Source organism: Rattus norvegicus, chromosome 13, assembly GCF_036323735.1.
Source record: "Rattus norvegicus strain BN/NHsdMcwi chromosome 13, GRCr8, whole genome shotgun sequence".
NCBI lineage: Eukaryota > Metazoa > Chordata > Mammalia > Rodentia > Muridae > Rattus > Rattus norvegicus.
This window is the reverse complement of record NC_086031.1, coordinates 97,160,861-97,232,089: the sequence shown is the minus strand read 5'-3', so window position 1 is coordinate 97,232,089 and position 71,229 is coordinate 97,160,861. Positions and strand designations below refer to the sequence as shown.

The window sequence follows — 71,229 nt, the reverse complement described above, 5'->3', positions numbered from 1 at the left end:
CCTTTGCCTGAGGACCACGGCCAAGAGAAAGGACTCTATAGCTCAGCCACTGGTTGTGTGAGGCAGGGTCTGAGGGTGGCTGTGCTGGTCCTGGGACATCTATGCAAAATCTACAGTTGCCATAGTAATTTGGGACTGAGTTTGTCTCTCGCCTGCTTTCCCAGGCTCGGGTGTGTTTTCCAGATGTCCCGTGACTGTGAGCTGCTGATCCTCTCTGCATTAGGCAGATGGCCTTCGCCCGAGGGCAGTGCAGAGGCCGCCAGGCTCCTGGCTCCTCGCCATCACCAGGGTTTGATTTTTGTTTGTTTGTTTGTTTGTTTGTTTGTTTGCTTGTTTTTTGGGTTTTGGTTTTTTGTTTTTTGGGTTTTTTTTTGTTTTTTTTTTTTTTTTTTTTTGATGAGCGATTAACACTTCACTCAGAAACTTCAGGGTGCCTGGTTTTAGTTGCTTTTTAAAAATTATTTTATTCAATTTACATCCCAATCACAGCCTCCTCCCTCCTCTCTTCCCAGCTCCACCATTACAAGTCCCACCACCATTGCCCACGTCTCTTTTCCTCAGAGAAGGGTACTACCCTACCCTGGGACATCTAGTCCCAGCAGGACTAGGCACATCCTCTCCCACTGAGAGCCAACCAAGCAGTCCAAGTAGGGGCAGGGGACCCAATGGCAGGGAACAGAGACCCAGAGAGCCCCTGCTCCACTTGTTAGGAGACCCTGCATGAATGCCGATCTGCACATTTGCTACAGCTGTGCAGGGGTCTAGGTCCGGTCCCTGCATGCTCCCTGGTTGGTGGCCCAGGCTCTGTGAGTTCCCATGGTCCCAGGTTGGTTGACACTGGGTCCCAGGGTCTTCTTGTGGTGTCCTTGACTTCTCTGGCTTGCTCACTTCTATCCTCCTCTTCCCTAAGACTCCCCAGGCTACACCTGATGTTTATCTGTGGGTCTCTGCATCTGCCAGGTGAAGCCTCTGAGGAGACAATTATGCTAGTCAGCTGCCAGCAATCAATAAAGAGCCCCTTGGTGTCTGAGTCTCCTTAGATGGATTCCAAGAAATGTCTAGACCCTCCACTTCTTGGTTAGATGGTTTCCTGTACATTCGGAAGAGGAGCTCTGCTCCCGTGGCTCTCCGGTTCTCCTGTGGGGATGTGGCTGGCTCTGCACTTCACACACACACATATCCACGGCCGCTGTCGTCATCCTCAGGACCTGTAGGACATTAGTTTATATTCCAGTATTGGCCACTGGCTTTTGTTGTGGTTTGTTGGTTTTTGCCACTTGTTCCAGGTGTGTCACTTGGGGGTGAAGAGAAGAGGGTCAGGAAGGGGAGAACAGTGGAGCAATACCCCAAAATCTCCCCCCTGGTCTCAGAGCATACTTGAATGCTCTGACCTTTTAAAGATGAGACTCGGGAAGGTAAAAATCAGCTGGGTAGAATCTAAACCAGGAGTCTCCCCTATCCAAGTCCCTGTGTGTGTGTGTGTGTGTATGTGTGTGTGTGTGTGTGTGAGAGAGAGAGAGAGAGAGAATGTGTGTATGTGTATGTGTGTGAGTGTGTGTTTGAGTGTATATATGTGTTTGAGTATTGTGTGAGTGTGTATGTGTGTGAGTGTGTGTGTATGTGTGTGAGTGTGTATGTGTGTGAGTGTGTGTGTATGTGTGAGTGTGTGAGTGTGTATGTGTGTATGTGTGTGAGTGTGTATTTGAGTGTATATATGTGTGTGAGTGTGTGTGTGTGCACGTGTATTGTGTGAGCGTGTTTGTGTGTGTATGCGTGTTCCCAGCTATCACTTATTCCTCTGTTCACTCATTTATCAAGCAGCCTTCAACCCAGTAGGGCAGAAACAGCATGAGATAGAAAATCTAAGAAACCCTCAGAGAACTGCACATGTGCAGAGAGGAACTGTGCTCAGGAAAAGGACTCTGAAGGAAGTCGACCATGTAAGGGAAGGTAGATTGTGACTCATGAAGAAGCAGAGGTGGATGTGGTGGTTTGTATGTGCTTGACCCAGGTTGTGACACTATTAGAAGGTGTGGCCCTGTTGGAGTAGGTGTGTCACTGGGAGTGTGGACTAAAAGACCCTCATCCTAGCTACCTGGAAGCCAGGATTCTGCTAGCAGCCTTCAATGAAGATGTAGAACTCTCAGCTCCTCCTACACCATTTCTGCCTAGATGCTGCCATGCTCTCACCATGATGATAACGGACTGAACCTCTGAACCTGTAAGCCAGCCCCAATTAAATGTCCCTATAAGAGTTGCCTTGGTCGTGGTGTCTGTTCACAGCAGTAACACCCTAACTAACACCGTGGACAGTTGGAGTGTAGGTACTAAAGGCAAGAGGGAGCAGTAGTAGAAGAGAGGGGGAGGAGGAGGAAGGGAAACAGTGGGATGAAGAGAAAGAAGAGGAGGGACAAGAGAGGAGGAGGAGGAGAAAGAAGAGGAGGAAGAACAGTGGGAGGGAGAGGAGTGAACTGAGAGCAGAGAGAGAGAGACACGAGAGTCCTGGACACCAACTGAGGAAGTGAGGGCCACTGGGTGGACCTGCCTGACCTCGGGCATCTGTGGAAGCCTACAAATCCTTAAGTTCAAAGTGCCTGGTTCTCCATCCCTGACAACTGCAATCTCAGAATCATCACAAGAGGTGGGTTTGAGTTTAGGATATTAGACTCTGGTGATCTCGGTCAGAGGCTGAGGCTCTGGAAGAGCTGGCCACAGCCTACCCATTCCTTCAGCTGGATTCCATCTTGTATTGTTGGGGACTTTAGTGCACACATGGGACCTTATGTCCTTATGCCATAGCTGGTCCCATCTTTCACTAGTCCTGTGTTCCAGCCTTCCCTTGGAAGAAAAAGACCTGACAGCACCCGTAGTTATCAAACAGGCAAATTTAGAGCTTTTTGATAGCAACAGGGTAGGGTTTGGGGAGTATCTGTTTCCACCAGATGTAGTCTAAACTCGAGGAGTAGGCCTGGGCTCTCCTCAGGGACATTCCCCCAATCCTGTGGATACCTTTGCTCCCTGGGAAGGACAGTAGCCAGAGGAAGGCTAAAACCTCAGCAGTCCCTGGTTTGTGAGGGAAAAGTTTGTAGGTCTCTTAGAGTAACATGACTGTAGCGCTCATTTATAACTGGAGTCCTTGCAGAGTTTCTCCAGTGGGGATCAAGATGGAGTCCCAGGCAGGGGACCACACCACTCATCAGATTCCTTAGCTTTAACTTCTGCATCAAATCTCTGGGCTCAACTCTGCTTCCCTGTTCTATTCTGCTAGGGCTGGGAAGCAGCATGGCTGCCCGTAATGGCACTCTTGACAGGGAAGGTGTCCCCACACAGCCTTCAGAAGGTCCTAACTTCTTCATGTCTATCTTTCAAGTATGTTTACACACAGCCCCATGTCTGTCCTTTTCCTTCCTTGGTGCTGGCAGTTCTGTCTTTGGAGGGCTGCGTGAAGACCAGCGCCCAGCAAGAACATCAGACAGAGTTTGGCTGGTGCCCCCCCCCCCCAGGGAACTGTCGTCAGGCTGTGGATGGAGAGAGGAAGAGGTGGGGGCAGGGAGGAGGAGAGGAAAGAGAGACCACAAGAGGAGAGAAGAAAAGAAGATGCAAGGTGTAGAAAGGTGGAAAGGAGAAGGAAGAAGAGAGAAGAGAAGGAAAAAAGAGGGAGAAAGGGAAAGAGATGGGGGAGGAGGGGTGGAAGGAGAGGGGTGCGGGGAGAGGAGAGGGTGAGGGAAAGTGAGAAGAGAGCACCAGGCTGAGGGAGGCCTCTATTAAGCCATGGAAATTGTGAGATTTACTTCAAGTCTTAAAAATCGAAATATTTTTCCTGGGTTCCCTCCTTGGGAACACTTATGTGTAGGATTAATTTATGGCTAAATCTCAAACCAAAACAGTTCATAAGGGCCAACACCCAATAAAGTCTCCATTTAGTTTCTGCTCATATTTCGTCCCCACCTGGCAGGTCAGAGTTTTAGGGCTCCGTGTGTGTTTTCCAATTACCCAGAAGGCCCGCCCCTCTCTGAGTCGCCCGCAACTGCCTTGGGTGTCTGTCCTGTCTACCATGGAGACACCAGACAAACGCTCATAGCCGTGTGCTCAGCTCTGGGCCCTGTTCCCTTGCGTGTTGCCTCTTTATTGACTTACAGCTGTTCTTAGTAGGTAAGGGCTTTGACTTGGACGCCATGAAGTCCCAGGGAATCCTGGGCAGCAATGCTGTGTGTGCCGTAACCCATGTAGAGCAGAGAGCCCAGGATAGCGCCACCCCCCGCCCCGCCCACACACACACAGATGGTCCCCACAGGAATCATGCAGAGCTCTTAGCTACTCTAACCACAGATGTCAGAACAGGACCTGAGAAATCACTGTATTTTATGGAGATGGAAGCCAAAAGAGAGATGAGTTTCCCAAGATACTCCTAGAAGACGGACGTTTATATGGCGGATGCTCCGCGCTGGCCAGGGCCAGAGAGCAGGCACTAGGAGCAGATGCAGGCTTGAGTGGGCACCCGACCCTGTATCCAGGAAGAGGGGACACCCATGGGAAATGCTGTGGACAGGTGGGTGGGGGAGGCGGGGCTTTGGTGTTCTACCCACCTTGGGTTGCCGAGGGTCTTTCTTGCTTCCTAGTATAGAGCGGGAGAAGGGACAGAGTTAAGAAGTGACCCCCTGGCCTTTGGTCCCATAGAGGTCTTATTTCCTTATGTGATCTCACTCTTATACTCCCAACTGCCTGTGCTGTCAACTCTGGGGACAGCTATCAATGACCCCCACATTCCAGATGTTGCTCCCAATAGCTGTCTCTTAGCTCTTCTTGCTCATACAGGGCCAGCCCTCTCCACAGAACATGTATCTTACTACAACCCTCCCGTGGCAACCAGCTCCCTTCTCCCCGCTTATCCCGCTGAACCTGGAGGAGGAGCCTTGTAGGCAAAGGGACTTTGGGTGGCACTTGGGTGCCCTCCCCCCAAGCCTTTCCCTCTGTTCCTCACTGCTTGGCGTTCTGTCAGTCTTCAGATTGATTGATTGGGGATAGGAGGAGGCAAAGAGAAGCAAGGGGAGGGGGGAAGCGAGGGGGGCATTCTCCTCCACTGGACTCCAGTGTCACATACCACAGCCTCCTCACTACTCATTAATATGCTTCCCCCCCCACCCCCGCAGTTGACTGGCAGGAAGCTGTGTCTCCTCTGTGCTTCCCCACTGCCCCCGACTGTGCTGGGGTTGCCGTCCATGCGTTAGGACATCTGTCATGGTTCCTCACCCTTATGGTGTTCTGCTCCCCTCACCAGCTCAGTCTACCCCCTCGGGGCTCCTCCTTTGCAGACCCCCTTGCTTCCTTGCTCTGTTTGACTCGCCTGACAGTCAGCTCTGGTCAAATCAAAGTGCTTTTCGTGAGGTAGTTCTACACAGAAGGAAGCCATGCAGCGCAATCAATTCTCCTTTCAGTCAACGCCCAGCTCAGGACATCCAGCCAGGTCAGTCCCCAAGGCAGCACCACCTGGCCCTCCAATGTGAGGAAGGCAAGGATCACCGCTGCTCTGAATTCCTGGGGGACACTTTACAGGTAGTGAGGATGTCGGGTGGGTGGGGCATGGGAATGTGGATGGAGTGAGGTTTGAGGATGGGAGCGATGTCAGTCAGCAGTTGTCCTCTCAAGACAGCACTGTGCCTTTCAGGGGGCGGAGGCTTTCTATCACCTGTGTCTGCCTAGGCACACTTGGAACTCACTGGGCTGTTTTATCTAGAATATTTACTTTCCAGTGATTTGGATGTCTATCTTGACTTAATCCTTGAAATCTAATAAGCAAGCAGTATTGTTTGGGGATATATGACTTTAGGCAATTTGATACTGGAATTAAAAAACATCTGTTTTTTGATTTATGACCGGATGAGTTATGATCTGTTCTTTTTTATTTATTCTACATCTAGTGGAATAAATTAAACATTTCACACTCTCAGTTGTGGAGTTATGTAATGACCTTCAGCATGCTCAGTTACTATTCCAAGGGTTCTGTTCGTTGGCCGTTGTTCATGTGTTTCAGTATTTTTTTTTCTTTTTGGTTTGTTTTTTTGAGGCAGGATTTCCCTCCCTACTCACGATATATCCCAGGCTCATCTGGAATTTACAATCCTCCTGCCTCAGCTCTCTGAGTGCTTGGACTATAGAATTGCAACTACCACATCCAGTCTGTGGTTCCTGAGGTTTGTATCACCCTTATTTTGATGTTATTTTTAATTTAAAATGGGATTCTTTCTTCCCAGTTCCTCTTCCTCCTCCTCCTCCCTTCCTCCTCCTCCTGCTGCTGCTGTTCCTCCTCCTCCTTTTTCTTCCCCCCTTTTTATTTTTTGAGACAGGATCTCTCTTCAGTCCTGACTGTCCTGGAACTCACTGTGTAGACCAAGTTGGCCTCGAACATGCAGAGATCCGCCTGCCTCTGCCTCTAGAGTTCTGAGATTAAAGGTATGCACCACCATACTCAGCTGGGGGAATATCTTCTAGTTACTTTTTTAGAAACTTTATTTTTCTCAGTGAAGAGTTTTGTAAGTCTTTGTTTCTCTGGCAATGTTGTAATTTTGCTCAACAATAGAATTTTTACTAGGCATCTTCCCAGGAAAATTGAAATTCTGTCCAATCTTAGTGACAAGGACCCAGTGTTGAGTTTGCGGTTTCTTTGTAATAAACTTCTTTTTACTGTTTTATTTTCCTCTCAGCAGTTTCTCCAGGATTTCTACCACCCTTTCCTCCTCTTCCTCCTCTTCTTCTTCCTCCTCTTCTTCCTCCTCCCCCTTCCTCCTCTTCTTCCTCTTCCTCCTCCTTCTTCTCCTCCTCCTCTCTCTCACTCTCTTCCTCCTCTTCATCTTCCCCTTTCCTTTTCCCCCCTCCTCCTTACCTTCTGTATCCCAGGCTGTCCTGGAACTTGCCATGTAGCCAAGGACGACCTTGAAATTCTGATCCCAACTTGGGAGTGCTTGGATTGCAAGGCTGCACCTCACTAGATAGTCAATGGTTTGGCACTCTTGGTTGCCTGGTCGCCCTCTCTGTGAAAGCTGGGAGGACACCCCTTCCAAGTTTGCTCTCCTTCAAAACATTCTTGGTATGTTCTTGTGTTTCCATAAATAATTTAAAGTCATCTTCTCAAAGTTAAAAACAAGGCTTGATTTTGATACTGGTCACCCTGGCTCTGCAGAGGTGGGGGCACTAACGTCTAAGTGCATTAAGTCGTTAACACAGTATAATTTCTACTGATTAAATCATAAACACAGTATAATTTCTATCATATTTGCCTCTTTAATTTGTTTTAGTAATATTTTGAAGATTTTTTTTTTTGCAAAGGCCTTACACATCTTACATTAGACTTATTTACAGGTGTTTTGGATGTTGTTATAAATGACCTTAAAAATATTTCCCCTTTCCAACCAGTTGTTGCTAATATATAAAGACACAGTTCAGCTCCCTATGCTCTGCCCCATGTGGCCCTGACCTCAGCTTAAGGATGGTGATAAGTGTAGAGATCCGTGGTTGTCCAGGATGCTAGGCAGTAAGTGATGGTGGAGGGCTCGGCCCTATAAGGCTCGGGGATCGTTGTGGAAGAGGAAGCAGAAGGAATTAAGAACTGGAAGACACAGAGAAGGGCTATGGAATGCTGGCCTCTAGACACTACACAGCCATTATAGGCATGGAGTCACTGGGCCTGTCAACAGTCAGTTACGGATGTGGGAGGAACTCATGGCATCCTGCCCTTGCTGCTGAACTATTATCTCCTGACAGATTCTGGAAGGACTGGGAGCCAATGTCCTCGGTTACTACCCACAGGGGAACCAGTAAGGTTCCTTTGGCTATCTCCAAACCCATAGTCACAGGGGATAGCCCTGGCTAAACTCAAGCAATCCCAAAACCAAAAGGCGTAACGGTGGGGCTCACAGGGTTGGGAGGGACAAAAGACAGTGTGGGGGTGGTGGTGAGAGTAATTAGAGTATATTATACGCATACATGAACTTGTAAAAGAACAAATGTAATTGATAAAAAAATAATCTATTTTATATTGGCTTACTCCCCGATAACGTTGTTAAATCAAATGGCTAAATCTAATACTTTGTGGGTATCGTCGACTTTCTGGATATATAGCTGTGCCATTTGCTAGTAGAAATGGCTTTCCCTTGGCTCTCCCTCTCTCTGCATACTGGAGTGTTAACTAGAAATGGTGCTGGTGGGTGTCCTTGTTGGAGTCTCAATAGTAATGGCTAGAAAGCACTTTGACAGTAAGAACACGTCTCTCACACAACATAGGACAATCTGACCCCATGCAACCTGGCGCCGACCCTGTGTGGAAGCAGTGACTGAATCATATCATTGGGTCCCTGCCAAGAATTACATCAACATCTTGGACAGAGCTGGGACCTCTGTCTTTCAGCAACGGAGGAAGGAGAGATATTTATTGTTACTACTTTTATAGATGGGGAAACCTGGTCCCAGCATTAAATCAATACATAATACAAACGTCCTTCCTGGTGACAACTTTGGCCATTCCTCTGAGCGCGGCCCTCCTGGGAGCATAAACAGGACTGTGCTTGGATTCCAGTCTCTCCAGAGAATGGGACTCCAGTGTTGAACAGCATCTGGTTTTCTGCACCAGAAGTCATCTCTGTGGTGCTGATCATAGAGTCTTCTCTTCTCAACACCAGGAGGAGCATGGTTCCCACAGGGTTCTCTGCTTGTAGGAAGGGACCATCAGTCTTTGCCCTGAGTCCTTGGTAACTATCACATCCATGGAGAGGGTGGATGTAGCTGGTCCTTGGCTGACCTCCATGGACCAATTGTTTTGAAACATAATGGTACCTCGGCTTTGTTTCTGTGCTGACTTAACAGATCACTTATGGAACTTAATGAAAAGCTACCTCGGCTTCCTTTGCATCTCCAAGCCATTCCCACCAGCCTCAGTCTCAGAGGTGAGGAGTGGGTTTGTTCTAGCAAACCTGATCTGAGTCAGAGAAACCTGTCAGAAGATGAATTTTATGTCAGCTGTCTCCTTTTGCTCTAAATAGAGTGCGAGTCTGACTGTCATCCATCTTGTTTTCTGGCACTTTCCCCAATATCTCTCACCACGTGCAAGCTTCAGATTTCTAAACCCTACTTTTAATGATGGTTCTTAAATGCTCTAACCTCACTTCTAGCCCACAACCCACCAGAGGTAGTGAAAAAGAAAAGTAGGATACGGGGGAAGTGAACCTGTTTAGAAATTGTTTTTTTTTTGGGGGGGGGGTGGCAAATTCAATCTGCATTGTCAGGAAACCAGCAGTTCGGTTCACAGAAGTTAGCAGCGGCAGCTCGATCCACTTACAAACACTTCACAAATATACCACCAGCAGTCCAGTTTAATAGTGTCGGAATAGCAAACACACAATCAAATCAGCGGCGGCGGCATGACCCAGCGGAAACAGCCAGGCCTCAGCCAAATCAGCACAAGTCAGCAGGAGGAACTGGGACTAGCAGGGACACCAGAAGTTCTTGATTGTGCCTCTCTCGTTGAAATGAAGATGACTGAATGTGAGACCAAGGAAGTGTTGCAAAGCCAGCTATGCAAGCAAGCCCTGTCGCTGTCCATTGAGTCCTATTTATACTCCCTCCAGAGCCTTAGCATGTGTCTTGTATCAGCCTGTGAGTCTGTCTTACCAAAACTCCACATGAGTCTGTATAAGCTGACATCACTCTGCCAGTTGGCCCAAGATGTTCTGATGAAGCATCAAGAAGCTGTCAGAACACCACCAGACATTTTTTGGTGTCCGGACAGAACTCAACTATGCAATGTAAGGCAAAGCAATACCTGCGTGTCGTTAGCAAACTATGCTTTATCACGTGTCCTCTCACATGCTCGCTTTAGCAAAACAACCTCCTACCTGTGTCTGCTTCAGGAAAACACTCCTTCATGTGTCTGCCCCAACAAAACTCCATCTGACACAGCTGGCTTTCCAAACGACCCATACGTTTCTGCTTCACCACACCTGCTGCTAGGCCCCTCCTCTCTGACCTGGCCTCCCATCATCGCTGACACTAATTCCTGCTACACTCTTCCCCCTCGCAGCCAGAACCAGTGACCTCACTCAGTGTGTTAGTTGCTTTTCTATTCTTGTGATGACACATGTGGCCAAGACGACTTAGAGAAGGAAGGGTTTATCTGAGAGCATGTTCCCAGAGGGGTAGGAGTCCACCATGGTGGGGATGCATGGCACCGTGCAGCAGGCACAACAGCTGATGCGGGAAGGAGAGCTCCCCTCTTTTACTGAAAGCACACAGTAGAGGGTAGACTGCAAGTGGTGTGAGCCCTTTAATCTCAAGGCCCTCCTCTAGTGATGCCCTTCCTCTAGCAAGGTGCGCCACCTGAAACTCGCCAGAGAACAGCACCAACTGGGGATCAAGTGTTTAAATGACAGAGATTACAGAGGACATTTCTTTTTTTTTTTTTTTTTTCTTTTTCGGAGCTGGGGACCGAACCCAGGGCCTTGTGCTTGCTAGGCAAGCGCTCTACCACTGAGCTAAATCCCCAACCCCTACAGAGGACATTTCTAATCCAAACTGCCATGTTGTTGTAAAATTATAAAAAAGCTGTCTTTTACCCCCACTAGGTCCGGCACCTTGGTGCCCCATGATATCTGATAGATATCCTCATCTCAGTCAGCAAAGCCTCTCACCCTCTTTGCTCCATCCCGTATCACACTGCCGAAGGCCTCTCTCAGAGCCTGGCAGCAATCTCTCTACCCATCCAGTTCCCAAGGCAGGCTGCCACCATGCCAGACATACACATCCCAATTTCAGCGGCTTCTCCTGCCCTCCCATCCCAGTCTCCTCCTCTCTCTAAAACTTTTCTCCCGTCCATCCTTCCTTCTCGTCCAATGACAGGCCTCGTTCTATCTTGTACCTGCTTTCACCTGTATGACAGCCTACACTGCCACACTAGGAGTCCCCTTATGACCCTCCATCCTGGTGCACAGGGGAACACTTGCTTTGCTCTCTGCCTGACTCCGGACCCTTCCACACACACTCACTAGCACAGCTCATTCTCTACTTTCAAGTCTCCTCACTGGGTTTCTCTCCTGTTCCTTGCCTGACTTTACGCTCACCTCAGAAGTTAGGCTGACTTGATTTGTTGTTTCCCTGGGTGTTTCCCTAATCAAGAGTGGGTGAAGAGAAGATGAATCACAAGTGGTATCTAGAAATAGAGGCAATCTCCACGGGGCCAGGTCAAGGGGAGAGTGGGCAGAGACACTGGCCCAGTGGGGATCAAAGTCAAAGCTGGGAGACCCCAGGCTGACTCAGTGGTTACCTTAGCAGTCAATCATCGGGCTCCAGAGGCTTTCTGCTGTCAGGCTGTTGTGTCTGTATGCTTGTTTCTTCACTGGGTTCCTCAAAGCACTAACTCATGCATCCCACATTCTGCGTCCTGGGCACTGAATACAGATCACGTTCACAAATACTTCTGGAGCGATGAGCTCAGTGAATGGCAAGTTTATACCAGGCCGTCTCAGTTTTAGGGGTTGAGTCGTGTCTCTCCTAAAATGTATAGCCCAAAGTCCTAACTCCCCACCACCTCAGAATATGACTGCATTTAGGGGTAGGCCCCCGAAAACCAGACCATGAGAGTGGGCATGACTTCAATATGACCTGTCCTTACAAGGAGGCAACATAGACGCACAGTGAATCCTCCTCGTTCTTTACGGTTTGGATGTAAAACTTCCCTCACACTCATGTGTTTGAAAACTGAATACTCTGCTCACTGCACTGCCTTGATTCCAAGGAGGCTTTGGAATCTTTAGGAAGTGGAACTTGGCTGGCCCAGGTTAGCCACAGGGAGGATGTTAGCAGGGTGTGAGAGTCATATCTGTCCTGCTTCTGAGGTAGAATTAGGTAGAACTTACTATATCGTGACTTGTTGATTTATTTATTGATTTCCTTAAAGCCCTGCTTGTACCGCCTGTTTGCCCAGCATGACTTCTCTTCCTGTCAGGAAAGAATGACCTGGAGAAACAGCTGAAACGATGAGAAACGACTGGCACTTTGGTTTCTGTAACGTCTTGCTTTGTCTGCCCATTCTACCTTGTGGTTTTAGAGTATCTAAAGAGATCCTGACTTCGGATCACCAGTGACATCTCTCTTCCCCTCTCACTGGTGTCTCATTCCAAAAGGATTCCTGCAACATTTCCATTCCCATCCTTTGCTTCCTGGTCCACCTGTTCTGCTGCAGGCTCCTGCAGGAACTCCAAAATGACGTGCCCCTGCCATTTCTCCCTTAGTTAGATCCTGTCAGGTACTTTGTCACCATGATGAGAAAAGAAACTGATACAGGAACCAAGGAATGCTGGTTCCGGGATCCTCTGCAAGGATCACAACCTTATGGTGCCCGTGGTAGTGGATGTGAGTGGCCCTAATAGCTCATACATTTGGATGCTTGATCCCCAGTTGGTAGAGCTGTTTGGGAAGGACTAGAGGATATGGCCTTCTGAAGGAGGTGTATCACTAGGGGGTGGGCTTTGAGGGTTTAAAAACCCATACCGGGCCCAATTAACTCCCTCTGCCTGGCGCTTGTGGCTCCAGATGTGAGCTCTCAGCTACTGCATCAACACCATGCCTGCCTGCCTGCCACCATGCTCTCTCCATGATGGTCATAGCTCTAACACTCTGGAACCGTGAGCTCCGAATTAAAGACTTTCTTTTATAAATTGCCTTGGTGTTATGATTTGCATATGCTTGGCCTAGGAAATGGCACGATTACAAGGTGTCACTTGTTGGAGTAGATATGGCCCTGTTGGAGTAGGTGTGTCACTGAGGCATGGCCTTTAGAACCCTCATCCCAGCTGCCTGGAAGTCAGTATTCTCCTAGCAGCCTTCAGATGAAGATGTAGAACTCTCAGCTCCTCCTGCACCATGCCTGCCTAGATGCTGCCATGTCCCCACCTTGATGATAATGGACTGAACCTCTGAACCTGTAAGCCAGCCCCAATGAAATGTTGTCCTTACAGGAGTTGCCTTGGTGACGGTGTCTGTTCACAGCACTAAAACCCTAACTAAGGCACTTGGTCATGGCGTTTTCTCACGGGAATAGAAACACAACTAAGGTGGTGCTCAAACCTCGCTATGAAAGCATGCAGGATTTGCAGATCGCACCACACATCCCACAGTTACACCTCACAGGGTTTCTGCATTATTTACAACAGCCAGCACAAGGAAATGTCATGCAGGTGTTTGTTCTGCACCGTTAGAGAATAATGACAGGAAAAGAGGTCCGTGCGAATCTATTGACATTTGTTTATTGCATGATGAGGTTGGGTTTTGAGCAAATATTTTGGTCCATGGTTGGTTGAATCTGTGGATGTTCAAGCCTTCCATTAGAATGAGAGGCCTTGGGGCTGGAGAGATGGCTCAGTGGTAAAGAGAGCTTGTTGCTCTTACAGAAGACCCAAAATTGTTTTCCAGCTTTCACATCAGGCAGCTCCCAAGTGCCTGTAATTCCAGCTTCCTGCCCTGGCCTTGATGGGTACCCACACTTCTTGTGCATACACACACACACACACACACACACACACACACACACACACACACACACACGTGTATATAAATATATATGTATATATATATATATACATATATATTTACAAATAATCTTTAAGAAGGGCTCACTCTACAGAGAAAAAGGACCATGAAACAATCCAGAGAAAAGACAACCAGCCTAGGACAGGCCCTCAGACGAATCCACCCTAATGATGGCTTGATCTTGAGTGAATAGCTTCCTACCCTATGAGGAAATACATGTGTGTTCAAACGCCCGGTCTGCGGGACTCCGTAATAACCTCCGACAACGTAAACGCCTGTCTAGCCCTGGAGCAGTTCACAACCATAAAGCCCCCGTTTCTCCAACTCCACCTAACCTTGCTGTTCTCTACTTTCCCAGAAGCTCCTGCGACACTAAAGAGGCTGCCTTCTCACCAAAGCCCAGGGGCGGATGCTGCCCTCTGCCCCTTCTCCTTAGCAGGCTGAGGTGACATCTCCCTCTGAAGCCCTCTGACAAAGTGCTGCGTTGTCCAGTGGTGCAGTTGTCTTTACTGCCCTCTAGAGTCTGGCTCTGACTTCTGGTGTCTGTTTCAGGACATGGGGACCTTGAAGTTCATCTAGAAACCCTGGCTGGTGGTCATGGGCCTCCTGTTGGTGATCATTGAGGCTGGAGGTCAGCACGATGGACAAATGCTGCCTTTATACTGATTGCCCAGGATTTGGAGCTCTTTGTGAGTATGAGTCTGTGGGACTGGGACAGAGAACAGAGTGTCACACGATGTGCTGATGGCAGACCCAACTGTTCTCTCCGACCTTAAGAAAATGATATTCCTACGTGACTATTTTTATCATGTTCCTATTTGGAAACATCCTCACACGTAAATTAAAGTTCCTGGGGGTAGAAAGGTGGCTCAGTGGATAAAAATACTTATGCCTCCAAGACAGACCACCTGAGTTCAATGCCTGGACTCCATATGGCGGCAGGAGAGATTCAATGCTCACATGTTGTACTCCGATCTCCACACACGCACATGGTGTGTGTGTATGTGTGTCACACACACAAATACATACATACATACATACATACATACATACATACATACATACATAAATGGAGTGAAAACTTTTAAAGGTCTTCTTCGATCAGACCCACTCTTACTTCTTCCTAGACAGATGTAAGAACTTACTTATCCTCTGCTTGGGGTTGCAGGCAGCACATACACACACACACACACACACACACACACACACACGCACGCACACACACACACACACATACACACACACACACACACACACACACACACACACACACACACACACACACAGACACCCCAGGCTTCTTTTTCTTTCTCATCTATGTCACTTTGAAGACGCTTACTGTCACTTCTTTGAGACTTAGCACCCTCAGGAAACGCTTGCACACACAACGAGAAGCTGTTCACAAATGTTCTACAGTCCTATTCCACCCCGCATGATTCCATGTGACAGTCACAAGCCACGTGGGACTCTCAATTGTTTAAAAGGAAACAACTGAGATGCAGAGCTGGGGACCGAGACCAGGGCCTTGCGCTTCCTAGGCAAGCGCTCTACCACTGAGCTAAATCCCCAACCCCCTGAGATGCAATTTGAAGTTGGTTTTAATTCTAGTCACGTGTGGCTGGCGGCTGCTGCACTAGCCACTACCCGGTACTCTGCATTTCAGCACACACGGCTGAGATGTGCTTCGAGTGGTCTATCTGAAAATGCACGCTCGGACGGTACCCCCTTCCCGTGCCCCCGCCAAAGTGGGTGCCCAGTAGTAAGTATTGAGTTCTTCTGTTACTTTCGTGCGTGATAACGTTGAGCATGTGCTTATGTGTTTACAACTGTCTGTATTTCCTCTCCTGTGACCTCACTCCTCCTAAGCCTTTCTTTGCATTCCAGGGGGTTGGCGAGCTCTCCTTGACTGCTGAGACTCTGTCCCCAGATATTTGTGATCCGGCTGCACCTGACAGAACCATTTCATGCACCTGCAGTAGGAGCCCATGACCTGCTCCATTAGTTCACCATAGCCACCTTACAGGACATTGCTGACCTGCGGGCAACCCAGCAAGACACTCCCACCCCCACCCCAGGCTTCCTCTAACTTTCATGGGAGCCCATATGAGTTTTCCTTCAAAGGGCTCTGAGCACCCCATCTCCCCGTTCTCCTGGAAATCTTTGGTCAGGCCTCAGCTTGTCAATAACCCTGGCAGCATTAACCTTATGCTCGCCAGGTACCGGCACCAACCCAAAGTAGACACTGTTTGGTCGGCTGTCACACACAGTCCTAGGAGGCTTACACAAGGCTCTTCAGGTGCTGCTGCTCAGCCAGGGGGTCCAGAAGAGTTCTGTGAATGCAGGAATGTGGGTAGTTTGTGTTGGTGTCCTGTCTAAGCTCCACCCCCACAGATACCTGGCAGCAGTCAGGTAAGCTCCGCCCCACAGTTGCCTAGCAACAGTCAGCTGTGCCTGACTATGTAAGGGGCTGTTTGCCCCCTCTTCTTCCTCTTACTTCTCTCTTACTCCCCTCTTACCCCCTCTTGCTCTTTGCTCTTCTCTGCTCTTGTCCCCTTCCCTATCCTCCCCCCTCCATGTGCCCATGGCTGGCCTTTCCTCTCCTCTACTCTTCTCTCATTAAACCTCTCCATGTGGAAACATGTTGGCTTGGTGTTTCCTGTCCGGGCATGGGCCGAAATTTAAACCCTAACAGTTTGGATAACACCTGAGGACCTTTCTAGCTTTGTTACCAAGTCCTTGTCCTTCCACTTCATCCCAAGAGAGTGTCCAGGGTCCTGCTGACATAGATCCATCTTTTCACATTTCCTGAGAACCTTAGGGAAGACTTTCGAGTCTGACGTTCCTCATCCATAGGTAAGAGAGGGTCACAGGTAGTGAGCGGCTGTTGTGAGCTGGGTGGGACACCATAAAGGCCTGTCTCTAGTGCGTGCCACAAACCCATCTGTCTCGCTCGACATAGAATTCAAATAGGCTGGAGGCTTACTCAAGAGGTTCCAAGAACTAAATGCCCTTCTTCTGTTCTTGGAGGGGATCCCTAGCTGTTGCCCGGTGATGGACAAAGTCCTTTATACGGGTGGGGCTGACTGCAGGGTGTTACATGGGCATCCCCAGGCTTTCTGCCTGTCCCAAGTACAAAGGTTTCTTTTATGGGGGCAAATGACATTCTCGTGACTTCCAGTAGATCAGGAGTGAACCACACTGGGTAGTTCTGGGGTAGGGTGGTCCAGGGTCAAGGAGGAGTCTCCAGGCCATACCATGTCATATCTGGGTATTTCTCAAAGCGGGCAAAGCAATGTCCGTACTCCCAAAGTCTGTGACCCTCCCTCTCTAAATTCACGTCTTTCTTTCCTAAGACGACGGCTCTTCTTTGTCTGTTCGCTTCGAGTCAGGTGGAACACCCCTTTATCAGAAAGGCCCCGACTCAAATATCAAACGGTTTAAGAAGCCAAGGCTGCCAGTCACCAGCTGGAAGCCTGGGCGAGACGCCAAGGATCTTTGACCCTTCCCGTTCTCTTCTTTGAAATGGAGCTGTCGGCTCTTACAGCCCAGTGCTCCACAAGGTCAAAGCAATTGCCAACATAAACACACAATCATTAACACAAACACTAACGACGAGCCTGGCACTTGGGGAGTTGTCTTTTTTTCTTATGATTAATGTAATCATTCTTGCACAACAAATGTTTATCGAGCGGCTGATGTGAAGATGATTAAAACATGGCCCCTGATGCTGAGAGGCTATATCTGTTTGGGAATTGGGAGAGGGGGACGATAACAATGGCCCTGAGCATAGAAGAGATGTTTGGGGGACAGTGGGCAGCTGGGAAGAAACCTTGTTTGTCTCAGTGACTCTAGTCAAGACCAAGGCAGCTACCAGCCCATTTATCTTCCAAGCTTGGAGATCCCCTGGCCTCCTAGTGTCTTGCCTGAGGTGACCTCTAGCCAGTTCTCCAACTGGCCCCTCAGAATGTGGTCCTTGCCCCTGGCTAGGCCCCTCAAGATGGACTGGAGTTGCTATCACAGTACAAAAGCGCTCCGGCTCTGAGCCTCAGCTTCAGCTGTCATCACAGCTGGCAAGCCCTGCCCCACCTGAGGACTGGCTCAGAATCCTTGCTGACTGAGAGGAGGGTCCTCCAAAAGAAACTGCTGGATCCTGGGACAGATCTGTCTTCTGAGATATTGTGCCACCCTGGAAAGCATGTGGGACTCTGAGAAGTAGAAAGATTTCCCGACTACACTGTGCTGGCAAGAGGACAAATGGTCCAGCATGTAGCCTTGCCTCCTCTTGGGCATCATGGCCCCAGGGATGGAGGAGGGTTGAGATGCAAGCCCTGGGGACAGTGGGTACTCCAGGCCACACTCTGAAGATCTGGCATGGAAATGGAATTCCTACAAAAAGATGGCTTTTAAGAACAGTTTTAAGCTTGAAGTTTGGCTAAGGGGCAAGCACTGACTAAAACGAACTCCAGCCAATTGACCAGCAGGCCTAGAAGAGCCAGGAATGGTGCTGTGGCTCTGACTGAGGCAGCATCCTGGGCTTTCTGCCCATCAGAAGGCAGACAGACCACTCCAGCTCCTCACCATGACATCCTCTCCCCCTGCCCCAGTCACTTGTTTTCTGCTTGGCTCAGGCTTGGTCTGAAATTTTGCTTTTTAGGGTAAGTTAATTATTGTAAAACTCTCTGCTGAGTTAATAGACATCGAATTAGAAGTAATTGGATTAAAACCACTTTCATTGAGTTCAAAAGCAGTGAGACTGATTAAGGTAATCGTCTTCACCCAGCATTTCCAAGTCATTGAAAGCACGCTAGCGCCTTTAATCAACCTTCTGCGTTTGTTGTATTAGAAGGCTTTAAATTAGTCACTTATCAGTGCTTACTCATAGACAAACATATATTGAGTCCCTGTGAGGCTGAGGCCAGACAATACCCACGAGGGTCCAATCCATCAGAGCAGACAGGCTCTGGGGTCTATCCCCACAATGGTCTGTGTGGAACTTTTCCTCACACGCATGAAACTGCTGTGGTCTGTTTGTGGCAGTACAAAGAACAAAGCAGGGAAAACCTAGGAAGCCCATAGGCTCTTTAAGAATTGGACAATTTCAAGCCAGGCCTCATGGCACACGCCTTTAATCTCAGCACTTGGGAGGCAGAGGCAAGGGGATTTCTGAGTTCAAGGCCATCCTCGTCTACAAGAGCAAATTCTGGCATGGCCAGAGCTATAAGGAGAAACTCTGTCTTAAAGAACAAAACAAAACAACATTTGACAAACTTCATTTTAATTCTTGGAGACACTTTCTCTTTAGGCTGAATCACATTAATCAAGGTCACGGAGACTCATGTACAGACCAGAATGGAGTCAGCAAACAATGGGGGGTCTATAGAACCCTGTCCGGTGGCTAGATTGCTTGAGAAGTTGAGTCACCAACAGAAGGCACTCTTTAATCTTGGAATCAGATTCAAGAGGATTGCGTACAAGAGTTTAAACTTTAATGGTATCAAGCCAGATGTAAACCATAGAGAAAGTGCTCATTACTGTTAGTTCTTGGAAGGGTTGTCAATAGGTGGTCAATAAAAAGCATTGGATCCATCAGTATATCCTACCCACAATATCCAGATCCTGGTGTGCAAGGGGACAACCACGTACAACGCTATGGTCTCTGGTTTGAAATGCAATGGTATGGATTAGGGATGAGGGCATTATCTCAGTAGTGAGTGACAAATTCTGAACTAGGAGACAGATGTGGAAGACCAGGAAGCGTGTAGGTTCAGGGGCCAGTCCCCGCCCTGAGACCGTATAACTTTGGAAGCCATTGGTATGTCTCTGCAGGGGGAAATTGTCAGAATGTTCAGTTGGGCTGTGTGGATCATCACAGATCGGAGGCCAGGGCTACTGGCCCCAAGAGACCCAGCCCCACAAGCCCAACTTTCCTAAACACCGTTTGTACACAAACTCTGTCTCCCTGAAGGAAGCCTGTTCTGTCTTTGTTGATCCACAAAATATTTATCGAGTAACTGAACATGCCGACTTAGCTTCAGCATCTCTGGACCTTTGAAGAACGTTCTAAAAGTCGCCCAAGGGTCAGAGAGGTGGCTCAGCAGTAAACGAGCTTCCTACCAAGCTTGATGACCTTGGCTTCAATTCCTGGGACTGTTGCCTTGCTAAGGTCAAAGTCTACTGTTGTCAGGATAACCTTCTGGGCTCAGTGAGGGACTCCCTATACCAGCAGGGTCTTTCCTTCTCTGAACTTCACCCCCACAAGCATCTACCTGCAGAATATCATGTAGCTTCAGTTCAATACAATTTCAGCTTACTTTCTCCTCATAAGAACTCATTCAGCTAGCACCTGAGATTCCTGGAATGCCTCTCCATCCTAATGAGTCATCTACATATACCTTAAGCCTTCAGCCAATGACCTTTGTCCATCCTAAATATCCCAACTCCACCCCCAAAATGATATAAGCTTTGAATCAGTCCAGGTAAAGTTGATGTTTTCCCAAAGCTGGTCCCGGTCTGTTGTCATTACTGTATGCACTCACAGAGCTTCCAAACCTCTGTCCACAGTCCCTGCTCCCTTTGCAGTGGACTGATAGTGGCCAATGATCCCCAGGGGCTGGGAGGGGGTCACAGGGATCTACATAGTAGAAGGAGAGACCCTGCCAACTGTACTCTGATCTCCCAATATGCCCCATGGCAAATGATCCCCCAAAATAAATATTTTAAAGTCATCTAAATTTCCCTTCCCTAACACAAGAAACAGGTGGTACCTCGGTGGCCAAGCACGCCTTTCTGAGGAGGTGACTCTCATCATGTATATCTGGTGTGTGCCCATTCTTGCCCATATGACAAACAGTGGTGAAAGTGAGCCAAGGACTGCATGACTGCTGGTATGTTTCTGCTTAATGATGTAAACAGCTAGATGCTCTTCTGATTCCTTTTTTAACCAGAAACCAAACCAAATTGGCTTCTGAGAACCTCTAGCATAAAGGAGGGAAAATTGAAAAAGGGACTCCAAGCCAGGACTGAACTTCATTTCCCAAAGTCAAGGAAGGACATGTCACTGCACAACTTATGAGACTTTTTGTTATAAGCTCTTGTGTGACACTATTTCTGAGGAGCCATAAATAAATATCTACTTACTGCAGGTTGGGAAACAACAGAAGGCTAAAGTAACAATAGTTCCAGATTCCACCTTGGTAAAGAACTCTATATGTCTTTTCAGCCACTCCATGCATCCAAGGCTCCTCTCTTAAGCAAGCCTTAAGACTTCTATAATCTTGATGGGGAGGGACCTTATAAATCTGGTCTGTTTCAGGGACTTCCTGAGATTTCTGACTTGTTTACTTCCTGAGTCTTAACTAGCTTCCCTTAGGAACCAAATGTTTTGATTTGGAGAGTAGAGAGGCTGTCTTATGATCTGGATTCTCCTCACTGCTGGGTGTCCTTGTACCTCAGTATCAGGTGCACAGTCATCCTTCCCCATCCAGAAACTACCTGGAGCCTGAAGTCCCTCTTAGATTTGTTTTCCTCCTGGTCTGCCTAGAGGTTGTGAACTGGTATAACAAGCCCACCCTGATTCCCAGGTTCTTACTGGAGATGCACATGTTACCCATGGAACTGGTACAGGGTTCCTTATTGTTTAGCTTAATTCCTTCCTGGTGTAGCATACCATTCCTCACAGGATTCTGGAAATGAAAGTTGAATGGGAAGTTGATGAGCTTGGGGCTTTTGATCAGTAGGAACTGAGCCTTGACCTTGTAAATCCTGGTGGAAGGGGCGGTTTGTTTAGATCCATATTCTTTATTTTCTTTACTCCCAGTACCCAGGGGCATATAGCTGTGAGATAGAGTCAAGGGAGCATGCTATCCATCAGTCTATCCATCCGTCTGCCCATCCATCCATCCATCCATCCATCCATCCATCCATCCATCCATCCACCCAGTCAGCCAGCCAGCATTTATTGAATCCCTGCCTCAGGCCAGCTGTTCTATTCCCCAAACAGCAGTTAAGACAAAAATGTGGCATTTTGGTATATTCTAACCTCATCCCCCAAACTATATAATCCTTGAATCAACCCAAGTAAAGTTGATCTGTTTCCCCCGAAGCTGGTCCTGATATGTCCCGAGATGTCATTGGCTATACAGTATCCAGGACCTCAGATGATGAACAACCGTGTGACAGCTTCTCTCTACTGCCAGGAGCCCACCCCCTCTCTCTAGAGGTCAGTTTTCTTTGCTCTTTACCGGCTGAGAGACCTTCCACCCACAACATATTTCAGTAGGGAGTTTTCATACCCTGAACTTTAGCTGTAGAAAAACCCGAGGGCAACTGAAGGTTACCTGCTGCTCTTCCCTGGAGCTTCTGATCCTACTCGGTCTCCCTACTACTTGTTTAGGGTTCTTGCTTTCCATGGGTACAGGCATTCTGTCTGGGGACGGGGGGCTCTGGAAAGGGAAGGCAAGGGTAAAAGAAAAGTTCAGAGGCCTGACCAGTAAAATTCCAGGGCCGAGTCCAAGTTCCCAGAATAGCAGCGGACAGAGAGCAAGCTTCCTAGCTTCAGGGCGGCCTCCAATGTGTTGAATGAAGCTCTTGGTTCGTCGGGGCTAGAGGGTGTGTGCGTGTCCAGGCGGGTGGTGGCAGAGATGAGCAGAGATGACTGGAGAAGGATGTCCCCAGGGTGGTGACCGCAGGCAGCCCACACCCCATCCTCCATGGCCAGTTCTTTCTTTAGAAAGAGATATTTTTCTTTTTGTGGGATTGACAAGGCAGCAAGTGACAAGTCTGTGCTGGGCCTATGTGACGTGGGCAGAGAGTGTTTGTGGACAAGGGTGTGGGAGTATGGTGTCTGCCGGCAGCTGGCAAAGGGAAAGCAGGCGCCTGAGAGAACCACTCTGCTCCATACACAATGGCGTTTTTATTCAGCCGCGCTCTGCAGAAGGGCTCTCAGTTCATCGGCAGTGTGTTAAAACACAGAGCTCGACAGCCAGCCTGGTCTGTAGATGGGAGCTATTTTTCATGATCTCTTAGGTTCCTCAAACATGGCGTTTCTCTTGATCTCTTGTGAAGTATCAGAGGCCCTAAAGCAAAAAGAAGCCTTTTAAGTAAAAATTGACTTCAAGGAGTGAATTAGCTTACCGGGAGCAGACGGACGAAGCTGACCGCTATGCTCAAAGGTGGCAAGTGACTTGCAGTGTGAACCAGAATCAGCCTTCCTCTTGCAGGGCCTCAGTTCCTCTTTGGATAGCTCATTCCACAAGCATGGTTCCAGCCAAGACATGCCAAGGGGATTGGAAGAGCAGCAAGCAGGGCTAGTGTACCTGGGAGAGTACTTGTCTGGCATGCATGAGGTGCACGGTTCGATTCCCAGCCCTTAATAAAGTGGGTGAGGTGAGTGCCAAGCCTGCAATCCCAGATTACAGATGGGGTCGGGGACACCAGGCATTCAAGGTTATCCACAGCAGACTTCAAGGCCAGTCGGGGTTACAGGAGACCCTGTTTCCAAAGCTGGGAGGGGTGGGAATGGGAGTAAGTGGGGTCAACCAAGCAGACAAAGATCTCCGCATCATGCTTGGGAAGTGCCTGGTTATGGTGCCGCCAACTCGTGCCAAGGCACACTGAGGTACACTTCTCTTCTGTGGGGTTGGAAACCACAGGGCCACCTCCACAGTGTCTTTTCCCATTTCCCTCTGCACACAAAGACCATTGCCTGCACTCCACCCTGCATGGTGGTGGCTCTCAGCAGACACATCTGCAGTTAAGTGGATGTGATCACACAAATGTGACCCGCATGAGGTAGTCAGTGTCTGACGCAGACCGGGAATGGAGGGTCGATCCAGGTGAAGCCATCAGCTTACAAAGGACTGCAAACCAGGTCAGAGGTTGAGTTGGGATCGCATTTAAAATCTCTTCTTCTGAGCTGCAGAGGTGACTGAGCTTAAGCATTAGAGTTGGGTCCCTAGCACGTACACTGGGCAGCTCGGAGCTTTCTGTAGCTCCAGCCCCCTAGAATCTGACGCCACAGGCACCTATGCTAATGTGCGCGTGCACACTCTTGCACACGGGTGCACATACAATTAGAAATAAAATAATAATCTCTTTAAAGATTCTCTTCTTCTATCATGACCTGGGTAGGTCTCCATCCTCGTTGTTGTTGTTCGGTTCGTAGAAAAGCCCACCTCAGACCTATGAATCTCTTTAGGCTGGCTCAGCGTGGGTTGGGGAGCATGTGTCAGGCACTCCACCATTTCTTGTTCCCATAGTAACAACACAAACATTGTTATCTCCACCTCATTGTCCAGGAGGCTGAACCTGGGAGAAACAGAGTAGCCTGTCCAAGTGGAGCAGCTAGCAGGAGCTGGGCCAACATAACGCTCACAATTCAACAGCGTGCTCTCCTCACTCCCGAGGCCCTTTCCTACCAACCCTGAAGGGAACCCTGGGCATCAGGGTAGTAAAGCATCCCCTTCCCTGAGAAGTCTTCCAAATAAGAGGCAGCACTCAGCCTCTAACTACAGCTTGGCCTGACCCTGGCTGGCTTGGCAGGACCTGCGCAAACAGAGCCACTTTTTTATACCGGCAATGTTAACAGATCATAGGTTAATGTAATTATTACTGTTACTTCAGTCCTGATTTCCTCTTGCCAGACATGATGTCTAAACAGGAAAGCCAGCCTTCCTGTTTGCACATGAGTGACTTTCAGGTCTTGGCTTATGTGATCCCCCCACCCCTGAACCCCTCCTCTTCTTGTGGTTTCTAAAGATTCCCTTTCGGTCTTAAACATGACTAGGAAATACAATAATAGCCCCCGTGGAAGGAAGGAGAGGGGCATGGACCCAGTACGTGGAAGCTGCCGTTGCCAAGAGATGGGTGCTGCTCCAGAAACCTGCTTCCTGTCCAATGCTGTCCTTTATCCTCAGGTGACACAGTTGGCCTCGGCCCTGACCTTGAGCACTGGGGTGAGCCTGGATGCTGTCGTGATGTCCTGGTTTGGCACGTCACTTACATAGCCAAGACTCTAGGTCCAAGCGATGGGCGGTGGGTCCACCTCTGGGCTGTAGGCTCAGTCCAGATCTTCCCCTGTGAATACCATACCACATAGCTCTGAAAGAGCTTTGTGTGGACACATGTCTAATAAGGCCTGGTCACAGGAAGAATAAAAGTGAGACCAGTACATTTCTGGCTCTTGGACCCACACTCTTGGTGTGCAGGGAGCAGTATGCAGTAGTGAGTCACCTTTAGTCCTGGGAGGCAGGCAGGATCTGACTATGGCGTTTCCACTCCCCAGTGCCTGCAACCCTCTGAGGAGATTCCCTGTCCTCTCAGCTCCATTCTGGAAAGGGGTAGCAGCAGGTGTCAGAGAGAGAGAGAGAGAGGAGAGGGAGGAGGAGAAGGAGAAAGGGAGGGAGGAGGGGAGTTATGGAGGGAAGTTGCTTTCCTCTCTCTCCCAGAGGCTCCCCTTGCACAGATGAGGTCATGTCTGTAACTGCTCCTGAGAGCTGATGTGACAGACACAGGCAGGGGCTGGGGGCGAGAGGCTCTTTTGCTCAGTTCTGGGAGGGATCCTGCGCCTCTACATTTCTGAGATCTCTGGGGATCTTTGAGCTCCATCTCTTAAAACTTCATCGATGACCTCACTCCCATGCATCTCTGCTCTGGCAGCTGTGCCTGTTTCTGTCAGGGCCGGGGTCGAACAGAGCCGAGAAGGAGGGGCCGGAGGGAAAGGATGGCTCCTGGGACCAGGCACTGCAGTTGGAAGAGAAGCCCAGAGAAGAATGAGGGCAGGTTGTGCGGCCCGTCTGGCTGAACGTGGGCAGTGGCTGCCAATGGCCAGGGGTATATAAGGAGAGCTTCTGCCCCAGTCCCCTCACCTTTCAGATGAGACAGAGAGGTTTGCAAATATGTCATCCTCCAGAAAAAGGAAGCTGTTGGGATCTAGAAGTTCTGTCTCCTTGGTTCAGGCAGGTGCCCACACCTGTCCAGAGGTGAGGAAGGGGACTTCTTGATCCCACAGGTGAAGGAACATGGGTCAGGAGGCAGGATCAGCTGATGCCCCCTGCATAGCACAAAATGGATGCAAAACGTATGCAAAGATAGATGCCCGTCCATCTTTGTTGGAGTCTTCCGTTGGAGAACCAGGGGAACGAGGAGAAGCCTGAGAACACGCTGACTTCCTGCCTCGCCGTGCATTCTGGATGGCACCACAGCCTGTTAAGCTGCCTGTCGCTGTCACAAAGGATCTATTGGTGATTAACTAAATTGGGGGGGGGAGGATGCATTCATTTCGGTTCATGCTCTGTAGCTTTAGCCTTGTGGTGGCACAGGACATCGTGACAGGACACACGGTGGAGGAGGCTGCTCATCTCCGGGAAGCAAGGAGCAAAGAGGGGAAGAGACTGTAATGTCCCAGTATCCCCCTAGGCCAACCATGCCCCAAGAGTGATCTAACTTCCTTCCACCAGACTCTACTTCCCCGTGGCTGGACCGTTAGCAGGTGGGCTTCGTGGATGGGGTCCATTCAAGATCTAAATCATGGCGGTACCCAAAAGTGGAGGAGGTTGCCTGAACCCCAGCATCTGCTGTTCCACCCACTCCCCCAAATGGCCCCTTGCAGACATAGCTCAGTGATGAAGACTCGGGCCATCCTGCGGTTGAAGAGGGACAGGCCCCACTGTGCAGTTTCAGGGGTAGCAGCACTCGAACCAATCAGTGCAGTTCTGGAGAGCTGATCTCATCATCACTGAAGAATGAAGAATGGGGTCATCGAGCTGGCTTAGCAGGTAAAGGACCTTGTGGCTCAGCCTGATAAACCAAGGTCAGGTCCCGGGGCACACATGGTAAGAGAGAACTGACCCCACAGTTGTCATGCTGGCATTTATCAGTGGCCCTAGCCACAAGGCTGGGCTCAGGCTTCTCTGTTCACATAAGAGCCTATTCATGGAGCTGGGCCTCAGGGCTTTCCACCTCCATTTACACCACAGCGCTCCCCTACACAGAAGTGGCTGGGCAGCCAGGCCTAGAGGCTGGAGCACTCTAATGTGTCTTTTCCAGTTGATGGTGTAGTCACATCTTGGGTGTTTCTGGCCCCCTGGATTCCCAGGGCTGTACAGCTCCTGCTTCTGGCTTGCTGTAGAGGTCATCAGTCCTGCCTTTCTAGTCAGGAGGGATGGACAGGAGTTCAGGCAAGAGCTGCTCCTGCTTGCATGGGCCCCCTGAGAATGTGGAAAGAAAAGTCTCTCAATATCAACCAGGGTCAAGGTCAAAGGAGGGAATTTAGCTTGTGAATGTTGTAATTCAAGGTCGCTCAGGTGTAACCTTTTCCTTTGTGTCACCCTTTAATGGCCATCTCTACTTTTGGTTGCCAAGGATTCTTTACAAAAAATAGCAAAGGATTTATCAGACTTTCTAGTGTCTTCTAAGTTCTCTGCTTCCAGATGTATTGTCCACCACAGTCTGCAGATCCTGTGGCTAAGCTGGGACATGAACTGTAGTTCTTTCTGTGATTTACAGAGAGGGCGGGCACTAAGCTGTGAGAGTATCAGTGAAGATTCAAGGCTGGGCTAGGTTATCCTCTCAGATGACCCACAGAGTGTGCTGTGTGCTGTGTGTGGTGTGCACACTGCATGTGTGGTACATATGTGTTATGTATGTCTGTGTATGGTGTGTACTGTGTGCATGTAGGACGTGTGGTGGCTGTGTAGATAGGTGTATATGTATGTTGCAGGAGTGGTAATATATGGTATATAATATGTTATGTATGGATGGAACAATGTGTGTATGTGTGGTATATGATGGGTATGTGGGCATATGTAGTATGTGTGTTGTGTGTGCACAGAAGCGTGTGTTGTGTGTTACATATGTGATGTATATATGGTATATGTGTTGTATGCACACAAAAGTGAATGGTATATACATGGTATGTATGTAGTATGTGTGGTGTATGAAGATGTCTGTGTTATTGTATGTGTGTGATTATGGCATGCACACATGTATGCCTGTGTGTGTATATGTATGTATGTATGTCTCTGTGTATGTCTCCCTGTATGTATGTATCTGTGTGTGTGTGTGCATCTTTGTATGTGTGTGCACCTGTGTGTATGTGTATGTGAGAGTATGTGTGTGTGGTGTGTGTCTGTGCATGTGTGTCTGTGTGTTTATGTGTGTGTGTTGTGTCTTTGTGTGTGAGTGTATGTGTGTGTGTGTGTGCACGCGCTCGTGCACGAGTGTGTGAATGGTGTCCCCCTGTAGTCATCTGGAGGACTAACAGAAGGAATGTTGGTGGAGGCTGCAAGCTGTGATTCCAGCCAGATGGTTCCTTCTGTGAAAAGCCAGTGTCTGTGTTTTTGTTTGTTTTAGTTTGTTGTTTGTTTGAGTGACTTGACCACATAGGGATTTTTCTCCTTGAGACCCAGGCGTCTGTGTCTAAGCTGGGCTGGAGAGAAGCAGCCCCTGGGCTTGGGCCAGCTGGCTGTTGGCTAAGTGTGAATTCTAACAGCCAGGCTCAAAGCCCTGTGCCTCTTCTGATGTCAGATGGCAGAGACACGCTAGATGCCTCTGAGTCAGTGAATTTGAAAGGCCCCAGAAGGTTTTGGGGGTGCTAGAAAGGTAGCTGAGCCTAGAATTCAAGGTTTGGTCTGTAAGTCTCAGGAGAGCTTGGAGGACACCTGAGCCTGGGGCTGAAGGTGTGGCTCGGGGCTGTGGTCTTGCAGCGCCACCTGGGGGCTACGAAGAGAATGGCCGCAGAGTCCCCCAGAGGATGAGCCCACTCAACAGTCTCCAACTTAAAGCGGGTGCCCTCTCCAGTACTGACTTCCGGTGAGAGGCTGGGGACTCTGAAAGCACAGGTTCCTGTTGCGGGACCCACAGTCTTGTTTCCGACATCCCCGCCTCGTCATCAGAATGCCTACCGTTTAAAGGCAGTAGCACCAAAGATTTTTAAAACCGTCAACTCTGGGAGGCATTTTTTGTGGGTGCTGCAGTTCACCTGACCTGTTTAGTAGGTTAAGAGGCTTCAGCTCCTGCCGCCAAGCTCAATGGTTTTCCCACGGCGGTTCCAGGCGCCTGCAGTAGCATGCCCAATGGGGCTCATCAGCAGGATACTAGGCAATGGAGGGACTTCCAACCAGAAGGGAAAGGCTAACTCACAACAAAGCCAGGAAGAGCTCTGAGTGCGACACCCACAGAGGCAGGAGGCTCTTATGGGCACGAACTGGTGATGATGGGCCGTGGATAGACCCCTGCTAGTAAGGGACCCATTGAGCGCCCTCTCATCCCTTGTTCCTGCCCTGTCCTCTCTTGCAGTGTTCCTCAGAGAACGGTGCCATCAACCCTGGTTCTGTAGAGATGAAGCCTGGGGTCCTGAGATGCAGGGTTCCAGGAAATGTCCCTTGTCTTCCTGGAAAGACATCGAGTGGATTTCCCTTATTTATCCCTGACGTGTGTTGCAGAAACCATGTGAAGACATGCAGGGTGGTTCAGGGTAAGAGTGGGTACTACTGAGGGGCTGTAGGGGGAGCCACTGATCTAACGTCTGCTCACCCCTCAAGGGCTACCTCATGTTCCCTCTTCCTTGCGCTCACTGTTCTGGCAAATGTGAAGTAAATGGCTTCTGCCACTGTTTTCTGTGGCTTCTTTTTTTTTTTCTTTTCTTTTCTTTTCTTTTTTTCGGAGCTGGGGACCGAACCCAGGGCCTTGCGCTTGCTAGGCAAGCGCTCTACCACTGAGCTAAATCCCCAACCCCTTCTGTGTCTTCTTAACTGCTGTGTGTCCAGCTTCCCTCTCTAGGTAGTGCTTGTCAGTGTGCACAAAATGATGGGCAAATGTGAGTCTTAGTCTGTTCCTCCCCACCCCCACCCCCAGTGCTCGGTATACACAGCTCACACTACTCAGAGCACAGCTGTAAGCTGAGACAGCTGGAAGATCGTGCCTGTCTCGTTGTCCTTCATAACAGCAGTTAGCACAGTGTTGGATACTATATTAGTCCGATCCCCGCCACTGTGACAAAATGCTCGAGTACCAAGTTATAAAGAAGAAAGGTTTATTTCCTTTCACTGTCTCCCTGGTCACAGTCCATGCCTATCTTTGTCTATTGCTTTAGGCTACAAAGTGTCAGAAGCATATGGAAAGCAAAACCAAATCAAACCAAACCAAACCAAACCAAACCAAACCAAACCAAAACAACAACTCCCAAAGACAGGAAACAAACACAAACCAAAAAAAAAAAAAACAAAAACAAAAAACAAAAAACAAAAACAAAAACAATTCCAAAGAACAGGAGTGAAGAACCAAGGGTCCTCAATTCTCCCCCCACCAGGGTGTCCCCCCAATGGCTTAACTTCCTCTTGCTAACTCCACCCTGTAGAGAGGTTCCCTCAGCTCTTAGTATCACTATGGGCTGCTGACCAAGCTGTCAACACATAGGCTTTTGTTTGTGTTGAGAAAGGATCTTACTTAGTAGCCTTGGTTGGCCTAGAACTTGCTGGCCTTTGAACTCTTAGGAATCTGTGTCTGCTTCCCAGGTGTTCATTAAAAGTGTGTGCCACCATATCCAGCCACACAAGGGCTTTAGGGGGACACTTCAGAACCAAATGGTACCTTTCCAGTCCCCTCTCCCCCAACATGACCTGAGTGGTTGAAGGGTAAGGAGTAGGAAGAACTCATAGACATTTCTTTCCCCAACTTTGGAGAGGCTCCTCTCTAAGGTCCTTCATATGCTCCCCCTTCCCTGAAACACTGGCCATACCTCCCCACCCCCCAAGGATCTGGAAGTTACTAGAAGGTTCCAAATGTCCTTTTTGATCCAGGTCCTTGGAAAGGATTGAGACACTGGGCCCCACAGTCTGATCTCAGCCAGGCTGTTCAGAGGGGCTGTTTAGACACCAAAGATGGGCTTTGCTGGAGAATCTCTTCCCACTTCATAAATCCTGCTCAAAGCAGATGATAACAGCGCCTCACTACACGGTGCCTGAGATGGACGGTGACATTTCAGACAACAGTGAGTCCCTAATCCAGATCCTGTGACACAGCCTTGGAGCCCAGCAGCATGCCAGGAGACACATAAATGGTTCCTCCAGAGGTGGGGAAGCTTTGGGAGCATAAGAGTGTGGGGCTGGAGAGGAGCCACATGGAGCTGTGGAGGCCTGTGGTAGAGAGCTGGGAGCAGAGAAACTTACCAGGCAGGGAAGGGCAGTTGTGGGGAGATGGAGAGGGACCCTGTTTGAGCCTGTTCCAGGAACCAAGTTGTGTGAGTTTCTGGATACCAAGAAAAAGGTGTCAGCAGTGGGCTTAAAACCCAGAGACGACATTGGCCATCCCTCGGTACAGAAGATTTGTAGCAATGGCCTGAGAGGGCTCTGTGACTCTTGATGTTCTTTTAAAGAAAGAGTGGCTCATGATCCTTTTTTGGAATGAGGATACAGTCTGTATTCCTTGGGGACCATCATCACGGCAGAGAAAGGGACAGAGTTTCAGGGACTCCAACAAGAACAAGTGGGATTTACAACTGAGAAGCAGGGTGCTGTTGATGAGTCCTCTATTAGGAGCAGGGCACATCAGCTTGAGGAGAGTTTGTCAGAATGACTGGGTAGGCGTCTCACTGAAGTCCAGCGTGAATAGGAAGCCTCTCAAGCAGGGACTGGGGGAGATCTCCAAGCTGATGTAACAGCACTTTGGGCAAACTGGATTCTCCAAGGCAGAGAGGGACCCCAGAGCTTGTCCCCGTGGAGTACTGGGTTCAGGGGTGAGAGAAGAAAGGAGAATCTTTGTCAGTGCTCACGTTCAACCGGCTGGCTGAGACCCCTGCCATGACCTGGAGACAGCCTGCTCTCCGTGCGCATGCGCCTTTGGGTAGGCATAGATACAATACTCACGAAGTCGGGGATTTTATTTTCTACTTTACAGTTTACAAACTTTGTTGCATATTTATTAGTTGATCACTCATGCTGGGAAAGGAAGGCCCTGAACCAGCAGAGGATGTCTGTGAGCCTGGCTGTGCTTTAAATAAACCATTCAAAACTGTCCACCCCGCTCCCCGCCAAGACAGAGTCTCACATAGCACAGGCTGGCCTTGAACTTGCTAGGTAGCCAGGAGTGACCTTGAACTCCTGGTCTTTCTGCCTCTATTTCCTGTGTTCTGGGATTACAGGTGAAGGCCATCATACATGGTTTATGTGGTGCCAGGGGGTCAAACTTAGGGTTTCCTGTAGGCTAGGCGAGCACTCTAACAACCGAGCTCCACTCCCCGCTCTCATCCCCATTTTACAGACTAGAAAACTGAGACCCAGGTAAGCTGGCTGCCTCTGCCATCTGGTTCCATGCAGCCCACTGACTAAGCACATACTTTATACCACAGGCGTCACAATAGCCCTGTCAAGAAGAAACTGAGCCTTGGAGAGGAGTCCAGCTCCAACGGTGATTGTTTGAGTCCACTGACCACAGCCTCCATGTTCTACCGACTTTCTGGTGTGTCCTTTCCTCAGGAGATACCTTACCCTAAACTCACATATATGCGAGATCCCTTGTCTTACATAAGGAGTAGAGCAGACCTATTGCAGATCGACCTGGTCAAATCCATTTTTCTTCTTGTCAGGAGATTGGCATCAGAGTCTGTCCTTGAATATATCTGAGATGTTTTAAAAGGGAGAGCTGCGCTGTTAGAACTTGTGGGCACATTTGGGGAATTAAATCCCCCAATCTTTTCATCCTTCCCCGGGGTTTGCCACCCACATCTTCCATAAATCGGACTGGGATTGCACTGTGCGTGCCTTCAAATGCAGATGTAAAACATCCACCGGTCCAGAAACATCACCCGCTGTTGTTTCCAGAGTCCTTCCTCCTGTGGGAGCTCGGGTCTTGAATGCGCAGGCGTGGGAGTGCGCGCTTTTCCAGTCCTGCTGCCATCACCAGAGTGTTGCCTCGCTTCCAGCTTCTCTTTCTTCTGGGTTGTTTTTGATGAACAGAATCAGCATCTATCTGCCAACACCCCTGAAGCTTCTCAGCCTGGTTCCTCTAACGAGCTTTGCTTAAATTCTGGGTAGGAAAGGTTTCTCTCTGTAGGCTCGGGATGCAGGGTTTTCAACTTTTGTAATGGCCGTGGCCTTTTTCTTTCCAGCCAGCTGGGTTTACCTCTTCAAAGATGTCAGCCCCAGCTTCGCCAAGTTTGGGGTTTATAGCCCCACGGCTGGTGACTTAACGTGGGTGTAAAAATAGATCAGTGTTTTTCTTCCTTCTCTTTAAAATTGGAGAGGAAGGGACGTGTGCATGTGTTTTCCAACATCCCATCAGTCAGAAACTGTTGAAGCAATTTAAGCTTAGTTTTCTTCCCCCCAACCCCAAAAGATTCGCTCCAAGCCTGACTCAGACGATGGAACACTTCAAGGAAAAAAATTCTTTCCAAAGAAGTCAAGTGCAATTAATGAGGAGGGGAGCTGAGAGAGAACACATTCCAGAGCGTTCCCTGTAATGTCAATTATGTCCCTGCCTGATAAACACATGCACGTGTGATCCACGGGCTGTTCCCCTCCACGCCGGGTTCTTACAAGAAGTGACCCTTTCTTTCCATTACAGACCTGGAGGATTTAATTCTCCCAACTGAAACCATAAACAAGATGGACTTTTATATGTGTCACACACACGTAGCTCATGGAGAAAGTTTATTAAAAACAAATGAAAGTCAGGCCTGGCAATGCAGATCTGTAAGCCCGGCTAACTGGGAAGCTGAGGTGGGAGAGTTGTGAGTTCAAGGCCAGCCCCAGCAACTTGGTGAGGTGATAGCTCAAAAGGCTTTTAAAAGAGAAGCTGGGAGTGTAGCTCAATGATAGAGTGCTTGCCAGACATGAAGGAGGCGCTACATTCAATCTCCAGTACCGTAAAGCGTTCAGCAAAACAGAAAATAGTGACTTAGCTCAGGCAGAGCCATCTGCTCTGCACAGGAAGAAACACGGGTTAGAGCGCCACAGCAAACAGCATAGATGTCTTTCACGGTGGCAAGGCAGTGGTCAGCTTTGTGAAGACTTTTGTCTCTGCTTTTGTTTCTTCAAGTCAAAAATAATCCACATGACCTTATCTGTGGACATGGGCCTGCGCATTAGTGTGAGGTCCCCTCAGCTCCCTCCTGGATCAGGGTCGGGATCCTCCCACCAACACCCATTTTCTTATCTTCCCCCAACCAAGAACCTCCTCTGTCTCTGGAGCCCCCAGCCCTCTCCACTCTTAACATCTTAAGATCCTTTTTATCCCAAAGCAAAAATCACCTCTTCACTCAAATCTCCCTCCTAAACCCCCTAGATCGTTTGGCCCACAGTCGAAGCTGCCTGCGTATGGGGAGATAGTCTGTCCTTCTGGCTACATCTGTCACCTGCTCTCATACCGCACACGGTTTTCTCTTGTTGTTCTGAGTTCACCAGTGACTTCCCCATAGCCAAGGTCAAAAAGACATTTCCCTGGCCTTCTCCTATGGGATTTCCATGCTGTACTTGGCAATGATCATCCGTCCACCCATCATCCATCTACCCATGGATCCAATCCACCTGCCCATCCATCTGTCCATCCAGTCCACCCACCCACCCATCTTTATCACCCCAACCTATCTACCCACCACCCCATCCATCCACCCACCCACCCACAGATCCTCACCCCTGCCCATCCATCCATCTATGACCCCAGCCCCTAGTAATTTTCAGTGTCAGTTTTAGAATGGTCTCCTGGCTTCTGTGCAGCTATTCTGTCATGGTCCACACACATCTTCACTCATCTCAGTCTTTCAGCATCACTTGTGTTCTCTTTAACCAACTGTCTTTCCCTGGACTTCCCTTCACCCTCTGGCTACTCTTTCTAAAGCTCCATGAACTCTCTCTAGCAGGAGCCTCGTCCCTTAGGGGCAGAAGCCCATAGCTTCTCTGGGATAGGGGCCTCTGGATCTAAGTTACCACTTTTCCACAGCTCACTCTGTGCTCAGTCACTGGCTCTAGCTTCTTGTGGCTCATCTTGGACCCCTCCACCTTTTGCTTAGCTTTAAATCTTCTCACTTTGGTCAAGATGTCTTAATTTCTCAGTGACTTCTCCACACCCTCAGACAAGGGGCCCAGTGCTCCTCACAGAAGGTCCGGGTTCTCCTAGCTCCTCCTCTATCTCCTAGCTCCTCCTCCATCCCCTAGCTCCTCCTCCATCCCCTAGCTCTTCCTCTATCTCCTAGCTCCTCCTCCATCCCCTAGCTCTTCCTCTATCTCCTAGCTCCTCCTCCATCCCCTAGCTCCTCCTCTATCTCCTAGCTCCTCCTCCATCCCCTAGCTCCTCCTCTATCTCCTAGCTCCTCCTCCATCCCCTAGCTCCTCCTCTACCTCCTAGCTCCTCCTCCATCTCCTAGCTCCACCCACCTGCCATTCTGACAGTACAGTAGCCCCTTGGTTTGGCAACAGCAGCACAGTTGGTGGTACACTGTGTGCAGGTGCTACAGAGGTGACCCTGTGAGCTCCCCCACGGACCCATGTGAACCCCACGAGCTCAGTTCTTACAGGATGCCAATGTCACAGGTGGGCAGCAGAAGCCGAGGTACACCCTCCACATTCTTCACATAGATGACATTCTATGCCCTCCACCAACCGTGGCCCCTTTGTAACTTCTGGTTTCACCCTGCAACCCTAGAGCGCCATCCCATTCCTGTGCTCAGCCATGACTCCCCAACCCCAGGCCAGCTTAGAGCGTTGGGCTCCCACTTGCTGGGATGTTATTTTCTCTGTCCTCATCTCTAGCTGCCTGAGTTCCTAACACAATTCTATTAAGTAAAACCCTCCGTTCCGTGTAGTATCTTCGAAGCCTATCCTCCTTAACTGCAGAGGGATTATGTCCTCAAAATACTCATCGGGTGGTGTCCTCTCCGTTTACCACCGTTCAATGGTTCAATGGCATCTCCTTGTTCTTAGGACCAAGTCTAAAGGATTAGCAAGGAATGGATTTTGGTGATTACTCTGACCTCCGCCCTCCCTCTCGCCGCAGCTCCTGGTAACTCCCCCTCCTTGCCCCTTTCTTTTCTTTACAAACATCGCTCGCAGGTGCCAGACAGCGCGGTGTTGGCCACTGCAGGCAGAAACGGACCGGGGAGTAGCGGACAAAGAGCAGGCTCTCTGCAGACGCTCCCGCAGGGCAAGCCCGCAGCAGGCTCTGGATACGCTCAGACACGTGACTGCGCTATTGAGTCACACAACCTTCACAGCGAGGGTGCTGGTGAGGTAGCGGGGTGGGCCGACGGCCCTGGGGTTGACAGCTCACTCTCCAGAGCGTCTCCACAGTGCCCCCTGCTGGATGCTTCACACGCTCGGGAACGGCCTTGGAAGCCAAGCGGTGGATTAGACATTTTATCCTAAAAAAGCAGTGAGGTCCAGGATTGGGAATGCAGCTGCCTAAACCCAACACTTCGCAGAACAGGCGTGGTGCCACAGTCCTGCCATCCCGGCACTTGGGAGATGGAGGCATAGAGATGAGAAGTTCAGGATCATTCTCAGCTAGCCTGGGCTACATGAGACGGCTTTTTTTTTTTTTTTTTTTTTTAGCTACAGGTCAAGGTGACTGGATTTGTCGTTGGAAGTATCCCTTAGGCTTCTATATGGAACCGTGATTAGAAAACACAGGTGGGATTCCAAGTGTCCGCACAAAACTCTGGGGCAACTGATATTTTGACAAGCTTCATGGGAATCTAGGGCCAAGACCTTCAGTGTGTGCGGCCTCCCTGGCCTGGTTCCCCATGTCTTAGTACAGGTCAGTTGTAGGACCCCTCATTCTCTTCATTAAGATGTGGAATGCCTGGAAGTCACAGCTTGGTCCTCCTCAATAGGGTCCTAATTCAGACAGTGAGGAAGAGGGAAAGGCCGGAGTGGAAGGGAGTGTCTTCAGACCTCTGAGATCTGGGTGGCTGGTGCTTTCCTAGGATGGAACCATAACGTGCCAACAGGGAGGAAGGACTCAAGGACTCACATCCCAGCAAAGACACTTTCCCCAGAAAGCCACTGGGAAAGAGCTCGTCAGGAGCCAAGGGACAGCAGGCAGAGTACCAGAGAAACCCAGGCTGTACCATCCACTAGGAAGCTCTCAGGCTTCTTGGCCTCAGTCTCCTTTCTATGGAATGGCTTCGGTCCATTGTCCCTGATCTAGTCATGAGATTTTAGTGAGATTGTGTATGTGAATTTCCTAGCATGAGGCCTGGCAGAAAGGACCCTAATAAAGGCTGGTTTCTTCCCTCCTTATTAGGGAGCCCTGGGGCTTCAGCAAGATGCTATCATGGGCTAAGGTCCTCTATCACTGCCAGCCCCAGAAAAGTTTCTGAGAGTCTCCTCCTGTTCAGGAAGAGGATAGCAAGAGAGGCAAAAGGCACACAGTGTGGAGGGTTCTCTTCTGTAGGTGTGGTCTTAGCTTGCAGCAACTCTTCTGCACTGTGAATGTCACCTTAGGCAGCCTTGGGACCGTGGATTTAAAATATAAACACTAAGCACTAGAAAGGCCCCAGAAGGCAATAGAGGAATATCTCACGATCTTGGTGCAGGCAAATATTTTAGACAGGTCACTGTACTAATTGTGAATGCATCAGTTGGACTGCCTCAAAATAGGGGTTCTTGTGCATTAAAGACATTGTCAATAAGATGAAGAGTCAAATTATATCTTGTGAGAAAGTAATAGCGATCTATCTATCATCTATCTATGTATTATCTATCATCACCTGTCATCATCTATCTATCTATTATCTATCATCTATGTATTATCTATCTATCCATCTATGTATTATCTATCTATCATCTATGTATTATCTATCATCACCTGTCATCATCTATCTATCTATCTATCTATCATCTATCATCTATTATGTATTATCTATCATCACCTGTCATCATCTATCTATCTATCTATCTATCATCTATCTATGTATTATCTATCTATCCATCTATGTATTATCTATCTATTCATCTATCTATTTATGTATTATCTATCATTGCCTGTCATCTATCTATCTATCTATCTATCTATCTATCTATCTATCATATATCTATGTATTATCTATCTATCTATCTATCATCTATCTATGTATTATCTATCCATCTATCTATGTATTATCTGTCTATCTATCTATCATCTATGTATTATCTATCATCACCTGTCATCATCTATCTATCTATCTATGTATTATCTATCATCACCTGTCATTATCTATCTATCTATCTATCTATCATCTATCTATGTATTATCTATCTATCCATCTATGTATTATCTATCTATTCATCTATCTATTTATGTATTATCTATCATTGCCTGTCATCTATCTATCTATCTATCTATCTATCTATCTATCTATCTATCTATCTATCTATGTATTATCTATCTATCAGCACCTGTCATCTATCTATCTATCTATCTATCTATCTATCTATCTATCTATCTATCTATCTATCTATCTAGTATCTGGCAGAATGCTCTATCTGCATATATAGACCACACCTAGCCTACAAACAGATGGTAGAATAAAGGCAACCCAGCTGTTGCCTTGCTGTTTCCTCTGGGTTGGGCATGGCCTCTGCTGTCTTGAGTTATAGAAACTATGACCACTAGAAAGAGACCTCACAAAAGACGGTGCCTCAAAGCACCCGCTCCTGAGAGAGGAGGGAGGCTCATCAGGCCCTCCCTGCCCTCTGGGTTATATGAAGGTTGACTGGAGGTGGAAGACATAGGACCGGCTAGGAGATGCTCAGTGGGTAGGTATGTTGCTCTAGACACTTCCTGGAGTCACCCACACTGTCCTTTAAGTGAGTTGGACAAAGTGGTTCATACATCAGACTTGGGTGGAATGCTTCTTTGGTTTGCTGGTGCCCTCTTCATCAGAAAAGACGGCAGTTGAGTTGGTTCTGGAAAGGAGCTGACACAAAATTACTTCTAGGAGTGAGCTTTATTGGGAGAGAGACCTTCACATAGGAGCTGTGATCAAACTTTGAGGTGGGACCGTCCTTCATATTAGATACGGTGTGATGGCGCCTTGAGGGAAAGGCTTCATTCATTAAGAGAGATGGCTTAGAGAGAGGGGATAGTGGGGAGGAAGAGGAGGAAGAAGAATAAGAAGAAGAAGAAGAAGAAGAAGAAGAAGAAGAAGAAGAAGAAGAAGAAGAAGAAGAAGAAGAAGAAGAAGAGGAGGAGGAGGAGGAGGAGGAGGAGGAGGAAGAGGAGGAAGAGGAGGAGGAGGAGGAGGAGGAGGAGGAGGAGGAGGAGGAGGAGGAGGAGGAAGAGGAGAGCAAGCCAGCACAGGTGAGTTACCAGGGACAGCACAACAGAGGAGGGGCCCAGAGAACACCCTTCAGAGAAAATCATGTGACTATTATATCAGGGTGTGTTGGGAAGACAGAGTGCATACCACATGGTAGAGTCAGGTACTGGGGAGGTAAGTTATGGGCTGTGAAGCTACCCGGGACTCTCTGTCCCAGAGCCCCACAGTGGGGATTTGACTTGATTTTTTTCAGGCTTGAGGATTTGGCCAGCTTAGAGTGCCCAGTATCTTCAAGGGGTGGGCTCATGATCTGTGCGTGTCTGTATCTGACATGAGTAGACATTTCTTTATGTCTCTGTATGAAAAGTCACAGGCCACCAGTTAAACTGGGGACAAGACTTGAACAACTCTTCAGTTAAAACCACGCAGACATGGCTACAAAGCACTGAAGGTTCTCAGCCGCTTTGAGGACACACATGAAGACCATGCATGCCAAGCGTAGCCACTGGGTGGCCAACCTTAGCAAATGTTGACAAGGGTGCAGAGCATCCTGAACCCACACACAAGCAGCACAGCGTAGACGGTCACAATAGTTCTGGGAAAGTGGCGGTACCCAGGAGAAGCTTGCAGAAAAGGACCAGAGACTGTGGGGAGTGGGGAACCATTCTAGATCTCAACTAAGGTAGTGTCACCTTGCTGTAGGCATTGAACAGTCCAGTTAGGATTTCTTTATTTTGTTGTATTTCTAAGAATAGATTCGTGGCCCCATTGTCAGATTTCCAGGGGTGTTACAGAGATCTTTAAATGGATGACTTCATCCCAGGGACTAAGCATGTGTGTCCTGACCAGGGAAGCACAAGGCAGCTCAGGAGCCAGAGAACCAACTTACACAGCACAGTTCGGCTCTCTGTAGCATGTGTCGACGTGTAGTGTGTGTGTGTGTGTGTGTGTGTGTGTGTGTGCGCGCGCACGCACATGTGAGAACATGTATGATGTGTGTATGTACACATGAGAGCATATATGATGTGTGTGCGTGTGTATCCACCCAGGTGCCACAGCATGCATGTGGAGGTCAGAGGACAACTTGTGGGAATTGTTTCTTTCCTTCCATCATGTGGGCCCTGGGGTCGGAACGCTGGTCATTAGGCTTGGACACAAGCGCTCTTGCAGCCGAGCCATCTTGCTAATTAGGTAAAAAACAATGACCACAACCCAAACCACGAAGCTCCACACGTGACAAAAGTCAGAAGAATTAAACCTGGGGCCTTCCCATTCCAAATCTCTTGTGATTTCTGTCACTCTCTCTGGGGAATGGCCCATGAGCACCTCAAGGCTTGCTGCCTAATTGCAACTTGAGCGAGGTGAGAGGGACGCCTTTGCCAGTCAAGACCAATCCCTGCTCCTGAGCCTCATCATGGCCTCTTGGCTGGATATCTTACTCCCAAGCGCAAGTGGGGATTTCTAGTTCCCTCTCCCCAGAGCTTCTCTTCTCTTTGCAAGGGTCACACGATGGTAACGATGGTAACTTACTTGTGTAAAATCCCTCCAGGAGTGGCATGACTTGCAGGCTCGGGAGATGCGGGCCATAAAACACAGCTGCAGCTGGGTAAATTGCCAAGAGTCGGCATTAACGGCCCAGATCATTGACAAAACCATGCCGACAGCCTTGAGTGTTAGGCCCTGAGGACTCCTTGAGCAGCAAACCCAGGTCATCCAGCAAGAAAAAAGGCCAGAGCTCCTCTCTGCCAAAGCACCTGCAGTGGGGTGGGGCCCCAGCGAGACATGATGTCATTGGCTTTTATCACATCTCCCCGAGGTGGCCTTCCTGGGGAGGAGATGGGAAAATAGAGCCGGCTGCCTGAATTGGGAAAAGAAGCACGGTTTCCAGCCAGTTGTGTCAGAGCCCCTTGTCTCAGAATAAAGCTACCTTGTCTGGCTTGCCCGGGGCAGTGCTCCCCGATAGGACCGCAACAGCCATAGCGAGTTCTTTCCACGGAATTTTCTGTAAAATAAAACTGCCGAACCTCTGTAAGGCTGTATCTAAATGAGCTCTTGTGGCCGGTGAGAAATAAAATACGTAATTGCTAAGTAAAACAGATTAAAAATCCCTTTAATCTCAAGAAAAACAGACATAAATATATATGTATATGTATATATCACATATGCATATATGTAAAATCTTATAGATGATTTATTATTGTCGTGTGTGTGTGTGTGTGTGTGTGTGTGTGTGTGTGTGTGTGTGTGTGTGTGCTTGGATGGTGCACGAGTGTAGGTCTGCATTTGTGCCAGGTTTGTGTAGAGGTCAGAGGACCAGTCTTATGAAGCTGGTCATCTCCTTCCACCTGTGTATAGGTTTCCAGGGACAGAACTTACATCACCAGGATTCACAGAGGTGGGTTCCTTTATCTGCTGAGCCACCTCGCCAGCCCTGTATGGTTTGTCCACGTATACTCATCCGTTGAAATAACTGTCCTACCTTGCTTGTTTAACTTAAAAATTAAACAAGCCTGTGTGGTGGCACAGGCTTATAATCCCAACCGGGGCTACAAGGTAAGGCTCTGCCTTGCAAGAAAAAAAAATAAGTAAATAAAATAAATTCTGGGTGATAATTGTTATACTCCCTGTCTTCTACACAGACAGATGCTATCATTATCTTGATTTTATTTTATTTTGCCTACTTAAAGATTTATTAACAAAGCGAATATGTGGTGTTAAACAAGAGACAGCATCGAAGGAGCCGATGAGATACCTCAGTGACAGCTCAGGGGTTAAAGGGCTTTGCCACCATACCTGATGACCTGGGTTCAAGCCCTGTAGTCCACATGGTGGAAGAAAAGAGGTGATTCCCACAAGTTGTCTTTTGATCTCCATACATATGTGCCATGGTGTGTGCAAGCCACACCCCCACACCCCCACAACATACAAACAAATGTAGAAAGAAAAGAATTTAATACCAAAGGTGCATAATGAACGCTTGTGTCCTCTTGTAACCTGGTGATCTCCCAAAGTCCCCAGAGAAATCACTGTCAGCACAGGGAAACACAATGATACTCAAAGGGCCTTCCCCCCAAAAGTAAGGTGTTTGTCCGGTGAGATATTTGCCCCATCCGTTCTACATGATAAAACGTGCCTGCTCCGTAAGCTTCTTTGATTTTAAACAGCAGAATAAGACCTCGGAGAAAAACAATCCCATCCACACAGAGTGCACACACTTGCTCACTGCTGTCCAGGTCAAGACATGGAGCATACCCAGCGTCTCGGAGTCCCCTCGGCAAGCCTCAGAGGCGACTGTTGTCAACAGTGTCACCAGAGGTGGGCGCCGACTATTTTTAAAGACTTCATACATGATCGCCATTCTCCACGGCCAGCATTTCTGTGAGACGGGCACCTGTGGTTACTGATAATTTCAATGATTGAAGCTCCTGTTTAGGTTATCAATGAACACGGTCTGTTCACTTATGGCTAATGGACCAGAAAGTAGTTTCCTGTATTGGCTGCTGTAAACAACGTTGATGAAGCACCTGGTGGAGTAGGCACACGCTGCTGGCCTGGGTGGGGCGTGTGTCGATGCAGGAAATGACAGTTGGTTTTCTGAAAATGTTCACTACCAACCAAGGAGTCTCTGCCATTCCCTGTCTTTCTCACTATTCGGTACTGCTGGTCATCTTGATTCCAGTCATTCAGCCGGGCGGGTAGTGCCACAATGGGGCTGTAATTTATATTTCTCTAGTGGCTAAAGAGAACAAATGTCCCCATTTTCTTGCTAGCAGTGAAATCCATCCATCCTTCCTTCCTTCCTTCCTTCCTTCCTTCCTTCCTTCCTTCCTTCCTCCCTCCCTCCCTCCCCTCCCTTCTTTCCTTCCTTCCTTCCTTCCTTTCTTTCCTTCCTTCCCTCCCTCCCTCCCTCCCTCCCTCCCTCCCTCCCTCCCTCCTTTCTGTCTTTCTTTGTTTCTTTGTTTCTTTCTTTCAGATTGAGAACAATTTTGTTACAGTTTAACTTTAAAATCAAAACCCCCAGGGCAGGCAGGTTGTGCATCTCAGCAGATGCCAGGAGGAAGAGCTGGAGAAGCAAAGGGAGCACAGTGGTTTTAAGTCAGCATGGAGGTCAGTCACGTGACAGACAGGCACCCACAGTGCATACGGGGTAGGGGGGCTTTAGAGAAAAACGGAAGTCCAACATGTCAGGAAAATGCTCTTAGAACAGAGGTAGGAAGTGAAAAGAAAAGAAGGCAGATCTACGGAGCCGCACGCCCATAGTTCATACTTTCCCAGATCTCGTCTTCCTCAGCTGGTGCAGCGCTGTCTCCTTCCAGGGAGAGGCTCTGCGGAGATCTCTGAGCACCATGGCCATCCCTCAGTGTGTACAGAGCCAAGGCTGATGAGCAATGGTGTGGTGATGCTGATCTGTCCTCAGGAGTGGTGCTTGTGATTCTCGTTGGCAGAAGGGGTCCATCGCTGGAAGGAGGGCTGGGGTCCAGTTTTGCTGTACCCCTCAGAACAAGGATAAAAAGACAGTATTTTCCATGGATGACCTGGGGCTGTTTTCCTGCCTCCTCGCACCCATTCCTCAATTCTAACACAACTCTTGGCTGCTCTAGATGGGGCTGTCCCCTCCAGGAGCTCCATACCACACGATGAGGCCCAGTGCTTCCCCGAGCCTGTAACATCTTCTGCCAGCCTTCATTTTCTCTGTGAGTGTCACTCCCCCTCCCTGAGATCTAAGAGCAGAAGACAGCTACAGTGACCCATAAGAAAGGCTGTATCACCAGACACGTCAGGTATTTCTTAAGAACTTACTGTGGACTGGGCCCCATGCTGGGCCCAGGACAAACAGATAAACAAAAAAGGTCCCGCCAGCAGGGTTCACAGCTGTGGTGACCTGTCGTACACCAAACACATCACTGCACACATTTCAGTGATGGAAACCTGAGGCCACTAGGAAGAAGCAGTCGTGCCACCGTGGGGGAAATGGCCCTGGTGGGAGTTAGTGGAGGAAGAAGCTTGGACAGGATGTTCAGGTGGCAGACTGACTCCCACGTGGCCCCCAGTCAAGTATGATGCTATGATTAGTGAGGGTGGACCCAGAGCACAGGGCCTTTCCTCAGGGAGTTTACAGTCCAGAGGGGCAGACAGAGTCAGTCCTGGACTAGAAATAATTGACATTGTACCACGAGTTTTCAGAATGGAGGTGGAGGGCTTTGGGTCAGAAGGATTCATGGGGTCTTTGTGAATTTCAAAGGACGTGAAGAATGGGTGAAAAGATACCAGAGAACATTCCAGAAAAAAAAAGAGTAGAGTGGGATTGTACACTGTTTGAATAAGGACAAACATACTGCTGACTGGAGGGTGAGCTCAGACACATGGGTAGGAAGCGGTCGAAGAAGCTGGTACGTGAGTGTCCGTCACGGTGAGGCTACGGGAGTGGCCCTTTAGGGGCCGAGTTCCCCTCTGTGTATTCACGTTGCAACAGCTGGTCTGGTCACCACTGGATGTGTGGGGCAGGCTAGGGTACTGTGACACATGTTCTTTGGTTTAAAGTTTCTGGATGCTTTTGCGGAGAAACGTTGGTCTATTAATAAACACACGAAAAGGATTGTAATACAAGATGGATATGATCTTTTTTAGGATTGAAAACAAAACAAAAAAAAATTCAAAGAAATCCCTAGAGACTCCAGGGGTCTCTGGATATGCGTCTTCTCCCGTGCTCAGGAGGGCAATTAAGGAAAAGATCAGACAAGCGTTGACATTCCCAGCCAATGGCCAAGCACAGACTACTTATGAGGTAGGTATTGTGAGGCCTACAGGAGAGAACCCCCAGGCCACAGCACTGCACACTCGACTTACACAGAGAAGGATCCGAGGAATCAGAATCCAGTAAGGAATTGGTGTGTGAACGCCACATCCTTTCTATAGCTGTTGTGTACCTGATACAACAGCTGTCGTATAGTTGTGGGGAAGAAAGAAGAACAGTTAGGCGGGTGAAAGGGCGTGAATGTCAGGTCGAGAGGTCCCGTGCAGAAGATGGCTGTGGCCCACAGAAGCTGGGCCTGCAGGGTCAGAACAGGAAGTTAGTGCATCATGACCACAGCGATGGGGCTGCTGCCATCCGTCTGTCTGTCCAACTTCCTATCATGTGTGCACTTAGTGGAGTGAGAGCCTATGGCCAGAGAAGGATCTATCTCATCTGTCCATGTTCTGCAGAGCATTAAGACCCCAGGATTCTCAAGCCACCTGCTTTTGAACGGAACAGCACAGAAAGCATGAAGCCACCTGTAACTTCTCCCAAGGTGCCCTTGCCATCTGGGTGGCTGGCAGTAGGCAACAGGATGGGAGGAAATGGTGTTATTGGGCTTGAGAGGAAATCAATGGCAGGTGAGAGTCCTTAGAGGCAGCTGCAGTTTTCTGGACCTATTACTTTCCATTTGGAGGTCACCGAGACAAAGCACCCTGTTGACACGAAAATCAAGAAATCGATATTGTTTTCATAGACAGAAAGCGACCCCGGGGAAGGACCCCCAATGGCTACGCACGTCCAGTCAGAGAGCTATTTGCGGTGCTTGCAAAATGTTCCTTCCGATCACTAGGAAACCGTCCTTATGGTTCGCAACTGAATGGGACTGCTTCTCTTCTTTCCTTTCTCTTCCTTCAGTATGCATCCAGACAGTTTATCGAGAAACCAGTCAACATCCTGGAGGTCCTCGGGCCACCTCAAATACTGCTGCTTTTGCAGAAACCCTCTGATGGTCTCATGTCTCATTAGCTGATACTGGGGCAGCGAACCCACCACTACCACGATGAGAACACGCTTGAGGTCAGACAGACACCGGCTCTGGGCATACCTGAAGGCTTCCAGGCACCAGCCATCCTTAAGGAAGTGTCTGCTTACTAGACATACCGTCTTTCTGCTGCCCCAGACAGCTGCCTGGATGTTGGAGATATGGTTTTCCCCCGGAATGAAATCTCTTTCTTCAAAGCACAGCCTGAGCCTGTTTTGGGAACTGTACTGAGCATCCAGGTGTTTGAGCAGCGCGTTCTGTGCCCATTCAAAGTCTTTGCTACTGAAGCAGAAGTAGGCGTCATATCTGTATGCGCTAGGTTCCGGATTCCGGAACTTGCCCTTAAACATCAGTTTCTGGATGGTCTTAAAACACAGGAAACAAATCCCCCGGAATTTTGTGACTATGAGGGTGATGACGAGGAACAGAGTCAAAGTGACTGTGCACAGGATGAAAAGGGAAAAGTTTAGGGAGCGCACGGCTTCCTCTTCATCGCAGTCCTTGGTGGATATGTTGTAGAGGGAGCTCCCTAGCAGTGAATTGGGGTACATGCAATATACATCTGCAGGAGAACCGAATAGGGTGACATTGGTTTGGTTGAGCCAGACGATAAAAGTGCTAAGTTCACAGTCACAGATGAACTCGTTGTGAGTTATGTCCAAGGCACGGAGCGAAGAAAACAAACCAGGGTCGGGAGAGAAAAGCTGATTTCTAGATATGTCGAGAATCTCTAAATTAGCAGGTAAACTGCCCGGAGAGAGCATGGTTAGCCTGTTAGCACTGAGACTGAGCATCCGTAATGCAACCAGGCCGTTAAATATTCCGGGCGGGAGGAAATTAAGGTAGTTATTATTCAGGTAAAGGATTTGGAGGCGGGAAAGGCCTTTAAAAATATCCCAACAGAGGCCGGTCTCCCAGGCGAGCTGTAGCATGTTCTCTGCAAGGAAAAGCTGTTCTAAGCTCAGGTTCTGGGAAGGGGCGTAGTCCACATTGCTGCAGGACGAAAGGCGGTTCTGATTTAGGATGAGAAACTGGAGACCGGGGATTCGCAGGAGGAAGTAGAGGTCAGACAGATTTTCTAGCCCATTTTCAGATAACTCTATGAAGTTGGCGGTAAAGCGGACGTGTGGCAAATGGGTCAGCTTATTGCTACCCAGGAGGACCATCTGTACACTTGGAATAAAACCAATGGTTTTAAGAGCATTGTCACGGAGATCTAAGGTTTGTAGCTTTTTTAATAATCTGAATGTTCGGTCTTGAATGATCCCAATGTGGTTCCTTTGAAGGTCAAGGTAGGCTATGCTAGGAAGCCCATAGAAGTTGGAATTGTAGAGTTCTCCCAAAAGATTATAGGATAGATTGAGAATCTGTAGGCTGTCGAGTCCATGAAACGCGTAATCGCTGATCTTGTTTATCTTGTTGAAGGCAAGGTTCAGCTTCTTCAAATCCTTCAGCGTCTCAAACAGTCGGGGGTTCAAGGAGAAGATATAGCCGTGTGAAAGGTCCAGTTGTAGCACCGAACTCCTGGCCAGGCTGGCAAATGTGCTCTGGTCGGGATCTTTGATGTTCTGGAAGCCAAAGCCAGAACCCATGATGTGGTATGTAAGAATCAAAGAGGAAATGTGGCTTCCCTGGATGGTGTGGCTGAAGTTCCCTAAGATGGCCGCTGTCCAGCCATTTTCAGAAAGGTCTAGAGTCTCTAGCCTTATGCCTCTGAGGGGGTTCCTGCATGCCTCCCAGTCCACGAAGACTCTGCTGAACAGGCTGGTTGATTTGAGGCCAAAGAAAGAAAGTGTTCTGCCCTGGAGAGGCTGGAGTTCATCTTCACATAAAGTGAATATCCGGTTGAAAGAAAAATTTATATCGCTTAAGGAACTCAGTTCCTGAAATGAAGAGTGGAGGTGAAGGCTGTGAATCTCGTTGGCAGAGAGGTCTAAGCGAGCTAGTGAATTTAGATTTCTGAAGTAAGCGTCCCTTAATACAGCATTGGAGAGTCCACAGTCAAACAGCCGAAGTTCGAAGAGATGGGGCAGTCCCTGAAAAGCGTCTGGATTCAAGACTTCAATCTGGCTCTGGCCCAGGTCTAAGATCCTGAGGTTGGGCAGGTTTCGGAAGGCCTCCTGGCCAATTGTCAAGCGAGCATACTGGGTCCCCAGCTCCAGTAGCAGGAGCTGCTCCAGGAGTGGAAACGATGTGGTGACAACCGTACTGATGTAATTGAAGCTGAGTAGGAGCCTCTCAGTCGTGTTGAGGACCCAGGGAATCTGGGTAAGGTTACAACCTCGGAATAAGGCTATCCGGCCATCAGAGAAGCAGGGAGACATTTCTAACACGGGGCTGGCCATGAAGACCACGCCTATGAGAAGGTCAAGCTGATACGCCATGATCCTATGGGAAAAGAGAGAATAAAAACACCACATCACAGCCTGAGGCTCGGCACATGGGTCCTCAGCGCTGAAGGGTCTCCTGGGTGAGGGTGCTGTCCTCTTAGAACCCTTTGCTCAGCTGGCTCCATAAACATTCTGCTGGTACATTCTTCTTGTTGGCGGACTTGGTGGAACTGAGACACCCACGCTTTTCTTCTCTACACACTGGGCCCCAGTACCTCATGGATATTTCATACAAGCTGGTGAGGTAGCCCAGTGGTAGAGTACTTGCCTAGCACGTGCTAGGTCCTAGGTTTCCTCCCAGCATCAACAAGCAGCAACAAGACTATGTATTACCCGTATCAGTGTTTGTTCATCCATTCCAGAGTGGCTGAGGGACGTCAAAAGTCATAAAGAAGGGGCATTTTTACTTCTGTTCATCCAAGACGGTCCCATTCCTAGCTCCCAGAATCTTAGCTGATGGTCAGACAATAAGCACTTCAGTTTCTGTGCTGTGTTCTGTCCCAGACTCTACCCCATCCCCCCAAAGATCCAAGATCGTAATACAGGCACTGGGCGCTCTATGCATCTTGATAAAGGATCTGACTTGATCTCCCGAATTGAGTGGATTATCCGCCCGCTTCATGCCTGACAGGCATGGCTGTGTGAGAGTGTAAGGTAAAGTAGAAATACACCCACCCACTGACGCTTGTCGTAAAAGTGAGGAACTCAGCACCCCTCCGTGTGCTGCAGCGGCGAAGGGAGTCTCACAGATGTGTCTGGCATAGGCTCCGAGCACAGGTGCTGTGTAAGAGGAGAAAAGAATTAACAAGGATGGCAGAGAGCTGATATCTTCGGAATGGCCCCATAGGCGCATCTATTTAAAATGCTTAGTGACCGGGGAGTAGAGCTCTTTGAAAGGATTAGGATCAGGTGGAATAGATTGAAGGGAGCCGATCACTGCAACTGGGCTACGAGATTTCAAAATTCCAGGCTAGGCTCTGTCCGTCTCTTTTGGCCTGTGGTTCAGGATGTAGCTCTGAAGTATGCCTCCCAGGCCTGCCATACCCACCACCATGTTTCTTACCACGATGACAATGGACTCAGACCCCGGAGCTGTAAGCAAGCCTCAGGTAAATACTTTCTACAAGTTGCTGTGGTCATGGTGTCTCTTTACAGCAATGGAACAGAAACTAAAGACAGCTTCCATGTGCACGGCTCTTCTGTCTCCTCGCTTGCTGACAACGGCTCTTCCAGAAAGTATTCCCCATCAGAAAGTGTTAAAGGACTCATTGCACACCCCTGGAAGGCAGTGGAGCCCTTAGGGAGTGGGACTTAGTGGGAGGGGGTCAAATCACTGGGTTTGCACCTTAAAAGGGTTGCAGGAGCTATCCATCTCTCTCCTTGTAGATTTCCTGTCTGCTCAGCCGAGACTTACCATCACCCTGCCAGGGTCAAGTGTGCCCCCATCATTCCACCCCAGATCAGTTCCCCACGGCTCTGGTAATCCCCACATATAAGTCCTGACTGATAAAGCAAGTCGAGACGGCAGGCGAGAATCTACAAGGAGAGAGATGATATGAGAGGCAGCGACTGAGATGGGTCCTAAGTGAAGCCCCTTCTCTCTCTGCAAGCAGCCCCAGGACTGTGACTCTCACAGCCTGTAGAGCCCTGGAGGCGTAAGTCTTTTTGAGTGGTACCCAGAGAGAAGAATCTGAAGATGCGCTTCAGTGGAGACGAGATTGAGCAAACCAGGCTTGGGGCTCAAGGAGGAAAATAAAGGGTGATAGAAATCTCAACTCCCATCAAATTTTATGTACCCCCTCTTTCACATTTTACAATGGGAAGTGGGGTCTACTGTGACCCACAAAGCATGGATGAGCATAGCCTCATGGCCCACACCTGGATGCCACAGTGCTCAGCTCAGGCACACCACCTGGCCACAGACAACCATTGTCGAGCTCCTCACGTGGTTTGGTTTTTGTGGCGTGTGTCTGTACACGATGGGGAGTGTGAGCATGTGCACAGCCAGGTGCCTGCTTGCACGTCCAGGGCGAGATGTCAGGTGTCTTCCTCCAGGGCGCTCTGCCTTAAGGACAGGGTCCCTCACAGACCTGGAAGCTCACTGTTCTGACCTGCTCACCTAGCCAATAAGCCTTCAGGATCTCCCTGCCCCCTTCCCTGTAGAGCTGGGGCTACAGGCACACACGTCACACTATGCACAGCTTCTTCATAGGCTTTGAGGTCTTGAGTACTTTGGAGATCTGTTGACAGTTTTGTGGACATCTCACTGAACTGGCACCACAGACTTAATACTGTGCCCAGACTCAGAGTTCACCAGGGCCCACCCGTTTCAATACGGTGTGAAGGGCCTTCAGTCCACATGGAAATGACCTCCATGGTTCATGTTCCAGGATTGGGGTGGAAACAGAATGGGTAAAGGGCCAGATGGTAATGCGTTGGGCTGTGCAGTCCAAACCCTGACTGCAGTTTGCTGGCTGCTGTTCTAGAGGAACAGAGCAGAGACACGCTGACTCCACGAATAAGGGTTTTTAAGGGACTCTACGATAAACATGGTGTTGAGCGACAAGAAGGTTCAGGAAAGAGCTAGTGTGGTCCTCAAGTCACTGATGGTTTTTGCCCCTGTTATTTTACCCAAACATCAGGCTGATTTCTCATCTATATAACCCGGTGGAGAAATTCCCTCAGGGTCATAAGCATGCCAGTGCCAGCTCGGGGGAAGCACAGTTACATTTCTTCATTTCAGTTCTGACTTTTGCTGGGATCAATGTTGAAACCCAGGTATGGCCGCTGAACTAGATGACCTTGAATTTCTTCTGGTAATGAGTGATAGGCCTAAATAGCATATATCTCAAGATATTTCGGTGTCCAGATCCACAGGCCAAGCTAACATGAAAGTAAGCAAAATGAAATCAGCTGAACAAGTAGACTGTAAACAAACCTCTTTGGGCTCAAGCTCTAGTCTAAAGGTATCATGCACACTTGTGTCTTTAAGATGTATAGGAGAATGGAATAATTCCACTTTTACCTCTGAGGCAGATCTCTGGTTGAAATGGCTGGCGGGACCGGTGAGCAGGGGAACCAGGTATGCAGTGAGATGAGGCGCCTGGAGAGGCTCACGTTGAAGGTGTGGGCACCGGGCAAGCATTTGTTCTGAAATGAGAGGCAGAAGCTCAAATGTGTGGAAGTAAGTACATCCGACAGCAACGAGGCAAGCGTAACTGAAGATGAGCACAGGGCAGCCAAGGTTCACAAAGCAAGAGGTGGGCGCTGAGTAGTGTGGGCAGGAGGGAGAGACAAACCACAGACGATCACTTGACCCTCAAGCCACGCCCGCTAAGTGGTTGAGCCCAGAGGGGAGCAAGGTCCTGCACACAAGGCTGGAGAGCCCAAAAGAGGCATGAGAGCTATGGCCACCTGCTTTTTTTTCCAGGCTGAGGGATTGGGATCTAACCTTCAGGAAATCCTTTCAAACTCCATCAGAGGACTCCGCCATCTTGTGGTTGCCTAGAGGAGAGAGAGGAAAGGAGGGGAGGCAGGCTAAACTCCGGGGTCAATCATAAATCACTATCCAGATGATCAAAAGAAACACGTAAGTTACTTCCACAGTTAGGAGTCTCTGATGACATATGCATAGCGGTAGAGCATTGGACCAGAATGCACGAGGTCCTGAGTTTGATCCTCCCCTCACCATGAACTCCCATTCAAAACAGCTGATAGTGAAAGACCTCCAGACTTGGGGAGACTCTCGCTCCAGTCACGGGTTGGGGTACCCCCAGGAAACACGAGAAGCCGGTCTTGATGTAATCAGCAAGAGGCAGTTTTATTTACGAGATCTCGGGCTGACACGTATCTCACACAGGAGATTGAGTCAAGCCCCGAGCCTCTCTAGGCAGGAGCTTATATAGGGAAAACCAGGGGTTTCGTGTGGATACACATAATTGGCTAATACAAAGGGTGCACAGTTACTTTTGGCACGGAGTTACATCAACAAAGCATACGTGTAATCTAGCATCTCAGCAATGTGGGCAGGGCAACTCATCTCACTGCAGCAGGGAGTGAAGGAAGGGGAGGGGGTGGCCCCAGATGGCCAGTGTCCTTGGGAGCTGATAGTCGGGCCGGTGAGCCCTATCTCAAATTCTCTCAGGCATGTCTGGACTTTGTTTGAGACTAACTTTTTGAAATTTTAACCCTTCAATAGCTTAAGTCATTGCACTGTGGCTCGGTGGGGTGGTGCGTGCCTGTAATCCCGGAACCTGAGAGATGGAGGTGAAGACTCTACACAGTCAGACCTTATCTCAGACAGAAACAAAACCCACTGCACCATGCAGAAATCATACACCCCACTCCCAGGATTTACAGGAAAAATAGGGCTAGAATATAAAGCTCAGAGGATTTGTCATCAGCACAAAAAAGGACAGGAATTAAATAAAAAATGGTATGTGGTAAGCCAAGTTAAATAAACAAGAGACCCATTAATACTTCAATAGACATGTACTCGACTTTGGGAAAGACCTGAGGTTTGCTGGTGGAAGTGGGCATCAGGAAGTTTCAGTCACTGAATTATTATGAAATGGTGAGAAAAGGGAGGGTGTCTGACATCGGGGGAAAATTTAACACCAACTGTAGATGCCTGAGGCTCAAAATACACTGAGAGTGGAGGCAGCTGACAGACACTGGGGTGTATTTTGTGTATTCTTAGGTGGCTTAGTTCAGCTTGGTGCCATCGTCTGTCTTCATATATAAGAAATTGCACTTCAGAAAACATGAAATACACATATTTCTGATACTTCAGGGGTTTTTTTTGTTGTGTTTTGTTGCAATTGATTGAACCCATGGCCTTAGGCATGTTAGGCAAGAGTTTTTCCACTGTATCCCCAGCCAAGTTCTCTAATACATCCACAGTCTTCCCCAATATATTAGTTCTATGGCCTAACGTCCATCTTCTTAGAACAAGTTCACATTTTGAGACTAGCATTATAGCCTTAACTAAACAGCGCCAGTTCAGTTAAGGGGGGAAGAATCTGGTTTTGTACAGTTTCACCCTCTGCATTGAACAGTGCGGGCTTGGGAACTAGCCTTGCAGACTACAGGCTGCAGGGACAGAGGACGGCTGGGTGGGGCAGGGTCCTCTCTTCAGCCTCGGTGTTCTTGTTTTGCTTAGAGACTGACCAAGATGAGCAGCCCGAAACCTGGGGCCATGCTAGAATCACAGTATAGTCTGGAGACCTGTGAGCCCTGGGCTCCCCCAGACCTGTTCATGAGACACTTACAGATGGGGGCGCTCTCAGAAATCTGTATTCTTAGCAGGCGTGCAGACTTGACACACGGTCAAGCCTGAAAGTGCTGGCACCCATCGATAACTGACGAATCTGCCAACACCGTGAAGTCACCTGGGGGCTGAGCCTCAGTCCCGCCAGAGAGAGGCTGGTTTTAATTGATCCAGCAGGCACGTCCAACACGCGGCCCACAGGTCCCAGGCAGTTAAAGAGAACCAGGAGTGCTGCCCAACACAGACTTCTAAGCTCCTACTTTAAAAACAGGATGAGATTCTCCTTCAAGTTCTTTTCTTTGTAACTTGATTGCAAGGTTCTTGACACTATGTTGCAATGTCAAAAGGTTGGACATCCCTGGTAAGGGTGAGGCATGGGCATCTGGAGTCGTTAGACTCAATAGGGGACATCGGTCACAGACAATAGGATCACCTACCCCTCTGGCTGCAGCCCTGATTCCACCCCAACCATCAGGTGCATAGAAACACCAGACAACAGGATTTCTGACGACTCAGCCATTCTCCCTCTGCTTAGTCATACAAAGGTACCGAAAGCAAAATCTCTTAACAAGGAATTTATACGCCATGTTCATAGCAGTGAGGTTCACAATAGCCAAGAACCAACAAAGGGGAACATCCAAGACTGGGCGTGTATGTAATGGTGTACAAGTCAGCCTTAAAATGGAGTAAAGTCCTTTAAAATTTTTTAATTTTATAATTATTATTATTGTGTACATGCATGTGTGTGCCCATGTGTATATGTGCATGTCTGTGTGTGTGTGTGTGTGTGTGTGTGTGCATGTGCATGTGGAGGTCACAGAACAACTTTGTGAAGTCACTTCCTTCCTTCTGCCTTTACAGGGCTCCAGGGACCAAACTTGGGTACCTGCTGAGTCATCAAACTTGGGTAACTGCTGAGTCATTGAACTTGGGTAACTGCTGAGTCATCAAACTTGGGTAACTGCTGAGTCATCAAACTTGGGTAACTGCTGAGTCATCGAACTTGGGTAACTGCTGAGTCATCGAACTTGGGTAACTGCTGAGTCATCTCTCCGGCCCCAGAGGAGTAAAATCGGAACATGTGGTGCAACGTGGATGGATTCTGAAGACGTTATACTAAGTGTAATCAAGGAGACACGGAAGAGAAAATACTGTGTGATCCCGAACTCTGGCACAGGCTGAGCAAACACTCTCCCACTGAGCTGCACCCTACCCTACACAAGGATTCTAGAATATATAAATTTACAAAGACAGAGGGAGCCGTGAGGTGACTAGGGGCTGAGAGGAGGAGATGGGGCAGGATTGCTCAATGGACCCAGAATTTCAAAAATTCGGGATCACAAGAAAGCTCTGAAGATAGACAGGGCAAATGTGTTTAATGCCACCGAACTGCATGTGCCCTTAAGACGATTTGAACGGCAGAGTTTATGCCATGCATATTTGATCACAATTTAAAAAAAAGAACTAAACCAGCCAGGTGTGGCGGTACACAGCTGTAACCCCATAGTTGGGAGGAAGGAAAGGGATATGGTTCAAGTTCATCCTTGGCTACATAGCAAGTTCAAGGCCAGCCTGAGCAATTTAAGACTCTCCCTCAAAAAAAAAAAAAAAGAGAGAGAGAGAGAGAGAGAGAGAGAGAGAGAAAGAAAAAAATCAATTTAACACACTAAACACTAAAACCCACTCCTGGTACTGCAGCAGATCCACAGGCCTGGAGGCTGTTGAAAGAAGCATTTAAAGCTGTATCCCAGGCATCATCGAGGCAAGCAGTTCTCAGGCCCTGCTTTGCGAAGTGTGGGTCTGAAGGATCCCCTCTAAGCCAGACATCCCATGCTTCTCTAGGGTGAAGCTCTAATGAGAAAGCTGGAGAAAGCTGGACATCGGGTTTTGATTATTATGGCTGGCTTAACTCAGGTCTAGGACTCGGAGGGGGACAAACAGGAATAGAACAATCAATGCTGGCCTCCATACTCCTGCCTTGAAGTGTTAATTAAGGTAATCAGACCTGAGGGAGGAGGTCAGCATCCCTTTCCTTTCAGCTGCCTTCATTTCGAGTTAATCCCAGCCATTAAGAGAGCAGGTTGCTTTCTTAATTGCCCGAGTAGAAAGGCTGCCTTCTGGAGCTATCTGCGTTAAGGGCTGTGGTATCTACAGCAATCCATAAGCTTGCATTGTGGGGGATGCTGCTCCTCCATTGACACACCGAGGTTAGTTGGTGAATAGCTCAGGCTGAGCCAGGGAAACCCTCATGTTAAATTCTTGATCCTTAGAAAAAAAATCACACCAATAATGGATCATGGGCAAGGCCCCAGGCTCTGAGCTGAGACCCAGGCACACTGTGTCCAAGAACCAAATTGTGGAGAGAATATTTCTTCTCGCAAGTACCGGGTCCAAACCTGGGGCACCACTGGAGTACCAAGCATGGAAGACTCCCTAGGCAAGAAAACCAAAATTCATCTGCAAACAGGTGCCTCAGGGAGTTACTCCAAAGGCCACACAGTCACGGCCCGTGGACTAGATCCAATGTGAGTACTCGCAGGCTCAGGCAGAATGCCGGGTTGGAGGAACTGTGGCCCCAGAAATGCTCTGGGCTGTTCCAAGTTGTGCCCACTTGTTGGTGTCATTTGAATCTGAAGTGTTCTCCTTGGGCTCTCGTTTTGGTAGCTGCACTCTCCCCCAGCCCCAGCTAGAGGTGCTGTTTTGGGAGTTGTAGAAGCTTTGGGAGGTGAGACCTAGTGGGAAGAAGTGAGTCCATAGACGTGAGACCTTGGAGGGTTATTGTCCCTGACTCTGCTTTATTCTCTGCATCCTGGCTACTGGCACTTTTCCTTCTATCCCATGAACCATCTCATTCCTCAGTACTGTCAGCCCTTGGGCTTCCCACCAGCCGCCTTCTGTGTGTCCACACACGGTGCATAATGGTACCCACATAGGTGTGTGACGTCAGCGTGCCTTTAGCACGCTGTCTCCGAGCCCCTCGTTTCTCCCACGGTTCAGGAGCCACCCCACACAACAGCCAACTTTCCCTTGTTCCCATTTCTAAAATAGGAAGGCTCCAGTCCCGGGTCTGCTGCTGCCCTCTTCCAGTCACTGCTCAGCTAAACTTTGGGGGATGAGGAGACCCACGGCAGGGCTCTGCACAGTCAAGAGGTAGCCCCACTCTGTGCTGCTGTGACGAAACCCAATGCTTCAAGGATGTCACAGTCATTCAAACATGATTGCAAGAGGCATAGGTTCCACAGCTGACTGGCAGGACTCCTTGCTCATGAGAGCTGGGAATGGTACAGGTCCCATTGTCCCCAAACCCCTCCACTCCAGAGCCTTTGGGATGGGCACAGCAGGTCCCATCTTCTGACAACTTCTGACAACTGTTCTGCAACCAGGACTCAGAGCTCATCCTGTCAGGTTTCTGGAGATGCTATGGGCTCAAGAGATTGGCTGGTTTCTTTACCGATGCTCACCATTCTCAGTAGGGTCTGCGTGCCTCTCTAAATGTTTATGATTCCTCAACACAAAGCACGTCTGTTATGTCTAGCCTAGCAAGAACTTCCCCACTTATCTGCAGTCTTTCATTCTATGTGCCATGGGTGGGGGTGGGGAGGCCATGAGGCACCATCTCTATCTCCCTGAATTCCTAGTCTGGGTGATGCTGGGATTCCCTACCTTTCCTCAAGGCCACAGACCATCTACTAAATCTCTGCTAGAAATGTACTCCCAACCGGCCTCGGGGCTCCCTGGTTTGTATTTCAAAGCTCACCTTTCTGTAAATTAGAATTTCAATTTCCAATGCCAGGTAGTGCTTTGTTCTCTCGGGCTTATGGTAAATATTTGCTGAGTGGATGAATTCATCCACATCCCGCTCTCATGCCTGCCTCCCTCTTCCTGGCCCTGCAGGGATGGCTGCCCAGGGCATGGGAGATTTGTGTGCTTCTCTGGGTCCCTTGGAAGGACTTGCCTCAGCTTGTTCAGAGCAGCCTTAATTTTCCTTCAGTCTCTCCTCGAAGTCTTACAAAGCGGGCGAGGTCATCACAGATTCCCTGAGAGCCCTGCAGCGATGCACCTGAGAACTTTACTTTGGAAACTTAACCGTGCAGTCCTGCAGCTGCCTGGCTCAATTCAAGGCTCACTGGGATAGCTAACTGGGACAGCTACAGGGATCACCGTGCTTATCTCCCATGGAGTTACGGTTTGGATTTTAAATATCCCCAGTGGCCTATGTGTTACATCTTAGTCACCAGCTCCAGGCTCTCCCGGGAAACGGTAGAACCTTCAGGAGGGGTGTAATGAAGTAGTCAAGGTACTGCAATTTCCCCTTGAAGTGGATATAGAGACTCTGGCCCCTCCTATCTCTCTTTCTGCTTCTTGGTATTATGGGATGGGCACTTTCCTCTGCCACATGCTCCTGCCATGACGTTCTGTGCTGCCACAGGCCCTAAACCAACAACAGGCCAAGTGACTGTGGATTAAAGCCTCCAACCTCCCACCCCCCTTATTAATCAGCTTAGGTATCTTGTCACTCTGACAGTGTGTGACCCTAACGCATGCATTGTTCACTGGGCCACTGGAGGGTGCATCCCAGAAGGCAGTTCTGACCAGAGTCGTCCTCAGTGAGTCCTCAGGTCCACAGACCAGAACTCTGCAGGGTGACTCCAGGGGCCCCATCTTAGACTACAACTCATTCTAGAAGGGTTACCTAGAGGGGACATTTCAGGTTGAACTGTCATTTTATAGAGGAACAGCAACTCAGGCAACCATCCCAATTTAACAATGGCCATGTTATCTACTGTCTCTGCCCCGCCTCCTGACTTCACTATGACATTTAGAATCTGACCTTCCCTTGTCCTTCATTTCTCTGCCTACCCTGGTCCCTAAGCTCTGAGTGTGCAGACACATGCACACACACACACACACACACACACACACACACGTGAACACACACACATGTACACACACACCACACGCCTCCTTGGCTCACTCCATTCCTTCCCCCCCTCCCCCCGGAGTCTATCTCCAGCGTTCCGCACACCCCTCCAGGCACATTCGCCTCCCTCCCTTGAGCTGCTGGCTTCATCTTTGAGGCAACATTCCTTTACATCATGCCTTCCCTGTTAGACTGAAGTCTTACGGCAAGGAGCAGGTTTTACTCATATTTGATGCCTCACTGTTCCGAGCACAGCTTCAGGGCTCCGGCAATATCCCCCACCCCCATTAGTGTTTTTGAAGCCAGAGTCTCACTATGACCACCCACCTTCCCATACTGACACCAGGGGCACCTAATAAGTTTTCATTCTAGGGCCAGTAGATCACTGTTGTTCAAGGATTCCTGAGACCATAGGAATCTCGGCCCAGCCATGGTAGCATTTAAATAAAAATGAATCGGAAGGCACAGCGCTAGCTTTCCAAATGAATAGAAACCATCACACACAGGTTTTTTTCTTGCTACACGTCACCTTTCTCTTGGGCAGTTTCCACTATGTGTGATTTTGCTTCCTTGTTGGACTTCCTGTGTTTGGGCTTTCTAAAAAAATTAAAAACTGAAAAGTAAGCCTACAAAAGCAAGGGGTGTCACTATGACACTTCACCCTACAGCTGTCACGATACGTGAACTTACTCACCTTGACGTTTGGCTTTCTGAGACAGAGTCTCACTGTGCAGCCCAGGCTGGCCTTGAACTCCAAGTTTTTCTGTCTCTCGGGTGCTGGGATTACAGGTGTGTGTCCCCCATACCCCCCAAATGGAATGTTTCCTGGAAGAAAAAAGTTCAAAATTATTTTCTAAGCCAAGAGCTGTAAGGCTTGAGGGCTGAAGGGACTGAAAGGTCTGCCCCAGCCTCTGGTGCAGAAGGTGATGTGTAAGTCATTCAGTCAGATGGGCAACCTTTCTGTCTTGCAATACCAGTGAGGAAAATAAAATGACTCTGCGGGTGGGCGAGGATGTTCCCCCTGGGACCTAGAAGTCTTTCATCACTTGCCTGTGAATATTTGGTTTCTGAGATTCCAGTCCTAGGACGAGACAATTACCATCTCTGTACTCTAAGGCACTAGGAATTTGCTGACTCATAAGTCTTGTGGGTTTCTGGGGGTGGGGTTGAGTGGGTGGGGGATGGAAGGAGTAAGGTAAGACCACCATCAGGATTTGGCATTCCTAAGCAGCAGGGTTAGGAGCGGGTGTGTAGGCACAGGGGCCTCGAATATGGATGGGCGTGTCTTAAAAGTTGAGGAACTGGGGGTTGGGGATTTAGCTCAGTGGTAGAGCACTTGCCTAGCAAGCACAAGGCCCTGGGTTTGGTCCCCAGCTCCGAAAAAAAAGAAAAGAAAAAAAAAAGTTGACGAACTGACTTGGTTAGCCTCAGATCATCTTGGAGATGATTAAACAGGTCCTTAGTGAAACTGGACCCTCGGCTGAGATTTCACACTTGGTAGATTATAGGGCTGGGGCTTGAATCCAGTTGCAAGCACAGCTGTCAGGTTGCCACTGTGGTCTTTAAATGCAACTAAACCTTAAAATTTTAGTGGGCATATGCACAACCTCAAAGGTGCTGTCCACAGGGCTCCCTGGAACTGGGGGGTGCTGATCCATCTCATTTGGGGAAACCTGACAGCAAGCACGTTTTAAAATTAATAATAATTGTGTATGTGTGCATGCTCATGTGGAGGCCAGAGGCTATATTAATTCTCCCGTGAATGCCTTATGGCTATATTAATCCATTACCCCATATTCTCTCACCTCTCGCTGGAGATTTCTCGTGAGGGAGAGCTGGAAGAATCCCATGGTTTAATCTGAGGGAAGGAAGCCAAGAGAGCTTGGGATCCGTTTCTAAGGTCCCGCGGGTGTTCTCCTGGACACCAGCAGGGGGCGCACGGTGGGCAGAGACCACAGAAGCAGCCCTCGGCCCTTTGCGGGGAAAACTGGAGCTGGGCTCGGCTGGAAAGGGCCGATTGCCTGCCTAATGGGGTGCGTTTCCAAATTAAGATGACGACCAAACTAGTGGCTAAATTCGATCCTCGCTCCAAATTTAACAGGTGCGTGAGCTTGGGTAAGCGCTGAAGTTCTTTGAGTATCAGTTTAATCGTCTATTAAATAGCAAGGATAATCGTTTCCACTTCCGGACTCCAGCCCCACTGGGGCCCAAACCAGAGAACCAGTGACCTGTGTATAATCCTCCAGCAAGCAGTTCTTGCTTTGTTTAAGTACACAGCCAACATTCATGTACCAACGCCTCACCAGAAAGGCACACCCTTAGAAGCCACTGAAGGGGAATGAAGAGAGAAGGAACAGTTTCGCAAATGGGTTGGTATTTCTTTTACCATTTGTGGGAAATAACATACCAATGACCCCTGTAGGCAATGGTCCCTGGCACTCCAAGCAACAAACCAAACGATACTCTGTAAAAATAGTATCAATATTCCAATAGTATACGCTCAGAATGGTCTCCTCCTGTCCGCTTATTATAGACTCATTAGCACACACTTTTTCCAGCAGCTGATCAAAATAAAATAATTTCAACTGGGTGATTATGCAAAGCTAGCGACTGGCGAGACACACTTAAATCCCTCCGGGGGCAAGGAGCTCACGTAGCGGTCGAACGCTCAGAGCTGTCTGTTGCCAGGTTTAGGTACGGTGCTCTCAATTAGAAAATTAACACCACAGGCTCTGACAGCCTCCCAGAATGCAGCTCAGCTAAACCTTGAGTATCGGTGGACAAAGTAAACCGCCAGGCCCGGGAGCTGGAGCAGAGCAAGCTGGGGACTCCAAGGTTAGCAAGTAATGACACAGGCAATCGATTTGCTAAGAGCAGCAGAAGTCCTTTGGAGAGTGATGTAAATTGGAAGCCACCGGGGATTGGGGTGTGTGTGAACAGGGAATGGATCCCTACTAAGCCCAGATCAGATGTGCAGAGAATGGAAATGGGGAGCAAGGTGAGGAAAAAAAAAGTGAGGACCGTCTTGAGAGGATCGGCAGTCTCTATTTGAAGAGAACGCTTCTTAGACCCATAACACCAAGTCAGCTCTGTGCCTGGCATAGACACTCCTGGTGCAAGCTGAGCCCCAAAGTAGGGGGAAGACAGCCCTAAGAATCGGGTACATAGAGGAAAAGATGATTTCCCTAAGGCCGAGACAGGAAAGGGCTGGGTGATGTGTTCCAGTCAGAAGCACATTCCCCAGAAGGTTTACGCATGTGGATGACACTGGAGACAGAGAGTCAGAAAGAGTGACTAGGCTCTTGTCTGCTGGTGACAATTATCTCCATGGTATGTGAGCTCACAGCCAGCAGTGCTGGGTCCAGAGACACCAAGTCTGAATTTGAATTCTCCTGCTGCTGTTAACTGGGCATTCTAGACAAGTTTTGACTTTTCTCGTCCTCAGTTTCTGCAGTTCAGGTCACAGCCATCCAGGAACAGTGGCGTTAAGGTGTATGTGTTCGAATCCTTGCAGGGTCTCTGTTGCTCTCAATCAAGTGAACGACTGGTATATCTGTACAAGCGGCAGCCTTGAACTCAAAAGCCTGACCCGCATGCCCATGAACTCTAAAGTTATCCAAGGGAACCTGATAGCAGCCAATTCTCCCCAAGCAGAATCTTCATGCACACGTGAAAGCCTGTTGCAGGGAGTCTTGAAAACATTGGAAAATAATGTCCTTGGTGGATTGATGGAAGTGGGTTCACATCGACAAATCCTGCCTTGAAGCAGCACTTAATCCCAGAGTGTGTAGGTTTGTAACAGATTGGAACACTCGCTGTTCCCTTCCTCTGATTTCCGCCTCATCTCACCCACTCCACCTCTCACACAGTTTCTCCAGCCACTGCCCTCTGGCCAACATGTGACAGAACCATACACAGAAGTAGCCTGTGGCTCCCAAGAAGGGCCTCTGGGGTGAAGACATGGACTCTTGGCTGAGGAATTCAGGAAGAAGGCATCTTAGCCATAGAAACAGAGAGAGGGCCCAGGAAGACAGGCTTTGGTTTGGACCTAGGAACTTTAGTTTCCTGCTTCGAAGTAGCAGAATGCTAAAGACGTTAGACCAGAAGGGGCTGCTAGGGAGACAGAGACTAAGGAGCCCTCCCTTAGGGATAACCAGAGTGACCAGATGCCTGAGCAGGATAAACCGACTACCCTTTTCTCTGAGGACTTGGCAGTGCATAAAATCTGGAAATCGTGACAATCCTGGGGTGTTGCTGTGAATCCCAGCCCCTTAAGATCTAAAGTTCAATCACAGTGAGCTGGTTTCTGGAAATAAAGGAGCAGTGTGGCAACCTTGCACATCTGAGCGTGTCCATGTGAGGGGGATCACACTATCTTTTGCTTTACATGCCAAGAAAGGAAAGAAAAGGTAGCTTTGTCACCGTGGAGGAGAAAGCTGCGCTCACAGCAGCTCGGGGCCTGTGGTGGCGTTATCCTTTATTTTATGTGTGCGGAGAGCAAATCCTTCTGGGTTCCCCTTTCTCTAAATCGGGGTGGATAGGAAGGGTAGAGGAGAGGGACACGCAGCTCAGGTGCCTGGGCCTCCTGCAGTGTCTCTCACATCGGGTTTTGTTTATTGGCCACTGAGTTACTCATTGACTATGAGAGTGTGTAAACCACACTGAAACGTGTCCAGATAGAGAACTGGTCTGGTGACACTGGATGAAGGTGTCAGGATGTGACCATGAGCCCACAGTGAGGTGCCAGCTCTCTCGTCTGGAGTGTAACAACAAAGAGGTTTTAAGGGGACAGCTCTCTAGTCATGCAGGCCGAGTCTGAGTCCTGGCTCACCAGGCTTGGCAGTTAAGAGCAGTTCCTGCTGCAGACAACCCGAGTTTGCCTACGGACATTCACCTCTGGAAGCTCTCAACTACCTGTGACTCCAAGTCCAGGGGGCCCACGTATGCCTGTACTTAGGTGTGCGCCTGCCTGTAATCCCAGCACTTGGGAGACTGGGATAGTAAGATGAGGACTTTAAGGCTAGCCTGGGATACCTAGAGTCTCAGGATAGTCTGGGATACACCCAGTCTCTAAAAGAAAGAGATTTTTTTTCTGAGCAGAAGAAGTGAGAAAGCATAAAAAGAAAATTGAGGCACGGTCTGAACCATGAGGAAGTCAGTGTTGCAGGGTCAGTGCATGGGAAGAGGGAGAGGGGAGAGGGAGAGAGGAGAAGTAGAGGGACAGAGGGGAAAGAGGGAGAGGGACAGAGGGGGAGAGGGGAAGAAAAGGAGACACATACATACATACATACATATATACATACAGAACATACATACATGCATACACACATACAGGATATGCAGCAGGAGCTGCAAAGGGAGGAGGGCATGTGGTCAGCAGGAGGCCCTGCTTGCCCTGAGCTCTAGGCTAACCTAAGTTGAGCTTTTAAACACTTAGCTCTTCCAAGTTCTCTGCCTCGTCCAGTCCCCACACCCTGCCTCTTGGAGTTATCAGACACCACTATGTGCTTTTGTCTTGACTTCATTCTGATTGTCTCACAGGTGTGGAGTTTTATCTTCCTATCCACACCTGGACAGTTCAGAACTGTGTGAGCCACGCTCTAACCTTGTCTTTGTCCCACGGACCTGAGGACATCACAGGCTGTGGTGCATGATACCAGGGCTGGGAGGCCCCAAACCCTGGAAGATCTGTAAGATCCAGATCCACTCTCTGCACTCTTCTCCACAAAATGAAGAACACGCAGACACATCTGGGGACATTGGCGCTGCAGGAGTTTTGGCTACATCAGACTGAAAACATGCAAGGGCAAACAGAATAATTCTGCTTCTAATCTTCAGCAGGGATATAGAGTGGAGGGTGGAGGGAATTAAAGAAGAAACCTTTGTGCTGGAGACATCGCCCCAGGAGAGGTCTTCCCTCCTCAGACAAAACTAAGACCTGACAAGATTAGCTTTGCAGTCATACAGTGGAATCAGAAGGAATTTTTCTCGCTTTGCTCGGGGCAGCAAAGGTTAGAGGGGAGTGATCCTGGGCCATCACTGAGGATGGAATTACCTTCCAGGTGGTCCATCAAGCCCAAATGTATGAGCTAAGTCATCATACATAGGGACTCTTCTTGTACCACTCCATAATTAAGTTTCGCCTGGCCCCCAACTCTGGGACAAACCCAGAGTCCCACCACAGTGTAAAAGACTAAGCATTTAGCACAGCCGGACCCAGGATTCTTCCCAGGGTTCCCTCCTGACTGTGCATGCCATGCTGTGGGTTCCTCATGATTGGTTTCTGCCCCAGAGAATAAGGTGAACGGAGTCAAGACGAATACTCAGAGTTGTGTCCTCTGAGGAGAGTCAGAGAACAGAGACCAGGCCACATGTGTGTGGCAGAGCCCAACTGCTCCATATCACAGTGGCCGGGAAGCATCCACACCCCCTTCCAGGCACGGACAGGAGGAATGCATTACTCACCAGCTTGAGGGGTTATCCTCAAGTTACACTTCCTAAAGGGCTGTTAAGTTGCAGGCCTGTGCTGCCCAGAGCGAGACTGATGTGCTCCAAACACTAGCTAATTACAAGGCTAACTTACGACTGGGAGAAAGCAATCGCCACAGAATCACATTCTACAAGGCTTCCTCTCTCACCAGACAATCAACAATAGGGTGGTCCCTAACCCACCACCACCCTTCAGGAGACAACTGCTATCCCAGCTGAGGTTTTCCAGAGCAGAGCCAGGACTGTAGTTGTCAAAGGCCAATGATGTTCTTTCTTCCAAGCCTCAGGGCCAACTGCCCTACCTCTCCCTGCTGGGTAGGATGTCCCAGGACTTCACTGACTGCAGTGACATCTTTTTTTTTTTTTTCCCCTGGAGCTGGGGACTGAACCCAGGGCCTTGCGCTTGCTAGGCAAGCGCTCTACCAGTGAGGTAAATCCCCAACCCCCTGCAGTGACATCTTAAGACGTCCATAGTTCATTTGATGGTGGCTGTCTGCTTCCTCTTACAAGGAAGACAGTGAGAGAGCCTCCCGGAGTGAATACCTGTCTCTTCCAGAGGGTGGGGCCAAAGGTGAAAGCCAGAAGAGCAAACTAGGGAACCTTGTCCCAAAGCCAGCCTGCAAGTGACTTGTCAATCCTAGAGTTGCCCCTCTGGGTATTCACTCTCTGCTCCCTCTTGGCTCGCTCAGCCGAGGGACCCCAGTTTCCGCGGAACTGAGTGGCAGAGGGCGCAGGCAGGAAAGACAGTTCAAAGGGCCCAGGACTAAGCCAGGAGGAGGAAAGAGGGACTGACCGTGCCAGCCACTTCCCATTCCCGCCGGTCTCGGGGAACCCCCTGTTGCACCCCTTGCAGCTACAAGGCGCTCACCTCCCAAGCGGGATTCCCACAACGCAGGTTCCAGGACTGACCTCACTCGGCTCCAAGCACCAAAGCTGCAGCCAAAAGTGTGCTGGGCTCGGAGGAGAGCACCAAAGTGTGCTGGGCTCGGAGGAGAGGGGAAGGAGGAGGGGAACCCCGCCCGCCGCCAGGGCCCCGCCCACAACTCTGACCACACTTACTTTGTTTTCTGAGTGCTGGCCAAAGTACCTCAGCCTAGGTACGCTCTCTGCTTTCTTGCCAGGGAGGAGACCTCTATCTCTGCTGCAATGACCTTGCGAGTGAGACAGGAAAGAAGGTAGACTTGTGGCAGACGGTGGATATTGGCTATCATGGAGCCCGGGACAGGCGGCAGCAGGCCTGCCATGCCGAGGCTTTTGTAGCTACCCCTAACTGTCCATGAGATAATGTAGGCCTGCACTGACGCAAGGAAGGTAGCCTAGGCCCTATCCTGAAGTACTGTACAGACACACAGCCAGCACAGCAAGACCTGACCCGGTGCAGGTACTTCAGTTCTTGCCTGTGCTCTTTGGTTTGTGCCAAATTCAGGCCAAATCTTGGAGATATGATGCTGGCGGGTGAAGCTGGCTGTCATCTTGCTCTCTACTACTCGGCTACACCCTCTATTTTAACTATTGAAGGTGTGTGTGCGTGCGTGCGTGCGTGCGCGCCTGTGCGCGTGTGTTCGTGCAGGTGTATGTGTGTTCGTGCGTGTGTGTGCATGCACGCGTGCACACCATTCATTAGGATCTGTCCCTCTTGTTTATTGAGACATCTCTCACTGGCCTGGAACTCACCAAGTCTGCTAAACTGGATAGCAAGCCCCAGGGTTGCTGGGATGCTCTGTCTCCCCAGTGCTGGGATTACAGGCAAGTACCACCATGCCTGTCGGCTTTATTTGTGTTAGGGATTGAATTCTGGTCCTCATGCTTCAAGCGCTATACTTCCCCACCCTAATATTAAATATGTGAAGGTCAGATTTGGATCAGCAAAGGCCACTGCTTGGGACTGAAGGCCAGGGAAGGAAGTTGTGATTTCCCTCAGAGAACACAAGAGCTTTCTGTCCCATGAGCCCTTCTGTCTTAACTTGCCTTTTCCTTCCCACCCTCTGCCTGCGTCCTGGGGGTGAGGGGTGTTATGGGGGTTGATCTGCTTTCTAGAAAGAGACATGTGGAAGGAAAGAAGAGTCAGATGCTGCTGCTGGAGTGCTGCAGGGAGGGGATTTGTAAGGGAAGGTGGTGGAGTAGCTCTCTGGGGGTGAAACCCAATTCAAGGGCAGACGTGTCACAGCCTGGAGTAAGACTGGGGTCACATGGAGGTTGGGCAAAAGCTGACAGCTGCCTCTCATGGCTGGGGTGAAATCCCGGGTTGATTCACACCCTCTAGCACTGCCTGACAGCAAGGTGATACGATCAAGCCAGGCAGGAGAGATAGGCTAAAACAAAGCCCGCCACTTAATTACCACGAAAGATCTCATTATACAGCCTTCTCAAGTCTTCTCAGCTCTGCCTTGGCTGGCAGCTTGAAGCCCAAGTGACAAGTAGCCTCAAGTGGCTCTCAAAAGCTGAGTGCAGAGGGAAGGAAAGGCCTCCCTCTAACCTGTTCTGTGGTGGGGATCGGGGAGGCTTGTAAGCCCAGGAGGTAGGGACCTACCTATAATGTGGATGGGACTGAGAACAAGGCCAGGGAGTGTTGGGTACCATTTACATCCTTCCTAAGACCATATGGGATTTATCACAGGAGAGCTAGGAGTATGGAAAGGGACCTCCTAAGGCCCTGCTCTGATTGATGGACACCTGATTTGGGAGATTTATTCTGGTTACTGGGCCCCAGTGACTCATTGTCAGAATGAACTACACTAGCTGCAATGTACTTTCTTCATGATTTTTGTCTTTTCATTAGATCTCTATCCTCCCAGCATCACATCTTCAAAAGGAACGCTCCTAACACCTCTATAGATAGTTTCCCATTTATGGTCGTTCTGTTTGTGAATCTATATCGATATTTACATATAATATATATTATATATATTTTATATATACCTTTGTGTATGTAATGGTGCAAAAGTAACTTATATTCAGTAAAAACTGAACATTAGCCTTTGAATTCAGGTCTTCTCCTGTCTTCGTATTCAGTTCTATACTTTTTCTTTATTTTATTTTTATTCCTAGGGTGTGTGTGTGTGTGTGTGTGTGTGTGTGTGTGTGTGTGTGTGTGCGGGTGTGGTGTTTGTCTGTGGCAGACAGCTACATGTGGGTGCTGGGAACCGAACTTGGGTTCTCTGTAAGAGCAGCAAGTGGTCTTAACTGGTGAGCCATTTCTCCCGCCCCTTGTTGTCAGTGTGCACGGCTAGCAAGCCACACTCCAGTTCAGCCACACGGTCACAAGAGCAAACAACCAAACCCTGTAGCTTACGGTTTCTGAAGCTGTGGCACTTGGGAGGTTGGGTATACTAAATGAGTACATTTTCCTTCTACGGCATTTTCAACTTACGATGAGTTGATTACGTCATGGCATCATGATGAGATGGGGCTCTGCACCCAAGTTCGATCTATCACCTTGTTATCTGGCAACCCATCTTCTTTCCTCTCACGACTATAATTTTGTATCGACGTGTTTTTTGTGAAAGTGAGACTCACTTCAAACCGCCAGACCTGATAGACACGGAAGGAGAGGAATCATGTCTCGTCCTCTCACTTCAAATCTAATACTGGGCAAGCATTTCTTATTGTTTGAATGCATGAGCTCTATTAGCTGTCTTCATTTCAAACTTAAGACTCAGTCTGTGGCATCAGACATTAGTGACAATAATATAAATACTAACTATTGTTACTATGTCTATTTAGAAAGTAATAACCCAGACAAGATTCAGGAAAGTGCAAACTCCAAGACTCACTAGGTACTTTCTAAAACTGATGACCTTTCCAACAACCAAATATTCAGTTTCCCTATAGAAACATCCTTGTGTTTCTTGCCAGGAATACCAATCTGAGTTAAGTCTGCCTGTCAGCATCGTGTGTGTGTGTGTGTGTGTGTGTGTGTGTGTGTGCATGTATGTGTGTGTGTGCATGTGTGTGTGCGTGTGTGTGCATGTATGTGTGTGTGTGCATGTGTGTGTGCGTGTGTGTGCATGTGTGTATGTGTGTGTGCATGTGTGTGCGTGCGTGTGTGTGTATACATGTGTGTGTATGTGTGTGTGTGTTTAGGCACATGTGTGCGCATGTGCATGTGCGTACAGTCCCATTTTTACACTCCCCACCCTGCAAAGTCCCAGCAGAGTTGGAATGCTCCGACCCATATCAGCGAATGCCCAACGGTTGGAGTGAGCTCTTCCTGAAGAGAGATGAGTCACACTTCTGGCGAGGCTTCCAGGCTGCTGGGGTGACTCGCAGGGCTCTGTGTTCTTCAGGCTTCCCTGTCCTCCAAGGCATAGCCAAGGAGGAGGCCCATGTGGGCCATGCAATGTTCCATTGTGTTGCCTGGCAACGCCAGTATGTTTTCCTTCCTCTTCTGTTTATGTCATGGCGCATTTTTTTCTTTTTTTTAAATTTCTTCACCTTGATTTTCTGTAACCCTGCTGCACTGGTGTCAGAGACCATGCCTCTGACAAGTGTGAGAGCCCGACGAGACCTACACAGCCCATATTCTCTACCATCTCCATGCTCTGTGTCAAGAAGTTCAAGGAGGCTCCCTGTAGGCAAAGACAAACATCTGGAAACCCTTGCGATTGGAGCGAGGCTGTGTTCTGGTGCAGTATAAGATGTAGCCTCTCCCTCAGCTGAGTTGTCACGCTTCGGAGCTTTCGTTTGTGGGGGTTCCAGGGTAAAATATCTCCCCAACACCACCAGTAGCTTTCTGCTTTGCATCCTGTGGCTATTGGGGGTCCTGCAGGATGGGTGGTGTGGAAATGGGCTATGTGACCCCCATTATATCCAGACCTGATTGTTTTTAATAATCAAGTTCCACACTAGCCTTAAGGGGTAGAACAATTTTGGCCTAAAAACCAACCAACCAACCAACCAACCAACCAACCACTGAGGTAATAGGTTTTGGCTTTTAATCCACTTGACCTAAAAAGAGTTTGACCCTACAGATGACCATTTCTTCCAAACTATCTTCTCTCAATATCTGTGACCCAACAGTCACTCTGGACCTTTTCTTCCCGGCTTCCCATGACAGGGAGGTCTCGCCATCCAAATTCTACAACAGGTGGTCCTGATAAACTTTCAGTTCTGTGGCCATGTTGAAGCCTTGTGGACTGGCCACATTGCTTCCCTTGGTAATCCCAGTCAACAGAAGTTTTGTTGTTGCTGTTGTTTTGTTTGTTGGTTGGTTTAGCCTAGGCTCTCACTGTAATCGAAGCTGCCCTAGGAGCAGATGTTTATCCAGAATTCCTCTAGAAGATTTCTCTCTTGCCAGTTCCTGATCTCTAGCCTGACTGGCATTGTCCTAGTCAGAGCGATCACCTGCCCCCCCCCCGCCCCGCCCACTTAACTCCTGCACTCTGAATTCCCCACCTGTTGGCTACCTGAGCTTGAGAGCCACCTATGCTATACCTGGACTCAGAGCCCAGGCTCCCCATTTCTTAGTGCTGCAATTGTGGATGAGCCTTTCAGTCTCTCTACACCGTAGTTTCTGCTCCTCAAATCAGAAAGAATGATACTTACCAGGTTTCCTCAGAACCAAAATAATACAATGTCCACAGAACAATGCCAATTAGATGATGGTTGATTAGGATTCTTTAGAAGAGCAGAATTCATGGAAGGAATATATATTATAGAAGGAGATTTGCTAGACAGACTTACAGGATAGAGAGCAGGTAGCCCAATAAATGGCTGTCTGTATGTGGCAGAGAGAGAGAGAACCCGGTAGCAGCTCAGTCCACCAGACTGGATCCATCACTCAGCAGTTCCCATCCCAGACCAAAGGCCTGGAGCTCCCTGAAGAGTAATCGGTATTGACCTCCACATTGGAAGTCCAAAGAAGCTCGAGTCCACTGTCAACAGAGGGTGGAGACAGCTGCCACAAATACACTTGCTCGGGAAGAAGTGAACACAGGCAGGCACCTTCCCCTCAGACCTCCAATACCAATGGGAAGGCAGTGCCCACCCTGAGGGCTGTTCTCCTCTTTCAGCTAATCCTCTCTTGAAACAATCTCATAGACAGGCACAGAGGTATAGCTCCTTGATGATTCTACATCCTGTTAAGGAAACAATATCAACTGTCACAGAAAGGCAGATGATAGATAAGTGATAGATAGATAGATAATACATAGATAGATAGATAGATAGATAGATAGATAGATAGATAGATAGATGGATGGATGATAGATATAGACAGATAGATGAATACCTAGATACCTAGATTGGGATGGTAGGCAGATAGATAGTTGATTAATTGATTGATGACTCATAGATAGACAATAAATAGGTAATGGATTAGGTAGATAATTGAGAGGAAATTTTGTAGGGAAATTGACTCATACAGTTATGGATACTGGGAGACTGGCATCATGGCTCAGTCAAGGTTAACACCCAAGATCCAGAGGAGCCAAAGGTGCAGCTCTTGACCTGAGGCCAAAATTCTTAGATCTAAGAGGCCACTGGTGTAAGTCCTGGCATTCAAAGGGTCAAGAACACAAAGAACATGGAGTTCTGGTGCTTAACATCATGATATGGTGTTCTGGTGAGACGTTCTACGAGAA

At 48.8% G+C, this 71,229-nt stretch overlaps 1 protein-coding gene across 8 annotated transcripts; it reads right to left on the bottom strand.

The window, feature by feature from the left end:
• Positions 1-41,447: 41,447 nt before the first annotated feature.
• On the bottom strand, positions 41,448-65,660 carry Tlr5 (toll-like receptor 5). 8 transcript variants are annotated; one of them, XR_005492227.2, is made up of 6 exons: positions 65,517-65,621; positions 58,854-58,984; positions 51,421-51,473; positions 50,995-51,119; positions 43,068-48,749; positions 41,448-42,536 (listed from the first exon to the last, which is right to left on the bottom strand). XR_005492227.2 is itself a non-coding variant. In XM_039090571.2 (6 exons), the coding sequence occupies exon 6, from the start codon at positions 47,961-47,963 to the stop codon at positions 45,384-45,386; it is 2,580 nt and encodes an 859-aa protein (XP_038946499.1). In that variant the 5' UTR covers positions 47,964-47,967; positions 48,645-48,749; positions 50,995-51,119; positions 51,421-51,473; positions 58,854-58,984; positions 65,517-65,621; the 3' UTR covers positions 41,448-45,383. The 8 variants fall into 8 exon arrangements, 7 of the variants coding, with proteins under 7 accessions (XP_038946499.1, XP_038946500.1, XP_063128243.1 ...); XM_039090571.2 differs by having other exon boundaries at positions 41,448-47,967; positions 48,645-48,749; XM_039090572.2 differs by having other exon boundaries at positions 41,448-47,967; positions 48,645-49,247; positions 65,517-65,619.
• Positions 65,661-71,229: the final 5,569 nt, after the last annotated feature.

Bases quoted from the DNA above. Each gene is read 5' to 3' on its own strand.
- Tlr5 (XM_063272173.1), bottom strand. From the start codon at position 47,999: ATGTGGTGTTTTTATTCTCTCTTTTCCCATAGGATCATGGCGTATCAG.